Below are 66,482 nucleotides of genomic sequence, written 5' to 3' on the forward strand. Positions count from 1 at the left end.
CAATTTTGATCAAGTTTTTTGAGCATCTATATATACCGAGTAGATTAGTGAATGTACTCATAAGGTTAGTTAAGTGTTTTTGTCACTCATGTCAAAGGGGGAGATTGTTAGTCTCAAAATAGTTTTGACATTTGAGTGCCAACACACTTAACCATTTTCTACATTGGAGCTAAGCACACTATGTATACCGAGCCACAATATGTGTCGAGTCAGAAAAACCAACATGTGTCAAGTGATCTTTAGGTGCTGAGTAGCCTTTAGGTGCCAAGTGAAGATCAAGTGCCAAGTGAGAATCAATTGTCGAATGACTTTAGGTGCTGAGTGTTATACAAGTACTGAGTGATATTTGAGTGCCAAGTCACAGACGATGCTGAGCAATACAAAAATGCAATAGGAGCTGAGTAAGCTAGTTTGTTATAAGTGTCAAGCATCAGGAATTAGTAAGTGTTGAGTAACACAGAATGCACATATGAGTTTGTAACTTTACTAATTCAGATGTAAACCATTTTCATGGCCGACATATGATGAATCTCAAAGAATTAAAATGTTAAGATCAATTTTTTTTTATTTCATATGCAATCTACATGTAGCCAATAAGAAAAATGAAGAAGGCATGCAACCAATAATACAAGTGCAAGGAATGAGCAAGAAATAGAGATTCAATATGGATCGTAGATCCACATCTAACCCTAACTCTTCGAATGTCTTTATAAGGAAGATTAAAATTTATTGTATGTGTGAATGGACGAGGGTGTGTAAGGAAAACTATTTTAGAGTGAAGAGTATCAGATCTCAGAGGATCAAGATCAGAGAAAGCAGATCAAGTGCCTTTATTCAGCAATCAAAGGATTGTAAGCTTTCAGGTTTATTAAATCTAATACTCTCTAGCAACTATATTAGAAAGGAAATCCTATGGTGATAGGTTAGCTTAATAGCTATTTTGTAGATCCTTTAAATAGGTGATTAAATCCTTTAACAGGGTAACACTTCATGTAAAGTGTTTGTAAATCCTCTAACAAGGTCACATTTAAAAATGTGTTGTAGCCTTTAATAGGGCAGGCCTTTAACAGGGCAGATCATTAGAAGTGGTCAAACATTATTGATGCAGTAATTTTGTGGGTATCATCCCCACGCCAATTTTACCTTCTTATTCCTGGAGGGTTTATGGGTTATCAAAATTTCAAGTGTTATGTAGTGATGCACATGTGTTTTTCATAATTACTTAATGTTGATATGCATGCATGTACATTACAATATTATGTTATTAAGGATTTGAGAAAAATAGTTTAAAAGCTAGTACTTTTGATCATTCTTTCCATTAAGATATTTCAACACTGAGTATGAGGCCTTGGTAAGTCTTAAAAAAAATTATGCCTTTGTGAGAATTTAACACATTTTTAATGCATTTTAGGAGTTTGACAAAAATATTGCATGACACTTTTAAAAGTATCACACACCTACTTTGAGAAGTATCGAGTGATACTTCTGTCACACAAAATGTATCACATGCTTTGGAAATATTTATCAGATCATCTCTACCCAAATATTGTATGGGATGGTATGAACTATCACATGAACAAAAAGTATCACCCAGATAGTATAAAAAGTATCGCATGATACTCAATCAGCAAAAAGTATCACCTACCTATAATGAAAAGTGTCATACACTCTATGTTTGAGCTATTCAGTGTTAAATTTTGTATGTATGAATATTTTTTTCTATCATTTAAATTGGTTGATGATGTTCTTGATTTTTTTGTAGCTAATACTAATTTTTACAATGTCCATTTGACTTGATTTTTCACATTGTCTTTTTCACCCTTCTGATTAGAGCCCTTAAGGAGGTGGGGTTGTGCATCCTTTAGCATCTAGATATTTTTGAGAGGGCTTCCATAGTGAGCATGGGATTGAGGTAGTTGACTCACATGCCCCATATATAGGTGAACCATAGGTTATTGATTGCTTTAGTTGAGTGGTGGCACAAAAAGAACAACACCTTCCATCTGCCTACTCGTGAGGCAACCATTACATTAGAGGATGTACATCACATCCTTTAGGTACCATGCCATGAAGACCCTATGATTATGATTTTCATGTTTTAATTCTCATTCTTTTCAAGTTTTTGATATCTATATGAGATGTACTGATGTGAGTTTTTGTATGTCACAAGTTTGTTACTATCAGAACCCAATGGAGGGGAGGTTAGTAGTGCAATAGCTATTTTAGGATGTCACTATCCTAGATCACCACTTGAGTTTTGAAAGGCTCATAGATGAGTATGGAGATTAGTATCCATTACCTTGCTTTCTTTTCTCATTAGTTACCCAAGTGCTTGTCACTGACTAAGGCCAAAAGTGTTTCCCTGTAGGTTGGGATATATTGGTAGCAGACTTGATTAGATGGCCCTAGAGGATGGCATGGGAACCCTCTATCCTAGATGACATGTATCATGAACTTCATGAGATAGTTTACTAATTTGGGTAGACATGGATATGCAATACAGTGTTGGCCTAGATATAGGCTTGGCAGCACATTATAGTGGTCTGACTGTGAGTGTAGCCATGACAGTACAATGAGCCCTTTATATTCAGATACACAAGGATCATCTCTCAAAGTCACAATAGGGATGTGACATACTAATGGTGAATTATGGAAAATCTTACCTCTTTTGTTTGGTAATTCTATCGAAAGTTTCATAGATGGTCAGATCCATGAGAGTTGGAGTACATGTGCTATAATTGGCCACTAGTTGGGAAGCATTCAAATATTGTAGAGAGATTTTCTATCAATTAAGTATGGCAGTAATTTAATCAATGATAGGTGAGCTCAATGGAGACCACCACTTATGCATGATTCCATGATGATGAGGCACAGGGTTGGTTTCTTATGTTGGACTACCAAACCACCTTGAGAGATATTAGAGCATTAATGTGGGAGCCTTAGGACTACTGTCTAGATTTAGAAAATGCGAGGGTTGATCTAGCCTACTTATATGAGATGCAGTGTCATCCCTTCCCACTATTCACATAGCCAGATGCACCACCTATTGTAGTAGGAAAAAGGGGAGATGGTGGAAACAATAGAGGAGGTGGAGGTAGGGGTGGTTAGCAAGTGGAGATTAGGACCAATTCCCAAGTAGGTGAGAGGAGATGGGAGTGGGCTTGGACCACGAGAGAGGAGGATAACAAGGATGAAGAGGAGAAGGAGCATCCACTAATATGCAAGATGTTAGAGTGAGTGGATCCATTATAGAACAAGCCTACCAAGGGTAGAGGGGAGGATGTTCGAGATGCTAGGATTTGGGCCCTAGAGGTAGACCTACAGACAACACAAATTACCCTAGTGATGTGGGATTAGTAGCTGATAGATGAGTGAGCATGGGGAGAAGATCTTTGTATGGAGCAAGATGTTGCTAGGTTAGATTTAGAGCATCATGGAGTGTAGGTCACATACTACTATGTTGCATATAGCAGTGTGGTTCCACAAGGATACGATTGCAAGACTACTCAAAGTGGATAGGTAGGTGGTTCAGCCGCCTGACAAGAGATATGCTCCACCTCCACAACCACCACTAGCCAAAGAGGGCAGGAGTCAGTCCTACAATTAGGAATAGGTCTAGGATGATGTCCTTGTGAAATTTTTGTTGTACCATGTGTATTTTTGAGACATTGATTAATGTTTTGGATCCCATATTGTATATGTATTGTGACACACTTGATATATATATGAGATACTAGATTTGATCAATGTATTTGTGTACTTCTCTCATTTGTGTCATTTTTTCTCATGTGATGGTTGGATATTCCAACATTTGGATTTATGTTTCCATGTGATGTTTTAATTTCAGCTCACATTTATGTATGCTCAGTTTTGTGTTCATGTTTATATTCTCATGGATTGTTTTAGCTCTCATGTATATGATGTAGACTCATGTTTTGAAATGTGATACTTGGATAGATTAGATGTGATGGTTAGATTAACCCCTTGTGATGATAGGATAGAAAAAAATCAACATGAAAGATCAAGAAAATGAAAAGATATGATCAGGAGAAAGATTAAAGAGGGATGAACACAGTTAGCTGACATGTCCATGAAAGATGAAGAAAGATCTCTCCCCATTTGCGGCATGCAACATGATCCATGTGCAAGAGAAAGTAAACCAATGAAAAGGAGTTGACTTTTCATGTGAGACAAAAGCTTTTTCTTTTAATTTAAAAATAGGAAAATAACTTTATGTGTGCACATTGAGTAAGTTAGAACATGTTCTTTTAATAAAATATGAACTTAGGATAGTATAGTCAAACTATAGGTTATATTTTAAAAAATTGATTTTAGCGATTTGGCTTGAGCAAATGATTAAATTAATTTAGCCAAAATGTTGAGAAGAGGGCTAATAGTTTAGATGACAATTTTTAGGTGATTACATTTTCCCCTCTTTGACTAATGCGTGATCGATCTAGGAACACACTACGTCAAAGAATCGAAAAGCCAAGTAGGCATAAATAGAAAGAGAGATCTGATTCTAAAGAACAAAATGAAAAAAGAGATATCAAGCCTTAAATGTATAGCTTGATAGCTATAGTACTAGAAACTATGAAAGAGAAGGTATCAAGACTCAAAAAGAGTGTTTATACCTAAGCAAAGCAGATAGCTCGAGAGAAAATGAAAAGAACAAACATATGCTTCTGAGAAATAGATAGTTGTAGCAAGCGATGATAGAGTATTTCTACCCCATTTGGATCAAAATCAAAATGAGGTCAAGCGAATGCAAAAATGAGCCAGATATAAGAAACGAGATATAGAAAAGTCCATGATGACAGATATGATATTAGAACCAAAGAGTGACCATAAAGAAGTGATAAAATGCCCTAGTTTGACTAGAGTTTTCTAAGAAGGATAAAGCCTGAAAATTAGGTCAAATCAAGAAGAAAGATGATTTAGAAGTGAAATATATTAATTAAAGTAGGATGAAGTGTAGAGATGATGAAGATATGAAGAAATGAAGATGCCCCAACGAAGATTTAGAGATTAGGCCTTAGAAGGTCAGTAAACTGCATAGAAGAAGGTAGAATTTTGAAATTCAATTTTGACTATCAAGATGAGCTCGAATTTTAATTTCAATCCTAAATATGGATCCAGGACATCAAAATTAGATAGGGGTACAATTTTTGTGGAATTCCAAAGAGTTTGAAAAATGAGTCAAAATGAGGTTAGAGGACTATATAAGGTGTTCAAGGGTCATTTTCAATTCATTTTCCTTTTGTTATTTTGGAGAGCTTTTGAGTGATTTGGAGAGAGATCATGGCACTAACTAGCATTCCAAGCCACAATCTTTATTTTGAGAGTAGTTGATTGTACAACCAGACACCTAAGTACGGGGTCCCCATAAGTCTTCAAAAAATTTACGCCTTTGTGAGAATTTAACATGTTTTTAATGCATTTTAGTGGTTTTGAAAAAAATATTGTGCAATACTTTTAAAAGTATCACATGGCTACTTTGAGAAGTATCACGTGATACTTCTATCACACAAAATGTATTGCACGATTTGGAACTATTTATCAGATCATCTCTACCCAAATCACGTATGGCACGGTGTGAACTATCACATGAAAGAAAAGTATCACTCAGATAATATAAAAAGTATCATGCAATACTTAATCAAAAAAAAGTATCACCTACCTATAATGAAAAGTGTTGTACAATCTATTTTTGATCTATTTCGTGTTAAATTTTGTATGTATGAGCACTATTTTCTTTCATTTTGATTGATTGATGATTTTCATGATATGTTTATAGCTTATACTAATTTTTGTAATGTTTGTTTGAGTTGATTTTGTAGATTGTCTTTCCACCCTTCTAATCAGATCCCCCAAGGCGGTGGGGTTGTGCATCCTTCAGCATCTAGATGATGACAAGAGGACTGCCATAGTGAGCATGGGATTGAGGTGGTTGATATGCATGCCCTCATATACAAGCTAACTATAGGTTGTTGAATTCTTTAGTTGTGTGGTGGCACAGTGAGGACAACACCTTCCATCTACCTACTAGCAAGGTGACTATTACTTTAGAGGATGTATATCACATACTTCAAGTACAATACCATAGAGACCCTATTAGTATGACTTTTGTATTTTAATGATTTTTATTTTTAAGGTTATGATATCCATATGAGATAAAGTGATGTGAGTTGGTACATGGCATAGGTTTATTACAATCAGACCCCAATAGAGGGGAGGTTAGCAATGTAGCAACTATTTCAGGATGTCATTATCCTAGACCACCACTTGAGCTAGGAGAGGCTCATAGATGAGTATGGAGATCAATATCCATTAACTTTCCTTCTTTACTCACTAGTTTCCCAGATGCTTCTCACTGATAGAGGCAAGAAGGGCTTCCCTCTATGTTGGGCTAGATTGGTAACAAAATTGATTGGGAGGCCCCTGAGGGTGGCGTAGGGACCCTCTATCCTGGCTAACATTTATCATGAGATCATGAGATAGTTGTTATAATATATAGTCCAGTGATATAATTGAGAGGGGGGTGAATCAATTATCCAACTTTTTTCACAATCATTAACCTTAAACAAACTTAACCATGTGAATAATATAAATTGAAACCACAATAAGATACTCATACACAATTAATGGGTAATAGTACAAAATTGTGTCACCTTTCAGGCTGACTTATTAGAACAACTAAATTTGAGTATTTCTATTTAAAAATCATTTTTTTTTCAAACATATGATCTATAGATAAATTCATTGTAGCTAAGTTATATATGGTCTCACACTTTTCCAATTGGAAATGCCAATTAATGTATGTTTTATACTAGTTTGTATCCAATTACTAAAGAAATCAAATTATCTCAAAAAAGTAGAGTTTCAATAACTCTTACTATTTTTTATGATATTATTTTAATAACATATAAATAACATTTTATAGAGCTTAAAGTCAAGAATATTCTCATATAGAGTTTATAGTGTTTTAATTAGATATAGTATATTTTAATTAATAAATTCTACAAGCACGTATTTTAACACTGGAAAAGATGATGATTTTGAGAAAGAAGAAAATATTAAATCATATCAAAAAAATTTAAAAGTTATATGGCATTCTAGAGGAGAAAATCCTCTTCTAGAATATATGATTTTTCTTCTGGTTAGAATAGATTTGTTTTGAAAAATGTGGTGGGAGATGAAAACTATTGATTTCAGGTGAGTTAAAATTTGAATCATTATAAAAGAGAAAATATAGGTCTAAAGACAATTTTTATTTTTGATTGTTCTAGCTATATATGTTATCTATAACATAGTCTGAAATCAAAGGAAAATGGATTTATTTCCATATAGTTTTGTGGTGGGAATTGGACCCTTATTTTTCATCATTTTTCAGTAGCTAAAAATTTATCTATAAAAATTAGGAAAATATATCAATTATTACTCCAAATAATTATTAAAAATTATAATCATAAACTTCATCCATTCCTACACATTTCATTAATTTACTTCATTTTCAAATTCAATATAATAATGCTAGTTTTATGTCATTCAAGGTGAATTGTTATACTTTTGTTAGCCTTTTCCTTTACAAAAGGGTGACATAGGTTTGTGTTTTTACAGTAGCACCAGATATGTTAACTAGGAAAACCCTTGATCTAAGGGAAAACTCCAATGGGGATGGCACCCACAAGATGATGTACTAATATAGATATTCCTTGTTAGAGGATAGACCCCGTTAGGAGTCTGTTACAATATTTAGAACATATGAGTCCCTGTTAGGAGACTTTGAATCCCTGTTAGGAGTTGTGGAAGATATCTAGACCCACTTCCAAAATAGCTTCAAGGTTAATATCAAAAAAATCATTGTCCAAATGATCTATATATTATTCCTTGCAGAATAATAGAACTAAAATGTGCCTCCTTCCTCTATCTCTATCCTGTCAACTAGACTTTTTCTCTTTTAGATCTTGTAACCATATCTCATACTATGCATCCAATGATCCCTTGGATCACTTACACACATTCAGTAATCATTTTTCTCCTCATTGTGTACACCAATACTTTACATCCCACATGGTCCTCTTCTTCAAGATACATTACAAATAAGGAAAACAACTTTCCTTTATACCATATCTTCATAACAATTCCTTGAGTCGGCCTTGAGGCTTTCCCAATTAATTAAAATAAGATAATTAATTAATTCACAATTACAATAGCACTGTTGGCTCACAGTCTATACAAAACTTCACATAGGTGAAACCATGTCTTGTGTGCATGCTAGAATTACCACACAATTGTCCTATATCACTGTGTAATTGTGCATCTCTTTATTACATCTTAGATGAAAGATAGTGATAGATCATCAGAACTCTATTTTCTAATACTTTGTTTCTACACTGCATCTAGTAAATCAAGTGTAACTTTCATACATTATTGGCTCAAACTTAGTCTGGTTAACCACATCATTGGCACAACCTCAAGAACATGTCCTCCACTCTGCATCATCTAAAGCTTCCTTAGCTTCTATGCGTCATAAAATCTTGGACTACTATTCTTCCAGTCTTTATAGAATTACTACTATGTTGACATCAATGACAAATACAGTCATGAATGCAACATATCAGTACTCTTCAATACTTAGGATACTCCCCCAATGTAGTATCATCAACATTCATGCTAACAATCTCCTACTTTGGTATTGATGGCAACATAGATGAGAAACATCTAAGTTCCAAGAATACCAAATTGTACTCTATTGTTGTTGTTGTTGTCATATTTTCAAATCCTCTTCATCAATCTAAAACCTTATGGTTTTTGTCATGAGTTTTTTAAGGTAAACAACTTACAACACTTTTTTGGTTGCATATCTTTCCCATAGAGATATCCTTTTGTGCACTTACATATTCTTTTGTGCACTTACATGAATCGTTCTAAAACTCCCTAAAGAGACAACACTCCCCCACTAAAAACTCAACAAGTTCTAGTCTCGCATTTTCTCTCCCCATTGCCTAGGAGATGTTTTTCATGCACATATTCTTCTCCTCCATTGACATCAATGTCAAAGGTGTCAATACAAGTACACAATACCAATTTCTAGTTACCAATTGTTAGAATATACTTCTTCCAACTCTTTCAATTAGCTCAAGTGTCCAAAGGCACTATTTAATACAAAATACCAAAATACCAAGAGTCCTCAATGACTCATTACATACTAGATACTCCCCCATATAGGAAGCATCAACATTTAGTCCAATCTAACCATAGTGCTCTATACCATTGAATTGATGCACGCCTTGCATCATCTACTCTAAAGTAGGTAGGGGCATAACCCCTAGCATACCTCTTAGGTACTTAAAAGTATATTTAGGCAAAGGCTCCATAAAGATATCTGCAATCTAATCTTTAGTACTTACACACTCTAACCTTATTTCCTTTTTAGCTACCCTTTCTCTTAAAACATGATACTTAATAGATATGTGTTTTGTCTTAAAATGCAATATTAAGTTCTTAGACATACTTATTATACTTATTTTATCATAGTAAATGATAACAGGTTCTAAAAACTCAATCCCAATATCCTTCAACATGTGTTTCATCCATATAACTTGATTACAGTTATTTGCTGCTACAACATACTCTACCTCAGTTGTACTCTAAGAAATATACTCCTATTTCTTGCTCAACCAAGAAACCAATATTCCATCAAGAAAAATGCTCCACCATTGCTGCTCTTTCTATCAATCATACTACCTTCCCAATCTGCATTAGTATATGCACACAAAGTGAAGTTACTTGATCTATCATACCAAATTCCATAATTAGATATACCCTTTAAATATCTATAAAAAAAAATTTACTAGGGCATAATGATACTCTTTAGGATCATCTTGAAATATTGCTACAATCCCAACTTCATTTTCTATATATGATCTGGTGTGAGTCAGATATTACAATCCTCTAATCATAGATCTATACTTTTTTTGCTCAACTATAGGTGTTTCATCTTTACTAGATAACTTGTGACCAATTATCATGGGTGTACCAACAAGTTTTCAACTTTCTAAACCAAATATTTTCAACTAGTCTTTCAAATACTTGGTTTGTGAGATAAATATCCCATCCTTGTTTTTCAAATCTATAATCCTAGGAAAAATTTCATTTCTCCTATCATGCTCATCTCAAATTTATTTTTCATCTCTTCAACAAACTTGTCACTTTCTTTATGATTTCCTCCAAATATTATGACATCAGCAAATATTACAATGATAAATAAACCATCATCAATTTTTCTCAAATATAGATTACCATCTCTTGTATCTTTGATAAATCCAAGCTTAGACAAATACCTATCCAATCTTGCATACCAGGTTCTAGGTGCTTGCTTCAGACCATACAATGCTTTCCTCAGTCTTCATACAAATTATTTTTCTTCTGCCAGAGGGAATCCATTAAGTTTCTCAATGTAGACTTATTCTTCAAGTTCTTCGTCTAAAAAATTTGACTTTACATCCATCTAGTAAACCATGAAATTCTTGCTTGCTACATAAGCCAAGAACATCCATACTGCTTCCATTCTTGCTACAAGTGCATATGTTTCTTCATAATCTATGCCTTCTTATTGTGAGTAACCTTTGCAAACAAGTCTGGCCTTGTTTCTCACAACTTCTCCTTTCTCATTCATCTTATTTCTAAATACCCACTTGGTTCCTATAACATTTTTGTCCTTAGGTCTAGGAACTAATTCTCATGTCTCATTCTTCACAATATGATCTAGTTCTTCTTTCATTTCTTGCATCCAGTGATCATCCTTACATGCCTCATCTATGCTCTTAGGTTCCACTTGAGAAATTAGACATAATTCCTCATTCACTCTATTCCTTATCTTTTCTCACAATTATCTACTCTAGAGGGAGATTATTTGTCATGTTTTTGCTGGAAGTAGGAGTTGACATCTCAACTCCTATCTCTTCTCTAGGCTCAAATCTTTGTTCTTCTCTATGCTCAACAAATACATCATTTTGCAAGTTATTGTTAGTCACAAAAAGAACTTCAGCATTCTATCTAACAATTCCAAAATTATCCTCTTCTTCATCAGAATTATAATCTACCATCTTCTTTTTAGTACCAAACTTTTCATCAATCCTTACATTTACGCACTCAACTATTGTCTTAGTTCTAGTTGAAAAATCTATATGCTTTACTTTTCAATGAGTAAAACATACATTCATCGCTTCTAGGGTCAAACATACCAATATCAACATCTCTCTTTATGAACACTTACTTCCATATATCCTAAAATACTTGACTAATGGTGAGTGACCAAACCATAACTCATAGGGTGTCTTACTCATACCTTTTCTGATTCGTACTCTGTTCAGAGTATATACTATAGTGTTGACTACTTCTCTCCAAAATGTCTTTGAGACATCACTCTCAAATAATATCGCTCTTACTGCTTCTGCTACTGACTTGTTCCTTCTTTCAACAATCTCATTTTGTTTAGGTGTTCTTGGTGAAGATAACTATCTTTTGATTTCATTCTCTTCACAGAACATGTTGAACTCTCTAGAGCTAAACTCTCCTCCTCCATCTGATTTCAAACATTTAATCTTGACACCATATTCATTTTCAACTCTATTCTTAAATTTCTTAAATTTCTTTAAAGCTTTAGACTTCTCTTTAAGAAAAGCTACCCACATCATCCTAGTGAAATCATCAACAAAAATCATAAAGTACCTTTCACCATAGAATCCTCTAGTTTTTGCACAACCACTTAGATTGTGTGAACAATATCCAATTTCTTTGTAGTAGAGAACTTATTATTGAGAAAAGACACTTTCCTCTATTTAGCCAAAATAAATTCCTTGCAGATAACATTAGTAGACTTAATAATCTTAGGCAGATCTCTCACTGCAAATATACTACTAACTTTCACAATATTATCAAAGTTTATATGACAAAACCTTCTATTCCATAACCAATTGTTGTCAACCTTTGCAACCAAACATGTTATTTTAGTAGGATTCAACTGAAATACATTACCTCTAGATCGGCTTCCAGTACCAATTAACTTACCATCTTTGTCTTTGATAATGCAAGTCTTCTCTATGAATTACAATAGATATCCCTTGTCTACCAACTATCCAACACTTAAAAAATTGTGTTTCAAACCATCAACAAAGTAAACATCATCAGTGTTATTTTTACCATCAAGAGTAATAGATCCAATCCATATAATATGACAAGTTGCATTGTTACCAACTCTAACAATACCTCCATCATGATTTTTGAGCTTAACAAATTTGTTCATATCACCAGTAATGTGATGTGAACATCCACTATCAATTCTCCAATCTAATTTCTTCTCAACTCTCTCTTCTCTAATTTCTCTATCAAGATCATCTTCCTTGACAGCCACAAATCCTAATTCATTTTCACTTTCACTCTAATCTCTTTTATCAGATTCTTCATCCTCATTAGCATATAAACAATTTATATCCTTATCTCTTCTAGGCTTAAATTTCCCTCTAAATGTTTTCTTTCTTTTAGGAAATTTAGATGCATAATGACCATATTCATCACAAGTCCAACATTTAAATATTTTCTTACCATCTTTCTCTCTTCTTACCAGAAGGGCTATTCGTTCTTCAATCTTCTTATCTTCTTCAAATCTACTACTACCAGCAAAATCTCCTTTTGCGCTTGCACTTCTTGATAGATTAGGTCAAATGTTCAAAGTACTAAAAGTTATCTCAACTCTAGCTAATTCTCCAGACTGTCTCATTTCTGCTTCTGCGAATTCTAATCTTCCAAGAAATGTTTTCTTTGTGAAATATTTGGTGTAGGGCATTACTAGCTGAATCATCTGAGTTGTTTTCTTGAATGGTGGTGTTAAACTTTTCAAGATCTTCCATATAACCTCACCATCTTCTTTAGTTCCACCAAGAGATCATATTTTTGCAACAATTTCTAATATTCTTCCTACATAACTTCTTATAGATTCATCTTCCATCATCTTAGCATCTTGAAATGCACAAATCCAATTTTGCAACTCATTCTTTTTGCATGATCATCAGCTTCAAAATTAACTTCTAATGCTTTCCAAATTTCATGAGAAGTTTGAAATGTCTTTACCCAATTTATTCATTCTCTGGAAGAGCTGACAGTAGGGCTTCTCTGGCTCTCATGTTATACATGAACATATCTCTTTCTCCCTTACTGCATTCCTCTAACTTTCATTCTTCAAAAATTTCCTTCTTAGCTTTTGTCAAAAGCCAATATCTTGGACCCATGCATAGAAGATAAGTCTTCATCTTTTCCTTCCAACTATCATAGTTGGCCCCATCGAATCTTGGACTATCCTTCCTGAACATATTTTCCATCAATCTCCCAAAGTTGTTAATCCTTATCTTCAAGGACCTGATGCTCTGATACCAATTGTTAGAATATATATTCCATTAATATAACTGAGAGGGGGGGTGAATCAGTTATCCAAATATTTTCACAATCATTAACCTTAAAAAAACTCAACCATGTGAGTAATATAAACTAAAACCACAACAAGATCATCATACACAATTAAAACCAGATATGTTAACTAGGGAAACCCTTGATTAGAGGGAAATCCCTGGTGGGGATGGTACCCACAAGATGATGTACTAATATAAATATTTGTTTTTAGAAGATAGACCCTATTACGAGTCTGTTACAACATTTAGTACATATAAATCCCTATTAGGAGACTTTGAATCCTTGCTAGGAGATTCCAACCTTTTTAGGAGTTGTGGAAGACAACTGAACCCACTGCCCAAATATCTTCAAGGTTAAGACCAAAGAACCCACTATCCAAATGATCTCTATATTATTCCTTACAGAATAATAGAACTAAAATGTTCTTCCTTCCTTTTTCTCTATCTTGTCAACCAAAATTCTCCTCTTTTAGATCTTGTAACCATATCTCATACTGTACATCCATTGATTCCTTGTATCACTTACACGCATTTAGTAAGCATTTTTCTCCTCACTATGCACACCAATACTTCACATCCCACTTGATCCTCTTCTTCAAGATACATTACAAATAAGGAAAAAAACTTTCCTTTATACAGTATCTTCATAATAATTCCTTGACTTAGCCTTTGAGGCTTTCACAATTAATTAAAATAAGATAATTAATTAATTCACAATTACAATATCATTGTTGGCTCATAGTCTATGCAAAACCTCACACATGTGAAACCGCATCTTGTGTACACGCTAATGCTACCACACAACTTTCCTCTATCACTGTGTAACTACGCATCTCTTCATTACATCTCAGATGAAAGATAGTGATAGATCATTAGAACTCTATTTTCTAGTACTATGTTTCTATACTGCTTCTAGTAAATTAAGTGTAACTTTTGTATGCCATTGGCTCAGACTTAGTCCTCTTAACCACATCATCAAGACAACCTCAAGAACATGTCCTCCACTACACATTATCTAAAATTTCCTCATCTTCTCCACATCATAAGATCTCTGAATGTTATTCTTCTAGTTTTTATAGAATTGTTGCTATGTTGACATCAATGACAAATATAGTCATGAATGCAACATATCAATACTCTTTAATGCTTAGGATACTTGCCCAATGTAGTATCATTAGCATTCATGCTAACAATAGTTTAACAATTTGGGTGGATGTGGGAAAGCAATACAATGTTGGCCTATATATGGGCTTGGGAGCACATTGCAGGGGTCTAACCACAGGTGCAGCCACAAAAGCACATTGAGCCCTTTATATTTAGATACACACGGTTCATCCCTCAAATTCATAGTGGGGATGTGACATACTACCGATGCATTTTTTATGAGCTTACCTCTTTTGTTTGGCAACTATACTGACAGTGTCATAGATGGTTAGACACATGGGAGCTAGAGTGCATGTGCTATAATTAGCTATTGGTTGGAAGGCATTTAGAGATCATAGAACGATTTGGTATCATTCGAGTATGGCAGCAGTTTGGTTAGTGACATGTGATCTCAATGTAGACCACCACCTATGTGTGGCTCCATAATAAGGAGGCATAGGTTTGGTTTCCCATGTTGGACTATCAAACCACCTTGAGGGATACTGCAACATTGATGTAGGAGCCTTCGGAATACTGTCGAGATTTAGTAGATGTGGGGGCTCATCTAGCCTAGTTATATGAGATGTAGTGTCATCCCTTCCTAAGATTCACATGGCTAGATACACCACCTGTGGTAGCAAGACAGAAGAGAGATGGTGGAGTGGTTTTCAAGTAGTTGGGAGGAGACGGATGTGAGCCTAGGCCATGAGAGAAAAGGAGAGCGAGGAGGAGGAGTGTCCACTTAGACATAGGAGGGTAAAGCGAGAAAATCCATGAAAAGAGAAGCCTACCAAGGGTGGAGGGGAGGATGACCAAGATGCAAATGAGCAAGCATGGGGATAGGAGCTCCATAGGGAGTGAGATGCTTCTAGGTGAGAGCCAAAGCATCATGGAACACATGCCACATACTACTATGTTGTATACAGAGGTGTGGTGCCCTTGTGGATTGACAAGGATTTCCAGACTACTTAGAGTGGGCAGGTAGATTAGAGGGTGTGGTTCAGCTGGCAGACATGAGACATGCTCCACCTCCACGACCACCACCAGCCTAGGAGGGCAAGAGTTAGTCCTAGAGTTAGGAGTAGGTCTAGGATGATGTCCTTGTGACACTTTTGTTTTACCATATGTATTTTTGAGACATTGATCTAGGTTTTGGATCCCATATTGTATATGTATTGTGACACACTTGATATAAATATTTATTTATTTATTTATTTATTTATTTATTTATTTATTTATTTATTTATTTATGAGATACTATATTTGAATGATGTATCAAATATCCCTTTTTGTTCCCTATTTTGTTGATTCTTGTGATTCTCTAGAAGCACTAGCTCACCCACTTGGAACTCACAAGGATGGACCTTTTTGTTGTAGGTAGTGGACATCCTTTTTTAATAATCCTTCACATGATCAAAAGCATCATTGTGATGCTCATCAAGGGTTTTGAGGTCTTGTATCCTCATAGCCATATGGTCTTCATCAGTTATCAACCCATGTTGGGAGACTTTTTGTGAGGGAATCTCAACTTCTAAAGGCAACAAAGCCTTAGAACCATAGACTAGCAAGAAAGGTGTAGCCCCTGTAGTAGTACGTATAGTGGTCCTATAGGCCCATAGTGTCAGATTGATCTACAAGTGCCAATCTCTACATGATTTGTAAATCATTCTATGTAGGATTTTGAGAAATGTTTTATTAGAAGCCTCAACTTGGTCATTCCCTTGGGGACAGTATATTGAGGACTAGTATTGTTTAATCTTGAATTTCTTACAAAGTTGTTTTAGGTCCTTGTTTTGAACTATCCTCCATTATTAGTAATGATGGAGGATGGGATTCCATAGTGAAAAATAATGTGGTTGAGAATAAATAAGGCAACATGATATCCTTTAGCAGAAAATAGAGGTACAACTTCAACTCATTTTGTAAAGTATTCCATCGATGTTATGATTAACTTGTGGCCACTAGATGGACTTGAATGAATGTTTCCTACCAATTCAAAAGCATGCTCACTACTGAAATGGACAATATGTAATTGAAGGTATAAGCTCACGTCTAGGAGCATACATCAGATTACCATGTAGTTGACATTTCTTACAAGATTTAGCACATCGAGCAACGTCATCTTGCATAGTTAGCCAATAGTAGCCCACCATAATTAGTTTTAGAGAAAGTGCAAGGCCATTGGAGTGTACCCCAAAAAATTTATCATGGAATTAGGTTAATTCTTTTTGGACTCTTCTAGTTCTAGACACCTAAGAAGCCTTCTGTCTAGACTCTTCCTATACAACTCACCAAAGACCAAGGTGTAGTGTGAGGCATTACGAAGGATTTGGAGTTTTTGGTTGCGTGTAAGATTTTCATGAATGATATGATCATGCAAGTAGGAGAAAATGGTGGAGTAACGTGAGGAATCATGACCAACAATGGTACAGATCATATGGTTATTAGAAGAATCATATGTGGGATGACGTAATTCTTCCACTAGGAACTCAAAATGTGATTCATGTTCTTGCAACTACATAATTGATGCTAGAGTGGTCATAGCATCTACAACCTTATTTTTTGGTCTAGGAATTCGTTGAAATGTCACAAATGTGAAGTAGTTCCATAGAGCGTCAATCAATTTCTTGTAGGGAACCATCTTTTCATCCTTGGTTTCATAATCATTATTAACTTGGTTAATAACAAGCTGGGAGTCTCCATAGATGTGTAGTTCTATGATCCTCCATTTTAATCCCATTTGTTAAAGCCTCATACTCCACTATATTGTTAGTGCATGGAAACAACAATTTGGGAGACTTTGGGATTATATAACCAAGAGGTATGACAAACAGAATGCTTGCACTAGCCCCATTCTAGGTGTGAGAACTATCAAAGAACATCTTCCAAGTTCTTTTAGTGATATAAATGATGGAAGCATTAGGAAATTCAATCTACATAGGAGTTTTATCTTGCAATGGGAAATCAACCAATTGATCAGCTATGGCTTGCCCCTTGATAGCTTTGTGTTTGACGTATTGAGCGTCAAATTTGGAAAGAATCATCATCCATTTAGCAAGGCGACCAGTAAGTGCAACTTTTCTTAGTAAATATTTGAGGGGGTCAACTTTTGCAATTAGATGCACTATGTGATACATGTACTAGTGTATAAGCTTTTGTGAGGCAAATACTACTGCAAGGAAATCCTTCTCGATGTTGTTGTAGTTCATCTCATAAGCCAACAAAGTGTGACTGATGTAGTAAATAGAATGTTCTTTTCCAGTCTCATCACTCTATGATAGTAGTGTTCCTAGAGAAGAATTTGTAGCTGAGATATATAGTATCAAAGGTTTTCCTAGTATGGGTGTCATTAATACTAGAAATTTAGCCAAATACCCTTTGATTTGATCTAAGTTTTGTTGACATTGCTCATTCCAGATGCATCTGGATTCTTTGTGCAAGTTCTTGTTGAAGGATTGTGCTCTACAAGCTAGCTAAGAAATAAAATTCCTAATGGATTGAAGACATCCCTGAAGACTTCTTAACTAACTAATATTCCTAGGAGGAGGAATTTCCATGATGGCTTGTGCCTTTTCTAGATCAACTTCAACACCTTTAGCAGATATGATGTATCGTAGTAATTTTCCTGATGTGACACCAAAAGCACACTTTTTGGGATTTAACCGAAGCCAAAATTGTTCCATGCAATCCAATACCAAACTAAGGTCACCAAAATGTGTATCTCTTTTTTCAGATTTGGCCAATGTATCATCAACATAGTCTTCCATATTTTTTTGCATCATGTCATGGAAGATGGTGATCATGGCTCATTGATAGGTAGCTACTACATTCTTTAACCTAAAGGGCATGGAATTCCAACAAAAGGTATTCCATGTACATGTAAAAGTTATTTTTACTTGATCCGCAGGAGGAATTTTGATTTGATTATACCCAGAGAAGTCATCCATTAAAGAGTACATTTCATGACTTGCAGTAATGTCTACTATTATGTCTATGTTTGGTAGTGGAAAATCATCCTTAAAGCATGCTTTGTTTAAATCTTTAAAAATGATGCACACTTGAATGGACTTATCATGTTTAGACATAGATATAATATTATTGGAAATCCATTCCGCATAATCAATAGCTCTACTGAAGTTTGCACTTAACAGCTTTTCTAGTTCTTTGACCAAGAGAGCCACATGTGGATGCATCTTTTGCAACTTTTTATTAATAGGCTTGACACTAGGAGAAATAGACAAATGATGCATGATTAATTTTTTTGTCAAGGCTAGGCATATCTCAATAAATGCAAGCAAAGTTGATTTTCTTCTCTTGAAAGAACTTAGTGAAGTTCTCTTTTTCTTCAGCCGATAGAGAATGAGCAACATGAATAATTTTGAGGGACTCTTTTGTACCCAAATTAATAGGTTGTGTGGGCTCAATAAGAACCGAAGATCTATCCTAAAAATAACTTGGCAGACTACCAAATACCTCATCTTTAGGTGCGTCAAAGAGGTTTTCACCTTTAGATACGTCTTTGCTTTTACTTTTTGGGGGTTGAGATACAACTACAAAGTGGTTTTCACCATTTGAACTTTTATTTTTTGTTTTTCTTTTGGTTTTTTGACTAAGGTACTTGATATATAATTCTTTCATGTTAAGCACGGGTTCACTAGTGGCACATATCATGAGTTTGATAGCGTTGAGGTAGTAAGCAATCTCATAGTCATTTTGAAAAGATGATAGTGATGGTCTTTCGTGTTGAGTGGACCAATCTATGAGATCAAGGTGGAGTAATGAGACTGGAGCAAAGGATTCAAGGTTATTGATATAGATGGAGTCATCTCTAGCTACATGAGAAGTTGAACCTATAGAGAAGGCTCCAAAAAAATCCAAATCAGGAATAGACCTAGAGACCAACGTGATCCACTAAAGAAAATTGTGAACCAAACTCGTCAAAACCTAGACTAGACTCTTCAACTACATTCGGTTGGGTACTATAGATATGAATAACATCTACTCCTAACTTTCAAGATGCATCTGAGAGACTTTACCATTCATATTCACCAGAATTTGTACTATGGTTCCTAGAAATCAAGCGAACAATGTTCTCTCTTATCCTTCCTCTATTTGGATCTTCATGATCATATTCATTAGGTTCGTCTTGTTTAGAGGTGCAAGCCTCAGCATCATTAGAGGTAACCACATCTTCTTCTCCCAAAGTAGGGAAGTGGGAGGTGGGTCATCATCCTTTGATTCACTAAATATGGGAGCCCTTCTATCAAACTTGGGTAGTTCATCTTCAATTCCAAAGCCTAGGGCAGTAATATCTATATCTTTGCAACCCTTAGTATGAATTAGGGGTTCTAGGAGAGCTTTCGTATCACTCGTTAAGGACCCTTGGCCTTGATAGCCCATGTTTTTTAGAAACTTATAGCCCTTTCCATAGCGCTTTAGGGAGATAGGAGTAGTGACTGTAATTTCTTCCACATCTTCCTCTTCCCTATAGATCCAATCTTTGATAGCTTGGTCTTCTTTTTTCTATTTCTAAGGGAGTCAAGGACTAACCAACAGTGCCAAAAATGGTCATAGAAAAAGTTGAGGGCTTCAATTTTTCGGAAGGTTTCCCATAAGATCGAGAAGAAACCGATAGAGCAGCAATGGAGTCTAGAATGTACTCGCCCATACGAAGGCTCATCATTTTCAATTTTCATTCACACTCTTTGAAAGACAGTTTGAGCTCATGAGAAGAGTGATTGTGAGGTACTAGTGTTTCAATAGTAGACAGTGTTTAGATAGACATGGAACTATCTCCAGGAATGCCTATTTCAATACTGTTGAAAGAAAACTTTATGCACTGATGCTATGTAGACAGTATTGCTTACATGTCATGAATCCAAAGTCTTCCTAGCAACAAATTATATGGTAGTGGTATGTCTAAAATTTGGAAGATGACATCTTTTTCAACAAGACCAACATGGATTGGTAGCACAATAAGACCTTTGGAAGGTTGTTCAACCTCATCATAGGCTTTGATGATAATCTTTTGCCTAGCATCAATAGAAAATTCAAACATGCCTAGCTGTTGAATAACAATAAAAAAGATGATATTTAACCTTGCACCATTGTCTATCAAGACTTGGAAAATGCAAGTACGAAAGATTTGGACTTCTATATGCAGGGCTAGATTATGGGGATGATTGAGTGACTTGTCATCTTCGTCTGAAAATGTGAGGTAGCGTGGTGAAGAGTTATGGTTCACCATAGCTTGGACTCACTCAATGTCAATACCTATGGGAACATTGGTTGTACGTAAAGATTTTTTGAGAATTTCTTTGTGCAAAGGAGATAGTTCTAGCAACTCAAAGATTGATATTTGTATCGGGATTCTTTGTAATTGACTAACAAGGTCATAGTTGGATATAGCTAGGGTAGTTGCTTATTTGGACAATGAGGCATTCTTAGGATCATTTGCAACTTTAAGGACAACTCTAGATTGCCCCCTAGTGAAAACTTTTAAGTGCCTCACTATGTGAAGAGGAAGGTTGGATGAAGCATTGTGCAAGTTTATCAAATGTTTTAAGAGGAAGTGACAATTTCGTAAACCATTCCATGTCATGGCCTCTCAAAATCCTATGAAACAACCTCATAATGTAAGTCTCTTCATGCATAAACTCCATGCTAATAGCATAGAAGTGTCTTACATGGTCATGAGGATCACCATTTCCATCATATTTATCATATTTGGGAACCTCTATATCCCTAGGAAATGGGACCATGTAAAGACTCCTATCAAAAGGAAGAGAACATATTGATTCAACGAAGGAGGTTTTGGGTTGTTCCTTGGAAACTTGTAGTTGTGCCAATTGATTTTTTAGATCTTTCATTTCCTCCCTCAAGATCTCAACTTCAATAGGTTCTCATTTTTGGATTATTCTTTGCACATCAAAGTTTTGAGGGAGTTCCCATCCCTTCACTATCATGTATTGAAAGTATTGGTCCCCATTTTGTTCCAAGGCTTTGAGCATTAGCCTTTTGGAAACCTTGTCTTGTTGAAATATCATGAGATCTTCACTAGTAATTTCGTCATTAGTCTCACTTTCATGGTGTGACTGTGAGTGTCTAGATGGCGATGGACACCCTTCATCGTTTATTCTAGGAGTTCTAGGAGGTGTATTGTTTCCATCATTACCACCAAGAGGAATGTTGTCAAAGGGATTGCTATGGTAGCCATATATATTTTAAGCTTTGTGGGCATGAGCATAAAAATCAGCTTGATAATAGGTCCTTTCTTTATTAGCCATATGTATGGCCTCTATGTGTGTTTGTTCTTCTAAGTAGCATTTCCTCTCCTTAGGATGCATGGTGAGCAAGTCACTATCTTCACCTCTAAGTGTATCAAAGGGTGTACCGAATGGATTCTGAAAGCTATAGAGTGGGTTATTCCAAGTGTTAGCTTCTTGTGGTTTATCAGATACAAGATCCTTCACACAAGATTGTCCACAAGGGCACCTAGGTGGAGTATCCAATTATTCAAAGGTGAAAGAAGGATGACTACCTTTATCGACTTGGAACCTAGTCGCAAATGACATGTGAGGGTGTGTCTTTTTTTAATAGGGTGAGAAAAGCATTTCAAATTTGAAGCTCGCAAGGTCAAGAATGATCACTTGTCAAAGATAAAATAGGTGGCTTGTCGAGAGTGCTCAATAATTTGCAGCACTAATGACTCAAGTCGAGAGAGTGAGCAAGAAGCTTGATAGCAAGTAGCTAACATAGAAAGGTAACCAAATTTTGACAAGTGACCATTAGCGATGTTTTGAGACTTACATCTGAGGAGCTAAGCCCATCTTTTCAACGTAGGATAGTGCCTAACATGGAATTTTTTTACCAGATTCGAGTAGGATGAAGTGATGACACCCCTAAATCAACTAAGACGCAATTTTGACTCTGTTTTGGAAGCAACAAAAACCAAGTGATATTTCTCAAAGAACCAAGCTATATTAGGACAACAAAATATATCGTATGATAGAGTTGACAATAGTTGGGTGATACTTTTCTTCTAGATGATACTTTCCCTTAAGGAGGGCAATAGACTTCACTAGTGTCAGGCAATAGACTTTACAGTAATCAGGCGCTACTTTTCTAGTATGAAATGTCATACGATATTTACCAAAAGGACATATGATAGAGTGATAGTGAACTATGAAAAAGAAAGTTTTGAGCTTTAAAAAACTTGTGTTTTGGTTTGATTGTCAAATGTTTTCAGACCAAAATGTTATGCAGACAGTATAGAACCTCAATTTTCATTAAAGAACAGTATGATTTGAATTTTCATTAGAGAATAGTATGATTTGCAAATAGTAAGGGTAGTTCACATTTCTCAAATAGTTGGACAAGGTAAAAAGAAATCTTTCTAACACACAATTGTGATATCAAAGAAAATTCCTACCAATGCTAGCGAGATGTTTGATTTGCAAGAACATTTGCATAGGTTAGTCCACATTTGAAAACATATGCCAAGCAAGATCTACCTAAGAGTCACGATTCATTAGTCAACAACTTGGCCCACACTAAGTGCCCCTTTGCCTCACACCAAGTGATTGTGCACAAGAGATATTGGCTTTATCATGGAGATTCCATAAGCATAAACAAGGGGACATAGATGGTGAGTGTAAAATCTTGGGGTGATTCAAGTAATCCACTAGGATTGATCCTTGCACCAAGATGTTGAGAAACAAAATAAGGTAGTTTCTAACCTAGAGTCTTTAGAAAGGGCTTCCATTTGTAGTACTCCTCTTGCACCCAATTAAGGGACACGTTGCCTTGTGATAAGTAACAGACCTCATGGCCACAAGAGCACCTTAAGCATTCTTATCTAGTGATTTTCTCATTGTCCCAATCCCACAAGTAATCTCACTAGATGAAGACAAGTACTACTTCTACCAAGGTTTTGTGTCCTTGATAGCCTTGAGTTTATAGTGGGTTGGAATAGCCAGGTTTACTTGTCCCCACCTAGGTAATTTTGTTTGATTGTTCAAGAGCAGACCCTCTAAAGGATTCTAGATTAAAACAGATTGGATCCACTCTTGGGGGTCAAGATTTCTGATTCACCACAAGGGTGAAGAGTATACTTTCTTATCCCAATTTCTTCCCCAAACACACCAAGAAGCTCAATTAATCCCTTTGCTTTCAAACTCTAAAGGTGGGTCAAGATTTCTAATTCACCACAAGGGTGAAGAGCATACTTTCCTACCACCAAGAGATCCCAATTATAATTTTATGTGCCTATGAAAGAGAAACAACTAATAATATTGCCACACACAAAAAAAAAGGAAATGCATGCACGTGTTTGTTTGGTTTTTATGCTTTTAGGCAGCCCTGCAAACAACCATTAATAGCCTTCTTCATTTGAAGCTTTGAAATGTGTTATTTTAAGGCAAATTTTCAAACATTTAGGGCAATCCTATAAGCACAAATGTTAGTTCCAACAAAGGTTAGTCCAAAACAAGGTCAAAACTTGCAATAAACCTCTATCATATAGCAAGGAATCTAAAAAATCAAAAAAAGCAGACAGCTAAAGACCCAAAAACTAATCAAAGAATCCAAACAACAACAAGCTTGAGGTTGGGTGATAGTTCTCTGCTAACAAAATATTCTACGATACTTTTTAGTATAGTGGTACAATACTTCAGCTTTGTGCGATATTTTTTCCTATAGTTGGGCGATAAAACTATTTATACTAGTGTGATAGAGTTATATATGGGTGCACAATACTTTTACTGGAAAAGTATTGCACAAAAGTACTGAGAAATATCATATGATATTGAGAAAGTATCATCCAATAATCACAACTACAAAAAAATAAAAAGACCAAATAGCAAGCAGATAATGCAAGAAAAAGTGTAGATTAGGAGGCAAAACCAAAATGTTTTGTGCCATGGTGGGCGCCAAAAATGTACACTAAGAAAGTGCACTTCTCTAAACCATTCTATCCAAGATATTCCATGAGTTGGAATGCTTGAATGGTGGCTTAGAGCTCCCTATCCATGGAGTGCAAGGTGCATCAAATATGCATCAAATGAGCTCTCAAATGAGCCTTAGAGATGCACCCCTTGCTAGTAAACCATGTAATGGGAGATTCCTTAGATAAGAGTAAGAATGCAAGTGCCCAAAAGGAGTTCTCAAGCATGTAATGCAAGTATGATCTCAGCTAGAATGAAATGCACAATGCAACTATGCTAACCATATGATAATGTTACCAAACCATGCTAATTAAACTAGATGATTTAAGCTATTGCAAAAGAAACTAGATTACTTGTAAATGATCCTAAGCTAGTATGAGGATGGTGATGAGAGAATTAGACAAGAGATGAGAAGTTATCCACAAAGCTTCAAGAAATCTGTCAAGAAACCTGCAGCATAACAATACTCAAGAAGATGGATCCTTTGAGAAGGAGAGAGCTCTTTCTTTTAAAAGTGTATGAACAGTTGAGATCAAGATCAAGGGATGGATGATCAAGTGTGGGCGTTGACTTTTGGCATGATCCATGTGCAAGAGAAAGTCAACTAATGAAAATGAGTTGACTTTTCATGTGAGACAAAAGCCTTTTCTTTTAATTTGAAAATAGGAAAAGGACTTTGTGTATGCACATTGAGTGGGTTAGAAGAATGGGGTCTTTTAGAGTGGGTTAGAAGAATGGGTTCTTTTATTTAATTAAAAGGGGACATGTTCTTTTAATCAAATATGAACTTAGGATAGTATAGTCAAACTATAGGTTATAATCAAATAAATTAATTTTGGCAATTTGGGTTAGGCAAATGATTAAATTAATTTAGCCAAAATGTTGAGAAGGGGGCTAATAGTCTAGATGACCATTTTTAGGTGATTACATGGCTAAGCAGATCTCTATGAACTATGTAACTATTATTCATATGGGTTGGTTTGGTTATGTTATTATTTAGTTTCTACCTAAAGGTTAATGATCTTTTTTAGTTCCTATATGAGTTTTCCACCAAGGGTAGTTATGCGTGAGGGTTCCCCACTCCCCAATTCCCCTCCCCTAGTTCTACCCCTCGTGCTTGATTTTAGGCCCCCAACGAACTTGCAAAATTCTTTATTAAGTGTCATAGAGGTAGGATGTGGATTTATTTTAATTTTTGCTTTCTTAATATCTCAATGCGAGATCATTAAGCTCCTTTCATTTAGCCTTGAAAGTTTTAAAAATACTTTATTACTCTACCAAGTTAATTAATTAAGCATGTTCACCCATCTATTTGGGGACATTTAATCATCTTCTTGAGGTTTCTATTGAATATAAAATTAGACATGAGGGTCTCTCCCCTCCTCCCATGTCTAATCCTTATACATGTACTCTAGTTCTCTTTGGCTTCGGTGTGGAACCTCCCATGCCATATGAGAATCTATGTGATTATTTCGTCTTTGGTTAATTAGTGTGCTTAATTGGGTTGTCAGGTTGGGGCATCAACTTGGCTCTCTAGCTCCTTATACATCTTTTTGTTTGCACTTTTTTTTTATCTAATCTCTTGATGCTTAATATTTGAAATAACTTTTGACATTCCCTCCAAGTTGTTTCTTCTTTGCTTGGTTATCTTGGTTTATCTGTGGAGTGTGCAACGTCATGGGGAACTCTTCTATGCTTTTTGGGCCTCCTCCAGATCACCTATTGCAAAAATTTCCATTGGTGATGTGATTCCGTAATTTTCCTATGCAAGGGTAGGTATGCCTACTCAAAGACATCAATGTAGGCATTTGTAATAGGTGGTATGTCACCTTAGTCACCCACTGTGGCTTTTGTAAGTGAGGGAATGCCTTCTTGTATTTGTATAGGAGGTCACTCTTTGTCTCCCCTTGTATACAAAACCCTAGTCACAAACAACACTTGGGGTTTTCTTTCCCTATTCATTTTCCCCTGGTGCACACTTTGAACATGGCAAACTATGTAAATATTTTTAAGATAAATAAAAATTTGGCAATTTTCGTTTACTGATAAAAAAATGAATATTGGGAGACAATTATTATAAAGGAAAAGGACAATAGGATGTTTGGATTGTATATGCTCCCAATGAACATTGGAAGATAATTGTACTTGGGATATGGATGTATTACTTTTTAGATATTTTTGGATACTAAGAAGAGATTTCAACATGATTAAAAATAGTAAGGATAAACTTGGGGGAAGTGAAATCGAGTGGAGAGAAATGAAAAGTACTTTTGGTATAGATTAAAAATTAGCTCAACCTATTTGATCATGTTGAAGGTTTTAGATAAGTAAATAATAACGTATATGGTTTAACTGGCATAACTCCTACAAAGAAAGTTGGAGGATTTATTGTAGATTGAACAAGTTTGATGATAATAGGGACTTCTTCAACTTTGATCAAATCAATGAGGATAAAAAAGTCAAGGTTCCCCCTTGTTCATTATCTAATCATTGTCTCTTTACTCTCAGAGAAATTAATCAGATGAACATTAAAAAGAAGCCAACTATTGAAAGATGTAATATCAATGTTAATGGTTGGTCTATTTAACATAGGCACCTAGAGACTGGTACTGAATTACTGAATTGATACAACTAATCCTAAAAAATTAGAGATGAGGGTACCTCGAGATACCAATTATTTAATACAATTTAATAATTTTCAAAAAGAATGAGGATAATATAGAACTTTGAGGGGAAAAATGGAAAACTTCAATGCTGAGCTTTGAAAATTGACTAAGAATTTATATGGTACATTCTTCTAAGTATCTTATAAATTATATATCCTATGACAATGCCATGTGAATGCCTCCACATTTTGCACATATTTGTACTAGTGCAATTGCATGCAACTATGTTGGCAAACATGTATGCAAAATGTGGAAGCATTCACATGGTATGTGAATGCTTAAAATAAAATAAAAACATAAATCTCAAACACTAAGTCTTATCAGATGCCACAATTGTAGGTCCAGGGGAGGTTTAAACAACAACAAAATTGAAATCAAATGTAAATGGAGAAGGAAACTAATGATCAATGTAGTAGTCCTATCTACATGTTTCACTCTTCTAGGGCCCTTTTTAGTGCTTTCAATGGAAAATGGAGAAGGAAAATAATGATCCATGTTATTTTTATGCCTATCATGTGCACTTTTTAGCAAGATGCACCTGGAAACTTGGTGGGAGATGACGAGGTAAAGTCTTTCACCAAAATTGAAGACCTTGAGTGTGCAAAAAAGGCTTGAAGGCACTTCTCTTAGAGACGCATCTCCAAAGAGCGGAGATATGTCTCAGAGGGACAAAGAAGCATTTCTCTGATATGCTAGTCTATTATGTTTTAGACCATGAGAGGAAAAGACACATTGAGAATAGGAAAGCAAAGAATGACTTTCCCAACAAAAAAAAAATATTAAATTGGGAAAGGGGCTTAAAGTTAGAAGAATGTTTAAACAAGAACAATGGAGATGGGGTTCAACTAGCTAATTATGTGATAAAACTACTCCTATATGTAGATGACCTCATTTTAATTGCTAACACTATTGAGGATCTGAAAGAACACTTGATATCTTTTGTCATTTGGTTGAGATGCAAGTAAACACAAGCAAAACCAAAGGGATGATTTTCTCCTTGAAAAGAAACAAGAAGCAACAAAATAGTTTCTTTTTTTATGGTAGCCCATTAGAGATTGCAGAGGAGTACAAATATCTTGGAATCGACTTCCACAACAAACTAAGCTAAGAAACATGTAGGGTAAAATGAATTCAAGGGGGACTAAGGGGCAGTGGAAAGCACTTTATTCTTTACAAAATAGGTGCAAGAACACAAAATTGTGGGACTAGAAAAATAAAAAGATGCTCTTCGCTTTGTTGGCTACCTCGATGATCCTTCATGGATGTGAGATTTGGGGCAGCAACGCATCGGATAAGAAATGGAGACAAATAAAAAGAATCCAAATGCATTCAATCATTCACAATCTCAAAATTAAAATGGTGGTTCCTTATAGGATCTTATTGGTAGAAACATGCATATTTCTTTTAGAGGTAACAATCATGGTCTGATTATTATGTTATTTAAAGAAAATTTAAAGAATGGAAAATTAGCATTGGCCTAAATTGATCATAGAGGAAAGACTTGATAGAAGAAAGAACATGTGGATGAAACAAACTGTCAAATGGATGAAAATTTGAATTTTAGTATGCATGAATGCCCAGATAATAATTAGGGAATAAAAAAGTTTGTAAATGAAAAATTTAGGAGTATCATATGGTCAAAACAAAAAGGGTACAAAAAAATTATATTATATTAAATAATTTAACTCAATGAGTGATCATGTGGAGAAAGCATACATAGGAGCAAATATCAATTGGAAAACTAAAATGCTTATAGCATAGCTTAGAATAGATTCTCATCACTTAAGGTGTGAAATTGGTAGATGTACACTACCAAAGGAAGAAAGGGAGGAGAGACTGATTATTTTGCAAAATGGGAGTGGTGGAGAGAGTGACATTATCATGGAATGCCCAACATAAATTGACATCTGCTCCAGCTATGAGGATATTGTAGCAATCGACAATTTAGATACTCTGTTTAAAGAAGCACAACTAGACATGACAACGAATTTCATGATCAACATCCATTGTCACCTTTTTCAGGGGGTGTGTTTTTCTTAGTGGTCAAATACGTTGCTTTGGCCTCACAAACATTATTAAAATCTTTAATTCATTCATTAGTTCCTGCCAATGGTGCAATGCATTTAGATCTTCAAAAAATGGTTAGGACTAAGTGATTTGAGGGGCTTCTTAGAAATATGCACTATTATTGAAATTATTGTCATCTTCAAATTTTTTGTTAAATTTATGTTTTGCCCAATGTGAGTTAGATTGTGATAAAAATCTGTCAAGTGTTTTTTTTAACATTTCTTTAAAGAACCATTTTATTGTTGCAATAAGGTAACATATCTATAGTAACATCACTAATTTGAAATATTTTTAACAATTAAAAAATTTAATACATTCTGAAATTAAATGTTAAAATTATGTAAGACCATTTAGTGTAAAATTGACAATATCTATATTTATTTATTTTTAAAGAAAAACTCATTAATTATTATTAAAAATATATATTTTCTTTTACTAAAAAAAATGAAAATTAAATAATATGTCAATAAATGATACTTATTATTGTAAAAATGCACAAGTCTAAACATTTTTTTTTTTTTTAATTCTAATTAACTCCATTATAAAAAAAAAAAAAAAAGTTGTTACTAAAGAATGACAAAAAAATGTCATTAATAAAATGACACCTTTTTAATATGTTGTGAAAAAATCAGCTAATATGTGTAATTGTATAAAGGTAAAGTTATTACTATTAATACATGACAAAGTTTCATTAATAAATGTCATGACATATATTTTGTATTTTTGTTAATGAAAAAGTTGTACATATTTGAAAATATTGTGTTATTATCAAGTATTTTGTTAATAATCTCTATCGTAAAAACTCAAATATTAATTCTACATATTATTGTAATAATTACCTTTCACCAGTCCCCTGTCCCCAAAATCTGGAAATAAGAAATTCTCGTTGAAACGCCATCTGGATTTATTAAATATCATATATATGGTGTATAGGAAAAAAATTTAAAACTCTGAATAAGTAGAACCGTTGAAACGTAATTCAAATTTTAATATCCGAGTGGTCTAAACCTCCGACAATCATAAGGAATGAAGGTTTTCTGTTCGGTCAACCGGCCCGGCTGTCTGCTTTGTATTATAAGATAAGGAACGCCTAGTAGTATTGTAGTAGCTCTGCCCTTAAAACTCCGGACGAGGAAATGGTACGAGAAATAGCTACTAGAAGGTTGACTAGCCATTCTTAATGCTGGAAAGTGCATGGGTGAGACAATGAACTTGTGGCCCTCTCAACCTTTCTTTATCTCTGATGGTTGTTTGGTTTTAGCCTAGATGTGATAACCGACTATGTCAAGGTCTAATCAGCCCTACGAATTGGTGTTTTAGACTGAAAATGAAGACTTTGTAGGCCCTGTTGTTATGTCACCCAGAACGATTTTGCAAGCACATACTTGGTCACTTTTGTCTGTAGTGTCGGGTGCTTATTATGTATGGTGGTGTGCCTTATTATTATTATTGGAAAACGGTTAGCCCGATTCTAATATCTTACCCGTTTTGATGTCTTACCATGAAATTCAAAAAATTCTTTTCTTTAAGCAGGAAAAACACACACACAATCATTTACCAAATAGTTAACTCCGTGCCCCCAAACTGTTGCTGTAATTGATGCAACAGGAATAACAGCTGTTGTTCCTGTTGGCTCAAAACATAAGAATCAATCACAAATCATCAATGATACAGCAATAGTGTAGTGAAAAGAAGAGAAGCGTAGAAGAAGTAAGTCGATTGGTAGCAGTGACTCAAGCTTTTATTAACAGGTGAAAGCACCATCAGAACAGTAGTCTACTGTTACATCAGAAAGTTATTCACCACGTGGCCATTTGAACTGGGCACCATTGTGATTCTTGCAGAACAAGTCACATAATGCTACATACTGCTAACCTATCCACTTTTCAGCCTCCCAAGTGTCCAATTTATTTTTTTAAATGAAGAAGACCAAGCTACTGCTGAGATGCTAATTTGGACTTGTTAGAACACCCAAGTTTGAAGCTCAACTGTAAGTAAAATTTCCAGTCTGGAGCAATCCCATGTCCCTCACTACAAAAAAACCACAACATATACTCTTTGCGATCATCATGTCCCATACACTGATAACTCTAAGGTGTCTATTTTTTCAGCCAGATCATGCTGGCCTATAGTCTTCAAACCCTTGGTAACCATATCAAAATTCTGAGGTCTTGGAACAAAATTGAGCTCAGTCATCTCAACTAGAAAATTTGCAGCTTCCAGATACCTGCCAGCCCGGCAATTTAGCCGTATAAGCATAATATAAATAGGCTTATTTGGAGGATGCCCTTTCTTCTTCATATCACTAAACAAACTATATGCTTCTGCAAACTGCCCTTTCTTAAACAATGCCTTAATAATTGGAGCATAAAGCCCAGGAAATGGCTTGTGACCATCTTCTATTGAGCTGTGCAAAATCCTGAAAGCCTCTACAATGTTTCCAGCCCTAGATGTCCCCCTTATCATTATCCTATAGGTATTGGAATCTGGACATAACCCTAATTTTGCAGAAACACTCATCAGATGAACACAGAGGTCTATTTCCCCAGCATTGGATAAAGATTCCAAAAATGTATTAAAAGTCTGCAAAGTTGGCACAAAACCATCATCTGTCATTTTTTTCACAAACTCCTTGGCCATGTCCAGATTCCCAGCTGTTAACAGGCCATTAACTAAAATTTCACGACTGGCTGCAGTAGGATTGTGTCCCATGATACTCATTTCTTCTAGAAACTCCTGTGCTTCCTGTAATTTGCCTTCACGACACCATGAGTTGACTAAGATACTGTAAGTTTCAATATCTGGCTTGGAACCCTTGCGGATCATTCTGCGAATTAGAGCATAGCCTCCCTGAAAATAGGGAACATTTTTAAAAAGCATGCACAATTCCATTTTTTCTGAGTTGATTCTATAAAAGAAGTTGGAAAATATTTAAAGAAAAATAATTTTCTACATAGAAATCAAAACAATCTTCACCAAAAATTGGAAAATGATTTTGGTATTAAATTGAGAAAAATCATCAGTTTGTGAAATTATTCAGTAAGAATTTGCACTACCTGAAAACTTTTATTTAGGAAAACTTTTTTGAATTTTAAATTTCACTTTCATTCATAAATTCTACTAGTTTTCAGATGAGATTTCACTGATCATTTAAGGTTCAGCAGGAAAAACCATGAATCTGATTTTTACCCTAACTTTAAATGAAAAATTTGAAATATACTTTATGACTACTTGAGGTTATACAATTATTTATATTTTATACACGACATTGGCAAAATTCCCAGTATAATTTCTTGCACATAAATAAAAGACAAAATGTTACTGTATATTTTAGATAAGAGAAATTTGAGAAAATTGGTCCATTTGTGAATATTGGCAACTGAACTCCACACCTGAAACCCTCTGACAAAAAGCTGTAAAATTTTCCTATGTTCTTACAATTTCATAATATTACAGAAAGTTGGAAAATTTCTGAGAAAGCTTGCATTGCTATACAAGTCAAGAAGAATTCCAACCATCAAGTAGACATAACTGAGTGGTAAAATGGATGCTTTACTACAACAAAAACCCAGACTCAAATCCCCACAAAGCAACTGATGTAACACTAATCTTGCTCTGACCCCAATTCTTCCTAGGGTTTCTTTAAGCCTTTCTTCTGACCTAATAGGGCTACCCACTACCCTATTCTCCTTATGACCTTACTTATGAGATCCTACCTCCTTCAACTAGTGAACACCAACTGAAAGAACAAGAAATCCACACATTGCTTCCTGGGCTCATTCTAGCCTTGAATGCTTACTCTTCACTCAATTCCACATCCTGCCTCCACTTGATCAGCAGACACTCCACCAATAGGCATAGGACTTTAGAAGGTCCTTAGAATCCTTTCCAAGACCTAAAACCACTTTTGAGATTAGAACCCTAATTGAGTTCACAAAAACACCACAATTGCTCCACAAATAGGGCTACAAGCAATTAGCCCTACCTTTGATGTAAATCTTGAATAACTTGAAAAAGTCCTTAACAAGGAGGGAAACTAATGACTTATCCAGACACCCTTTTCAGAGACCTAAAAGATTTCCTAGATCTATGGCCCCCAAACTGTCCATACAATATGGCCTACAAATGTGCCTAAAAACAAGGGTTTAAGGCTTTACAAGCCTGTCTAGCAGAAACTTCAACTTCTCCTCCTAAAATCTTTCATCAAACCTTCCCATTGAGTTTGGGACTTCTATGTTCATGCCTCTACCTTCCTCCAAGCTTTGATTGAAGCTATTTGTGCCTTCAATCCTTCCTAACACCTCTACAATTCACTGTGATCCCTAGCCATGAAACTGAGGCTCGCATCACCAATAAAACACCATCCGTGCTTTCCAGGGCCCCTCCTTCACTGTACAATATACAGATGGAGTCATTGTCCTAATCCCAAAAGCCCATACAGATCCTACAATGGGAAGAGGCTCTATGACCCCATTTTGGCCAACTGCCTGGTTCAGGACAGCAGACTGGCAAGAAACAAAATAATTTAACCAACTAACTAGAAATCCACAAAATGACAATCTAACACTATATAGAATCTAGAAAGGAATTACACTAACATTTCTACTGGTTATCACACTTCATTCAATCCAATAAAACACTCAAAACTCAGAAAACCAAGAACTATAACTGTTATTGCTGTGGTACAGTCCGTACACACAAAACCAAAACTTCTTCCAACCCCTTGATCAGGTCGAGAATGGCCTTAGATAGTTGACCAAAAGCCAACACTAATTGTTTCAGATAGTTATCAAGCCTCATCCACAAAGTTGCTCTCATGCAACAAAAAGTTGTCAATGTTGTCCATGACAACATTGACAACTTTAGAGCAACTTTTACATCTTTTTGAATGTTGCACTCAAACTTGTCCCAAAGGCTACCAAACTTCACCAAAAGCCTAAAAATGACTTAAAACATTTAAAAAGGACCTTAATTCTCTTATTTGGCCATTCTACCCTCAAAATCACACAATTAGCCTATTTGACCTAAAATGGACAAATCTTGCAACTAAGAGCAACTAAGGCCTAATATGCCTTCCTATACCTAACACTTCTCAACTTAGGACCTAGCTAGTCTCTTTATTACTCGAGTGCTGTGGCTAGTACCACAAGCCAAAATAACTTAGGAACACTAGGTCTTCATTTAGCCTTACTTAGGTGCCCCTGCACCATACTCCCCCACAAAGAAAAACTATGTCACTCCTGTGGACAAAAGATCCTTGAAGATGCCCACTTTGTTGAAGTCTGCCTCAGCAATCCAAGTTGCCTTTGAATTTGGCTTGTGTCTCCACTTGATAAGGTGTTCCATGCACACCTTATGCCACTTGACTCTTGAGTCCAACACCTTTTCAGCTTCCAACTTAACTGATGAAGGTACCACTGTAGGTTCCAGATCAGCACTGACCCCCTCACTATTGTAAACACTCTCAAGTAATGGACCTTTGAATTCAACCAAGTCTTGCACATTAAAAATAGGAGAGATGCCCAAATCTGATGGCAAATCCACCTTATATGTATAGGCCCCATATTTTGCTATGACTTTACAAGGTCCCACTCTTTTCATCTACAGTTTAGTTGGCACACCTTTCTGCAATCTTGATTTGTTCAAGTGCACCATAACATAATCTCCAATAGAAAACTGAATGTCTCTTCTCCTTTCATCTACCTTGCCTTTCAACTTTTGTGTGTTATCTTGGATGGTCTTCTTTACTTGCTCCTATATTTTCTTCATAGATTGAGCGAAGTCCTCAGCATGTCCACTTCTATATTCCATGCCTCCAAGATCTCTCAACTCACATACACCCCTTGGATGCATCCCATACACAATTTCAAATGGGCTTTTGCCTGTGGTTCTATTCTTGCCATCATTATAAGCATATTTTGCTTGAGGAATGATAACATTCCATGTTTGCCATATTCCTTAGTTAGGCACCTCAAGAGATTACACAACACTCAGTTAACCACCTCAGTCTGGCCATCTGTTTGAGGATGGTAGGCTGAACCAAATGAAAGGTTTGTCCCGAGTTTGCTCCACAAGGTCTTCCAAAATGGCTCATGAACTTCACATCCCTATCTGAAACTATACTAAATGGAAGTCCATGAATCCTTACAACCTCCTTAAAGAACAAGTGTGCAATGTGGCTAGCATCATTGGTAGTTTTAAATGGGATGAAATGCCCCATTTTGCAAATTTGTCAACCACTACATAAATACTGTCATATCCCTGTTTTGTCTTGGGCAGACCTACTATGAAGTCTATGCTTACACACTTCCATGGCCTATTTGGAACTGGTAAAGGTTGGTATAAACCTCCATTGCTCAATCCACCCTTGGCTTTCATATACACCATGCATTGCTCAACATACTTAGTCACATCCCTGACTAGTTTTGGCCAATCTTTGGACTAATTCTAAAGTTTTGTTTGCACCAAAGTGACCACTTAGGCTTCCATTATGCCTTTCCTGAATTAGGTTTTCCCTTATTGATCCCCTTAGTACACACAACTGATTGCCCTTAAATAACAATCCATTATGCAAAGTAAATTCAGAGAACTTCCTATGGAAATGGTTCTCAACATCAAAACGTACCTTGTATGCCCCTGCAAAGTCTTCATCCTCCTTATAGAGGCTCTTGAAGCTCTCTATCCCAATGCTATGTAACTAAACTTCTTGGATAGTTAACAATCTCCTGCTCAATGCATCTGCTACCTTGTTCATTTGCCCCTTCTTGTGTTTGATTGTGAAAGTAAATGTTTGTAAGTACTCCATCCACTTCAAATGCCTATTACTCAACTTTCCTTGAGTGTTGATATAACTTAGGGCTTGATTATCAGTAAATACAACAAATTCCTTGGGCAACAACTAATGTCTCCACTACCAAAGGGACTGAACTAAGGCATATAGTTCTACGTCATAAGAAGAATATTTCTTCTTGGCTTCATTCAATTTTTCATTGAAGAAGGCTATTGGCCTACCTGCTTAACACTCCACCTACTGCCAAGCCACTTGCATCACATTCTATGGTAAAGAGCGTCTCAAAACTAGGCAATTGCAAGACAGGTTGGGTAGCTACTTGTTTCTTTAGCAACTCAAAGGATTTCTCTACTTCTAAAGTCCATTTGAACTTAGACTTGACCCAACCCGTAATGGTATCTAACAAAGGTGCACATATTCCACTAAAATTCCTAATGAATTTTCTATAAAACTGAGCTAGACCATGAAAACTTCTTAACTCAGTAAATGTGGTAGGCGGTGGCCAGTTGAGAATAGCTGCAACCTTCTCTTGATCCATCTTCAAGGATCCCTTTGACACTACAAAACCCAAATACACAAAAGCTCTTGTTTGAAAAAGTCACACTTCTCAAGATTAATAACAAGCTTCTCCTCGTGTAACCTCTACAGTACAGCTTCCACATGTTTTATGTGCTCCTCCTTGGTCTTGTTTGAACATTAGTATATCATCTAAATGCACAACCACATACCTTCTAGTGAAGTCCTTAAGCATTTCATTCATGAGCCTCATGAATGTGCTAGGAGTATTTGAGAGGCCAAATGGCATCACAAGCCATTCATACAACCCATCTGTTGTTTTGAATGTTGTCTTCCATTCATCTCCCTCCTTAATCCTAATTTGGTGGTATCCACTTTTCAAATCCAACTTTGTGAAGTACATTGCCCCTCCAAGACAATCCATGAGATCCTCAATCCCAGGTATGGGAAACCTATACCTGATTGTGATCCTATTTATAGCACTTGAGTCTGTGCATAATCTTTGTTTTCCTCCTTTCTTGGATGCTAGTACAACAAGGACTGCACATGGGCTTATACTTTTCTTGATCAGGCCTTGATCTAGAAGTTCTTGTACTTGTCTTGCTACTTCCAAGTTTTGGTCAGGAGTGAGCTTATATGTTGCCTTGTTTGGTAAAGATGCACCAAGAACAAAATCTATTTGATGGCTTATCACCCTCCTAAGAGGTAAAGTGGCAAGAGTTCCATCACTTACAATATCTTTATACTGTTCAAGCAATGATTGTACCTCTACTAGCAGTGGCTCTTTGACTGTCTTTTCCTCTCCTGTGGACTTCAATACAACTGCATAGCTTTGGCTCTCATCATCCTTGAGATCCTTGGCAAACTCTTTTCCACTACATAGAAACACACTAGGCACCTTGGACTGTGGTTCATCTCCTTCCAACAGAGATTGGATTTTAAAAATTCTGCCTCCCTTCTTAAAGGATAATGGAATTTGCCTTTCCATCATACACTGCCTCTCCATCAAACTGCCAGGGTCTACCTAAAAGTAGATGGCAAGCATCCATAGGCAAGATGTCACACAACAACCTATCCTTGTACCTTGCTATGGAGAACTCAACCCAAGTCTGTTCATTCACTAAAATGCTTTGGCCCTTGTTAAGCCAGGTTACCTTATAGGGATTCACATGGGGTATCTTGGTCAGTTTGAGCTTGTTAACTGCCTCCTCTGATATTATGTTGTCAGTAGAACCAGAGTCCACCATTACCTTGCAAACCTTTCCAAGAATCTTGCATCAAATCCTAAACAAAGCTCTCCTATGCTTAGGCTCATCTTGAGCTGGTTGCTTGATCAATACCCTCCTAAAAATGAGGTTTTCACCTTTCTTTGATACTATGTGATGTACTTCAAGTTCCTTGCCACTAGAGTTATCCTCTTGAGCATATGCCACTCTTTTGTCATGGTTTGAAGAAGGCTTATCTAGGCACCTATACACTGGATGGCCTAGCTGACCACAATTATAGCATTTCATACTAGCAAAGTAAGAGTTACTTCTACCTGATCCTTTGACCCCACTAGAGCCTCCTTGGTTACCCCTTCCTCTACTATAACCCCCTCTAGGAGTGCTTTTAGTACTTTGCTCAGTGAGTTTGGTCTCACCTTGGTTCCTCAGTTCATTACCTCTACCTTGATATCCTCCTCTTTGCCCCCTCTAATTTCTTCCCTTGCCTCTATCTTTGAAGTTGGAGTCCCCCTTCTTCCTATTATTTTCTTCCACCTTTAGGGCTAGTTAATGGAACCTCTGAATAGTAGTAGGTGTCCACAAACTTAGCTCCTCTTGGATATTCCACATTAGACCACCCAAGTACCTAGCCACTTTTAATGGCTCCTCTTCTTGCTTTTTGGACCTAAGACATAACCTTTCTTTCTATAAGAGGCCACATCCATGTCTTTCTACTTTAGTCTTTATCTCCTCTTGTGAAGTTGAATCTCATACTCCTCTGGTAGGAAATTCTCCTTCAATTTTGTTGCCATTCATTCCAATTGGCTATAGGCTTCTTACCCATCCTAATCCTCTCATCTTGGACATATTTCCACCATGTTAATGCTGACCCTCTGAGTCTTGACTTAGCTACCTTGATCTTTTGTGCTTTTGTCACTCCTTCACATTCGAAGTGATTCTCCATCCCATCTATCCAACTCATCACTGCACCAATGTACATCTTCCCACTAAACAATGGAACACCTTCCAAGGCCCTTCCCCCTGTGGCTTTTATGGCCTTCAAGAAAGGTTCTTCATTCAAGACAAGGTCTAGTTAACAGACAACATCTTCCTCTGCTATCTCCTTAACCCTATCATTGCTCTCTTCTTCATTTTTCTTGGCTGCATCTAACTTTATCTTTACCTCTTCTAAGGCTTCTTCAAGGAGTCTATTCTTCTCCTTTTGCTCATCAACCTCTTTGGCTAGTTCTGCATGTGTCACTATGCTTGACTCACCCACTAATTCCCCAGTAGCTATATAACATACACTAGATTCCCAAATCTTTGACCCGCTTTGATACCACTCTGATGTAACACTAGTATTGCTCTGACCCCAATTCTTCCTAGGGTTTCTTTAGGCCTTTCTTCTTACCTGATAGGGCTACCCACTACCCTTTCTCCTTAGGACCTTGCTCATGAGATCCTACCTCGTTCAACTAGTGAACACCAACTGATAGAACAACAAATCCACACATTGCTTCCTAGGCTCATTCTAGCCTTCAATGCTTATTGTTCACTCAATTCCACAACCTGCCTCAACTTGATCAGCAGGCACTCCACCAATAGGCATAGGCCTTTAGAAGGTCCTTAGAATCCTTTCCAAGATCTAAAACCACTTTTGAGATTGGAACCCTAATCGAGTTCACAAAAACACTAAAATTGCTCCCCAAATAGGGCTACAAGCAATTAGCCCTACCTTTGACGTAAATCTTGAATAACTTGAAAAAGTCCTTAACGAGGAGGGAAACTAAAGACTGATCCAAACACGGGTCCATTTGGTTCGTGGAATTGTAGAAACCAGGATTTCTACAAATCAAGGTTTTGCCAAATCAAGGTTTTGCAAATCTTCATTCCTATTTTTGGGATTTTACTTGAACTGTTTGTTTCACTCAAAAGATGTGTGTGAAGACACATATTTAATGCATAAACTTGGAGTTGAAGGCAAACTTCAAAAAGTAGTCCAATCTATTGTTTTTACACTCCTCAAAAAACATAACCAAGTTTTGATTTTCAATTCCTACTTGCTAGTAGGAAGTCGGAAAACCTAGTTTTAAGACAAAATTGGAAGTCTGGTATTCGAATTCCATTTTGCCAATTTTGAAACAAACGTAAAAATTTTCAAATCCGGATTTTGAAAAAGCCAATTCCTATCACCTTCCACGAACCAAACGGACCCTAAAAGATATCCTAAGTCTATGGTCCCCAAACTCTCCATACAATATGGCCTACAAATGTGCCTAAAAACAAGAGTTTAAGGCTTTACGAGCCTGTCTAGCAAAAATTGTTGAACCCTTGGTATTTGGTCTTTGATTGTTGTCATTGATGTCAATAATGAAATTATAATGAGCATATGATATGCTCAACATCATGTAATTATCTTATTTGATGTCCTTCAATATTGTTCAATACATATTCAAGACAAACACTTAAGTGTTATACAATTAACACTTAATATTCACATGGGTTTTAAAAACTGTTATAAAAAACAGTTTTGATCAATGAGAAACTTGACAAGGTTTTTTATCAGATAGTCCCCAACTACCATACCTTTTTGGAAAGGTCTTTGAGTTAGCTAAAATGGGGCTTTGTTAGTTTTTGCATAACAGATGTATGGAAAGAGAAAAAGTTTGTTGATCAGAAATAGTTACCAAATTGTTATGACATTTTTAGCAGGTTTGAGCAGTTTTGATCTAATGGAAGTTTGGGGTATGTACCTGCCTCCAAAATTTTGACTTTCTTGGTTTATAAGTAGAGGATACATTCCTCTAAAACATCCAACAAGTGGTTTTGATATAAGTTGCAAGATTGGTATGGAATTCCTTGTAGACCAAACAGTTTGCAGGCAGATTTTTAACAGCAAAGAAGAGGGTAATGCTTTATGTTTCTTATTTCATATTTGTGATTTGATTTTCATTGCTGAAGTTTATCAGAGGTAGACGAAGGGTTATATATTGCTTCTTCATTCATCCATATCAATATTTGATCAGATATTTTAATGAAAAAAGAAAATATATTTGGGTATTGGATATTTTGAGGATAATAGAAGTATATCCAGCATTATGTTTTCAACAAGAAGTTGAAACTAATGATTCATGATTTGTGTTGTATTAAAGATGATCCTTTGATTTTATATCTCATTTGCTCATTTTGGAAGTTGGTGCTTCTTGTATTCATGAAGTTGGTGCTTCAGGTGTAAGGGATTGGTGTTCCTTGAAATTGGTGTTTCTAAAATAGGGTGTTGGTGCTTTCCAGAGTTGTAGCTCTAAAGATTTGCCCAAGAGGCCAATAAAGTTTTAGATTCAAAGTGGTTATTTACCCTAAGGGGTTTTCTACGTTAAAATATTGTGTTACTTTGTTATTCATTAACTATCTTGCTCATGTGTTAAATTTTTATAACTTATAATTGTTTCAAGTTTTGAAAAGTACTTTAAACCACTGATTCGCCCCCACCCCCCCAAGTGGTGTTTGTATTCCAACAAGCAGTATCAAAGCAAGGTTCCCTACATCAAGTTTAACAACTTTGGGTAGATTTTGGTCGAGTGGAATACTTATCTTTTATGGCTCAAGATAGTTCTTCAAAGGTTCCTATTTTTTATGGATCAGATTATGCTTTTTGGGAAGTAATGATGCAAACATATTTGTTATCTATTAATGTTGATGTTTGCGCTTTAGGTTGTTAATGGTTATAAATTTGCTATACTTAACAGTTTATCTAAAAATAATATTTTTGTTAAGGTAATACATTGTAGTTCTTCTAAAGAAGTATGGGACAAATTGAAAAACACATATCATGGTAATGATAAGAGTTAAAGAAGCCAAGGTACAACATTTGAAATCAAGATTTGAAGACCTTAAGATGGGTAATGATGAAGAGGTAGAAGACTATCTCCTTAAGATAGATGAAATTGTAAATGGCATAAGAGGACTTTGTGAAAAAATTGATAATATTCATGTTGTAAAGAAAGTTTTGAGATCTCTTCCTGATAAATTTGAAACTAAGATATGTTCTATAGAAGAAACTAAAGATATTAACAAGTATATAATGGAAGATATTCATGGAGCACTTGTAGCTTATGAAATGAGAAAGTTTGGCAAGCAGGAATCCACAAGCAAAAAAGCAGCATTCAAGGTGGAAAAGAAAGTGAAGCAAGTCTCTTCGGAATCAGAAGATCTTGATGTTCTTTAAGCACATTTATCAAGGAAATTAAATAAAGGAGTAGGTAAATACAAAGGTAAACTTCCTTTCAAATGCTTTAATTGTAGTAAAATAGGACACTTTGCATCTAAATTTCCTTATAATAGTCATGATGAAGCACAGAAATTCTATAACAAAAATAAGTTCTTTAAGAAGAAGAGTTTGATTGCTGATGTATCAGATAGTGAATCTAGTAGTTTTGAATATGATGAAAATGAAGTTTCATTCATGACTATAGAAACTACTTGTCAAGAATCAGATAGTGATGCTGATGTTGAACTTGTTGAGGCTGATTTAGAAGGTGAATTTCTTTATGCACTTAAAAAGATCAAGGAATTTAAGTGTTCAAGAAAATCAATTCTTAAAAGAAAAAAAGAACTTTGAAAAAGAAACTAAGGACTTAAATCAACAAGTTATAGAATTGAAATTACAAGTTGAGGAACAAAAGAGAATTGTCTTTGTCACTAAGGAAGAGTTAAGTTCTAAGAATCAGGAATGTACAAGGTTAATGAATGAAGTAGTATTATATAGTAGAAAGCTAGAAAAATATGAGATCACTACTTTGGATGATATGTTAATGAAACAAAGAAGAACTAATGATCTAATAGGAATTCGTTTTGAACTTGGACAATGTTCTAGTGACAAGAAAGATAAATCTTTATTTGAGATATTTAAATCTGAAAGTAAGGATACAAATCGGAATACTACCACTTCAAATGCAAGTAAAAATGCAGATTTCAATCAGATTTGTAATGATAAAAATCTGATTATATCAAGCACTTCATTCATGGGTAAAAAATACTCAAACAGGTTCACTTCTTTCTTTGATGGGTATTGCTTCATGTGTCATCAATATGGAAATAGAATAAGCAATTGCAAATACATGTCAAGGAGGGTATTCAAAGTTTCATTTTGGTTATTCCTTTCCTAAAATGAATGGTCTAAGATGTTACAAATGCAATCTCTTTGGTCATGTTATGAGTAATTCCAAAACTAAGTCAATTCAGAATGATCAATCTTATGCTAGTCTACAAGTTGATAAAGAATTTGATACTAAAATGACTAAGATATGGAGGTCTAAGATTAATAAGTCTATGTTTGTTCAAATGGCTCTACATTCTGAAGAAAAGAACTTGTGGATAATTGATAGCCGTTGTTTTAGACACATGACAGGAAATAAAACAAAGTTTGACAAATTGATTAACTACAAAGGTGACAATGTTAGTTTTGGTGATGATTCTTCAAGGAAAATTAAAGGTTTGGGTTCTTTGATGCTTAGTGACAAAATGTTGATTCATGATGTGTATTATGTTGATGGATTAAAGTACAATCTTCTAAGTGTTAATCAAATTTGTGATCATGGATATGAAGTTTTTTATGCCCATGGTTGTCAAATCAAATTAAAATCTGGATAGTTGGTTGCATCAGCTAAAAGATCTAAAGGGAATGTATACAATTTAAAAGATATCACAAATACTAACAATCATGAAGATGTTTGTCTTATGGGTCAGGTGAATGAAACTTGGTTATGGCACAAAAGGCTTGGACACTTAAATTTTGAAAACTTGGTAAAAGTTAGCAAGCATCAAAAAGTAGGAGGCATGCCATGTATAAGTAAGCCAAAGAATTTTGTTTGCAAAGGGTGTCAACATGGTAAACAAACAAAGGCATCTTTTCCTTCAAAAGAATACTTTGCTTCTAAACCACTACTATTAGTACATATTGATTTATGTGGTCCTACAAGGACAATGTTATTAAATGGTGAAAAGTATTCCATTCTTTTTATAGATGATCATATAAGAATGACATGGGTAACCTTCTTAAAGCATAAATCAGAGGCATTTAACAAGTTTAAGATTTTCAAGAAAATGGTTTAAAATGAGTCAAACATGAAGATTAAATGTTTATGATCAGATACAAGTAGTGAGTTTACTTCAGATGAATTTGTTGATTATTGTGAAAAACATGGCATCAAAAGACAATATGCAGCATCCAGGACACCTCAACAAAATGGAGTTGTTGAGAGAAAGAACCGAATGGTGAAAGAAATGGAAAAGACTATGTTAGAGGAATCTTAAGTACCAAACAGGTATCGGAAAGAAGTAATTCACACAGCAGTATATATTTTAAACAAGGCACAACTACGGGTAAAAACTAAGTACACTCCTTATGAGTTATGGTATGGACATCCTGCTTCAGTTGAGCATTTTAGAATTTTTCAAAGTAGATGTTTCATTAAGAATTTTGATGATAAAATAGGAAGCTTTGATTCAAGATGTGATGAAGGAATATTCTTAGGATATTCTTCTCAAAGTAAATCTTACAAATGTTTTAATAAAAGATTGAATAAACTTGTTGAAAGTGTACATGTGAAAGTGGATAAAGTTGTGCAGGATAAAAAGGAAATAAGAATGGATAATACTTTCCTACAAGACAATGATAAAGACTAGAAAGAAGTAGATAACAAAGTTGATGAAGGTAAAGAAGCAGATAATAAAGTTGATGAAGGTGAAGAAGAGATAAAAATCAAATAGAAACACTAAAACCCACAGGTACAAAGGCTATAGGAACAAGATTGAATAAGTATCATCCTCAAGAACAGATTATAGGGGATAAACATGCAGGTATTCAAACAAGAGCACGAACTACATGTAGTGAATGTGCTAATCTTTGTTTGTTATCTCAAATTGAACCTAAATCATATAAAGATGATAGTATGGATGAGTTTTGGGTTAATGCTATGAAAGAGGAACTAATTCAAATTGAAAAGAATAAAACTTGAAAATTAGTGCCTGGACCTGAAGATAAAAATGCTATGTTCCCCGAGGACGCGTACCCAACCTAAAACTAGGAGTTTCGGCAACGAGGACGTCCCAAGGATGGAGGGATGGGTATGGGACGTCCCCCAGTTGTCCCCAAAAAGGGCAAATTACCAGGGGATGTCCCCAAAACTTGGGGACGGCTGGGGAAAAAAGTCGTCTCCAATACAGAAAGGGGATGCCTAGACGTCCCCCAACCGTACCGAGTACGGCCAGCCGTCCCCAATTATTTTAAATGCAAAAAAATTAAAAAGTGAATATTAAAAAATAATTTTAAGGCTTCTTACTAGGTTGCCGAGGTGGGTCCCACCTCTCCAAATCCGGTAGAGGTAGAATAGGAGCAGCAATCTGCTTCATTTTTCTATGTTATGTTTTTTATGTTAAACGTAAACATGCTTATGATACATTGATATTTAATACTTTATGGCAGCCCTCTAGCCTTTGGGCATATAGCTTTAGGTATATTTAGATTTAAATTTTTCAGATTTATCATGTTTATCATTATGACATTGTTCACTGATATTGATATGCATTTTAACAATTGAGTACTGAAATCGGATATTATTTCCTAGATGGCAATCAAATGTATGTTATGGTTCTTTAAATGACATGCTTTGTGCTTAGTTTCATATGAATGACATGTATATTTGCAAATTTCAATGTATACTTTAAAATTTCCCTATATATATAACCGTCCCCTACCGTCCCCGTACCGAAAACTCGGGGTAACATAGTAAAAATGTAATAGGTGCTAAATGGATCTTTAAAAATAAACATGATGAAAACGGAGAGATATCAAGGAACAAGGCTAGATTGGTTTGTAAAAAGGTTTTATCCCTCTGTCCTCTTGCATAAGTTCATAAATGAGTGATAGGTTTGAGGGGGAGCATATTTTGCTTATCTTTTTGTTACACTGAAACCTTGGTATATCTCCTTTGTCATTGAAGTCAAAGGGAGAGAAAAATGAAGATGAAGATGTCTACATGATGGATATACAGGTATAGGTACAAATACAGGATATATAGGTACCCATGGATATACAGGTGGAAGTTAGTATTGACATCCCTTGGTATTTGGTCTTTTGATTGTTGTCATTGATGTCAATAATGAAATTATAATGAGCATATGATATGCTTAACATCATGTAATTATCTTATTTGATATCCTTCAATATTGTTCAAAACATATTCAAGACAAAAACTTAAGTGTTATACAATTAACACTTAATGTTCACATTGGTTTAGAAAACGGTTATAAAAAATAGTTTTGGTCTATGAGAAAGTCAACAAGGTTTTTTATCAGATAGACCCCAACTATAATACCTTTTTGAAAAAGTCTTTGAGTTAGCTAAAATGGGTTTTTGTTAGTTTTTGCAGAACACATATAGGGAAAGAGAAAAAGTTTGTTTATCAGTAATAGTTACCAAATTGTTATGACAGCTTTAGCAGTTTTGAGCGGTTTTTGGTCTAATGGAAGTATAGGGTATGTACCTACCTCCAAAATTTTGACTTTCTTGGTTTATAAGTAGAGGACACATTCCTCTAAAACATCCAACAGGTGGTTTTGATTGGTGTGGAATTCCTTGTAGACTAAATAGTTTGCAAGCAAATTTTTAACAGTAAACAAGAGGGTAATGCTTTATGTTTCTTATTTCATATTTGTGATTTGATTTTTATTGCAGAAGTTTATCAAAGTTAGAAGAAGGGTATATATATTGCTTCTTCATTCATTCATTTCAGTATTTGATTAGATCTTTTAATAGAAAAAGAAAATATATTTGGGTATTGAATGTTTTGAGAAGAATAGAAGTATATCCTACATTATGTTTTCAACAAGAAGTTGAAACTAGTGATTCATGATTTGTGTTGTAACAGAGATGATCATCTGACTTTATATCTCATTTGCTCATTTTGGAAGTCAGTGCTTCTTGTATTCATGAAGTTGGTACTTCAGGTGTAAGGGATTGGTGTTCCTTGAAATTGGTGTTTTTAAAACAGGTTGTTGGTGCTTCCCAGAATTGTAGCTCTAAAAGATTTGCCCAAGAGGCCAATAAAATTTCGTATTGAAAGTGGTTTTTTACCCTAAGAGGTTTTCCACGTTAAAATATTGTATCACTTTGTTGTTCATTAACTATCTTGCTCATGTGTTAAATTTTTATAACTTGTAATTGTTTCAAGTTTTGAAAAGTATTTTAAACCACTAATTCACCACCCCCCCCCCCCCCCCCCCCCCCCCCGCCCCCCCTAGTGGTATTTGTATTCCAACAAAAACATCAATTTCTCCTCGTAAAATCTTTCATCAAACCTTCCCATTGAGATTGGGACTTCTATGTTCATGCCTCTACCTTCCTTGAAGCTTTGATTGAAGCTATATGTATCTTCAATCCCTCCTAACACCTCTGTAACTCACTGTGGTCCCTAGCCATGCAACTATGGCTTGCCTAGGGCATCACCAATAAAACACCATCCTTGCTTTCCAGGGCCCCTCCTTCACTATACAATATGTACATGGAGTCATTGTCCTAATCCCAAAAGCCTATACAGATCCTACGGGGGTAAGAGGCTCTATGACCCCATTTTGGCCAACTGCCTGGTTCGGGACAGCAGACTGGCAAGAAACAAAATAATTTAACCAACTAACTAGAAATCCACAAAATGACAATCTAACACTATATAGAATCTAGAAAGGAATTACACTAACATTTCTACTGGTTATCACACTTCATTCAATCCAATAAAACACTCAAAACTCAGAAAACCAAGAACTATAACTGTTATTGCTGTTGTACAGTCCGTACACACAAAACCAAAACTTCTTCCAACCCCTTGATCAGGTCGAGAAAAGCCTTAAATACTTGACCAAAAGTCAACACTAACTGTTTCAGACAGATATCAAGCCTCATCCACGAAGTTGCTCTCATGCAACAAAAAGTTGTCAATGTTATCTATGACAACATTGACTAACTTTTGAGCAACTTTTACATCTTTTTGAATGTTGCACTCAAACTTGTCCCAAAGGCTACCAAACTTCACCAAAAGCCTAAAAAGGACTTCAAACATTTTAAAAGGACCTTAATCCTCTTATTTGGCCATTCTGCCCTCAAAGTCACACAATTAGCCTATTTGACCTAAAATGGACAAATCTTGCAACTAAGAGCAACTAAGGCCTAATATGCCTTCCTATACCTAACACTTCTCAACTTAGGACCTAGCTAGTCCCTTTATTACTCTAGTGGTGTGGCTAGTGCCACTACAAGCCAAAATAACTTAGGAACACTAGGTCTTCATTTAGCCTTACCGAGGTGCCCCTGCACCAGCAACTAGGCTTAGTAGCTGGGAGAAAGTGAGTGTCGATATGCCCAAAGACCAGTCCCCTGTGTGGGCACTGGCAATTGTGGGGGCTTACAAAAACCCCACATTTACCAATAAAGAAAAAAGGAAGAAATCCCCTTTTAAGTCAAGTATACAAGCATGAAAACTAGCAAGGGATTAGCTAATAAACCATAAACCCAAATTTTCAAAAAGTGTCTGTTTACAAAAATCAAGACAAATCTGTTCTAGGAATGAAATGATGACTGAGCATGTAAAATAACGGAGGTTTCCTTACCCAAAGCGTGGAAGAAAAAATAACAGAAGACAAAGCAATAGAGACTAAATCTATTACAAATGCTTATGATACATTGGACCTAGGGGTCACTCTAACATCCTGATCCGGACCCAGCTCTTCAACACCTTCAAAATCAACCCATGGTCTTGCTTGTCCAAGAACCAGTTGATAATCTAAAAGGAGAGTGGCTGCAGGAAAAGGGAACTGAGCACACTAAGAAAACTGGGCAATGAGGGATTATTGACATTAAGACAGAACCCAGATGATAAATGATCAGAACACCAAATGTAATAAAACACTCAAGTCTATAAAATGGTTGACCAAAAGGAAAAATTAGAAGTAGATTACAGCTGAAGCAACTGCAAAATGCATATGGAAATGAATTAAGTTGGTGGATAGCGAAAACGGCTGAAAGATGTAAAATAAAAAGTAGATGGATTGCTTTAAAGTTTTAAACACTAAATGTTGTTTATAATTAAATGCTTCCCTTATGTAAATCAACACTCCTAAATTGGATATGTCAGCTAAATATCATGTCCTACCAATCTAACCTTTGGCATGTTTTTGTATGTCTTCAACTTTCAGATTGCTAAAAGTCTTTGATATGTTTCCTCATGTAGCTCGAGAACAATGCTTTTGCCTTAACCTCATAGTAATCATAACCAGTTGTACCCACTACTGCATTTTCAGCAAAAGCATGAAATGATAAATCCCTTTTTCTATCCATTCTTCTCCCCTTGTTGGACCTGTCTTTGCTGCAGAAACTTGTTTCCCTGCTGCCAAATGCTGATTTTTTTCTGAAACCTTTTGTTCCATTCTCTGATATTCTAAATATATGCAAGTACTCATTTAAGGTACTTAGTCTATGTCCCCTTGCTACAACCAGCATTCACATCAGTGTGAGCTTTATAACAGATTTCTTATTACTGTCAAAGTCCTTCCTGATCTCAGATTTTTTTTATTTTGAAGTCAGCATTCATCTGTGATGCACATTGAGGTTCTGGCTGTTTTTTTCATTTTGGCTATTTCCGCCAACTTCGTATGTCTGGTACAATTATCATGTAATTAATAACTCAAGACTCCTTGCCATCAAATCTTTGATTGCAGATTTTTCTGTCAAATTGCTAAATCCTTTTTTTGGATTTAAATTTTCATTTGACTTGTATCCTTTTTGTTTCTGCTTGTTGAATGATTCAATGAATCCACAACCATTATCTACAACCAAAATTTGGTCCATCTGCTCACATGGGCTCACCAGACTAAATCAACAACATATGAATTGCAACTTTAACTTATCCAACAACTGATCAAGAGGTTCAAAAAAACATTTAATCATCACACAAACTATTCAACCTGTCAATAATTGTTCCATCTGGCAACATGGATCTATCCATACATCCAAAGCTTGCTTTCTTTATTTTCTATGATTGTCAAGGAAATTGATGCTCCTTTACAATCATCTCAATAGGACCCATGATTTCCTCACCCAGAGGCATACTGCACTCAAATAATTGGCCCCAAGATACATGTTATAGATTTAGTTGCATTCAAGGAACATAGAAATCAACCTTGTTCCTATCTCCCTAAGGATATTCCATTATGCCTTTGTAAGCCAATTTGAAATTCGGCATACTGGTGATTTATCCCATAATTCTTATACCCTTCCTCAGTTCAAAGCAGAATCTACAAAATTCCTCAAAGGAAGGAATCTGCATAGCTTCACTATCTGATATTCCCTCCAACATAGCAGCTTCCCATACAATCTTCTCTTAAGAAGGAAGGACCGGCTAGTTAGGTCCCAAAACAGCAATCCCAAGTCCTAGAGCATTACTCCACTTTAAAGGCCAAGCTATTGTCTTCAAGAAGAGAATAGAGGCCCATCAAAAGACTATAGACAGTTGTATGTTAATACATTGTAGTGGGTAATCTCTCCTACTTTCTGGGTTCAGATTTAATTATCAAGGGTGTTTCTTACAGGTAAGTCTGAATAAGCACTAAAAATCAAACAAAATGAGCATATATGCAACCCACAACAGCCATACCCAAATGCAGACTAACTCCAATAACTGTCACTAAGTCAAGTCCGACTGACTGCAATAACCTCTACATAGCTGATTCAAATACTACAGATGACAACAGTTATCTCTTGAGACAATTTCTTCAAACCTTTTTATTGGTGGTTGTTGCACCAAAAGATCGACATACTAATGCCCAATAGAACCACTAAACTTATAGGCACAGGAGGCGATTAAGCCATGTTCCAAACCAGAGTGCTGCACTACACAACTCAAGGAGACCAAGGATGCACATTCTGCAACATCCCCACCCCAACGCAAGCATAGGGTTCAAACTTGTGACCCAACCTCTAGTACCAATTATTGGTTGCTGTTATACCAAATGATTGACTTGTTAATGCCCGATACAATCACTAGCATTATAGACACGGGGCAGTTAAGCCATGTCACAAACCCGAGAGTTGTGCTGCACAACATAAGAAGACCAAGGGCACACACCTTGCAACACATCTTAACATTGAGCAAACATGTTATAAATGATTCAGTGATGATATAACGCTTTCATTTTACTCAGATGCATCACTGGATGTAATAATGAATCATAAACAATGATGCATTAATCTACTCTTACTTCCTGGTATTGAGTAGTTTGATAATTTGCTTGATACTTCATGATAGTGTTGTGTTGCATTCAAAGGTTGACATGGACTGATTGATTAAGCTCGTGGATACTTGGAGACTTAGGTGAGGCTAGATTTCTCTTGATATTAGAGACATGTTGTTGAGATGTATACTCTTGGTGAGAATTCAGCAGAAATTCCAAGCAGCCTACACCTTGGTTGGACGAGTTCAATAGAGACCTATGAGGAGATTGTTTGGACGAGTTCAATAGAGACCTATGAGTGAGAATTCAGCAGAAATTCCAAGCAGCCTACACCTTGGTTGGACGAGTTCAATAGAGACTCTTGGTCTACTCGGCAGTTTATCACTTGAGAGGTATTGCCCAATGCTACTTTCAGGTGCTTAATGTTTTCTTTCATATTCATGGATCCTGAGCTGCAGTTAGATGGTTGTGGAGGATTGATTGTGAGAGATGGATAGCATGGTTATCTCCTTGAAGTGTATTTTCATTTATGATGACGATAGGAGATGGTAGTGGGCTGATTTTATGAAATCTGAAATGGAGTAGTTGATCTTCTTTGAGAGGTTTACATCCATGTAAATTCATGATATCATGCTATGTTTGATCTCTTGAGGTTGAACAGTTTTGGATGTTGTTATGGCTTTTCTCTTGGGGTTGTGAAGGAAATCATACTTGGCACAGTTAACATTTATAGGTGTTTGTGGAAGGATGCGCGACATGCTTATGATTTGCAGGTTCTCTCTTTGGTCTTGGTTATCTTCTTGGATGTTTGGGTTCACATAACATCGTTTTATGAGATCTTAGTTGGAGCTATGGTGGGCACTCCTTTGTGGTCATATGTTATCACTTGTACTTCTTTGTTTTTTGGTGACGACATGATGGATCCTTTATCTCTTGTCTTTGTTGGACGTGGAGAACATGGGAGAGTTATGGAGACTGGATGAGAGAGATGTATCTCGCAACAATTTTTGCTACATGATTTTGCATATCTTTGTAAATGGTCCTTTGTACTGCATGGTTACACTTTTTTTGTGTTGTTATCAATAGACTCGATATCCCTTAGACCTTTCAGATTTGACATTATCCATGCAGTGTGAGTTCTTGTATGTGTTTGGTCTTTATCAACTGATTTGCACATGGAGCTAAAGGTTGCAATTTATGGGTTGGTTATGTTGTTGGCATGGGTTTACTAATGTTGGATCCCTTTGAGGTATGGGTGATTGGATGGATTAGCATTTTCTATGGATGCTATTTTCAATCTCGTGGATTTAACAATTGCATTGGAGCAATTACTTTGGTTGGTGTTTGGACCAATGTTGTCTCTTGTTTTCTAGAGGATTACTTCACAATGATGTTGAGCTAAGAAGTTGATGTTGTTGATGCTTCTATATAGCTCATGAGTGCAGTGGAGTGGTGGCAATATTTTGTTGCCTTTTTTATCACAAGGATCTTATGCTTGTGTTGTTTGGACAGGTGTTTGGATGGAGAACAAGAGTATGTGCTGAGCTTTGTGTGGTTTCATGGATGGTTGTGATGATATAGTTTCATCAGTTCGACTCCTTTGAAGTTGATGTTATAGACTCTTGACAGGTCTTCAACAAGTGGAAGAATGTTGGGATTAAGGTGTCTCAACCTTAGAGTCCTAACATGCTGATTTATTGATTTATCTTAATTTCCTAAGTTGCCATTCACTTTGTGGGACCTCTCGGTGAGATGGCATCCTACATGGCAAGTGATGAGAGGGCATATTCCTTATTTTTTGGAATATTGCACTCACTTGGAAGATTCTAAGTTATGAGAAGATATTGTCTTATATTTCCGGAAATTGTTTTGGCAATTTCCTATGTAAACTAAAGAGTCATAGTTGGCAATTTCTTTTGTGCATTGGAGTTGTATTATAGCAACAGGCATTTATGATGTAGTTCACTTTTGACAAATGGTGTAAGGTAAGGAAGGTGCCTGTTTGGTCATGGTAATTTCTATGTTGTACTCGCATTGTATTTGGCAAGATGACCATTATGGATGAGGTAGGTGTTGTTGCCATGGAAGTTGCTATGAGCAATGTGTCATGAAATTAGCAAGTTACTTATGCTGTGAGACAACTGACCTCTTATGTGTTGAATACAGTTTTGGAAACAATGGGTACCTACCTCTTGTGTTGGGCTCTATATATGTTGGTGCCTTTTCTGATTACAGAGTGTTAGAGAGAGTGAAGTAGTTTATTTCATAGGGTTGTGCTGCTGGATATTCTCTAGGATAGAACAAGATGTAAATCTCTGTGTGAAGGCTTAGAGCCTGAAAATGTATTGTTATTGCTGAATAATACATCAGCTCAATGTTTTGGACTGTGGGGCTTTTTATCTAAAAGGGTTTTCCCCATGTTAATCTATGTTTCCTATTATGTCTCATTCTTCTAGTTTGATGCTTCTAATATATTAATTTTATATGTCATAATGCTGCTAAAGTTTGTTGGATCTGTAGACTGCAATCACTTTCCTTCAAGGTTTTAATTGTGGGAAATCAACTGTCTGTTTCCACTTTTATGGCAGAGTAGTATGTGCTTGTATTTGCTTATTAGAAGCTATTGAAGAAATCATTGGATACAGGATGTGCATACTGATCTCAGATGGCTTTCTAGGATGTTCTCATTTCCCTTCAATTGATAGAATGAGAAAGAGAGGTGGTCCAAAGAGAACAACGAAAGCAACAAATACTGCAACATTTCTACGAAAGGAACCGACAGGAGGAGGAACCTAGAGATACAAACAAAAGTGGTACACCCGGTAATCTTAAAAATGAATGTCCCTCCCAAATAAGCACAGAAGGCGTCATAAGGGGACACGCTCAGAGGAAAACGAAGCTGGAATGAGACAGTCCTTATGAATACAACAACAGATAGAAAGGCAACGAAGGTTGCAAAACCTTGCTGAAGGGTATCACAGTCCTCACAAACCCAGTGAGAACCAGGAGGGTCACCGCATGGTAACACTGTTGAGGCGATATTATTACTTGGTACAACATGGAATGAGGGAGACACAGATGGAGAAGCGAGTTGGGTGAAACAGGGTGCTGTGCACTCCAAAACCGGTGACGAAGAAAGTACCATACAACTCAGAGCTTCGTCACATTATCGCAGTCACAGGGAGTGTGGGTAAACTTACGACTCAGAGCTTCATCAAATTGTTGTTTAGTGGAGTTGACTTAGGACCGCACGCCTTGTGTGACTGTAAGGAACTCAAAATGGCACTGTTGGACCAAAATATGGCTGTACCATACACAGTTTCTGCAGACTATCTTCAATTACACATCCAAGGAGCAACTATGTGGCGAAAAGGAATTTAAAGAAGTAAATGTCTCTCTGTGATCTCCCGAAGCTGAATACTCACAGGTCCGGTAACTGCTGGAAGTATCGTAGTCTGCCAATGCATCAAGTTTTAAGTTATCTCTGCTGGAGGTACTTGACGGAGGTTTTCAAGTCAGGCATCTTGTTTCCTTGGACCCTATCGAACTAATCTTGGATGCATGTTACAGTAGATCTGTTTAGACAACATAATTAAAACTCTTTCTCTATGAATGACCTTGAGTGAATAAGGGAGCCAAAAGTATTGTTACTGGTGAACTGTCAATTGGAAAGTTAATATTCTGTTCATTTCCAGTGGCAAATCTGTGCATTAAACTTCTCAAGTTTGAGTTGGAAACTGTCATTGTATTCAATATATTTTTTAAAAAAACAAATTGGATGGAACTTGTGTCAGTGAAGCAACTTACCAGCTAAACAAACAGGGGTAACTTACTATAATTTAATTAGAAATCTGAGTGCACTTTCAAGGTCAATCTGAAGCAAGAATCCAAACACTTGAGCTTAGAATTTCATATAATCTGAACAATATCTAGCATGCCTAAAATGAAAATTCTAAAATGGAAGAAGAATTTGATTTGCAAGTGAAACATCTGAATTGTTGAAATGGAAATTCAATTGTTTTGAGAGGACATGGACTTGCAATATTTTTTAACAAGATTTCCAAGAGAGGTTGGAATTTTGACCTCCCTTGGAACAAAATTCCAAGAGGGGTCGAAATTTCAACCACCCTTGGATCTAATTTCCAATTTCCTGTTGAGATGTGCAACCTTGATTGAGAGTTGCACAATTTGCAAGCCTGGTCGGCCACTTGAAAGAGAGGTGTTAAAATGAATCCCAATGCAAGTCAGTCAACCAAGAAAAAAGAGTTAAATAAATTGCAAGCAAGTTAAATTTAAAGCCAGGTTGTCCTTTATTTTTCCCCAGTGAACAAAAGCTTTGAGAGGGCCCCCTATAAATAAGAGACTCAATGGTCCATTTCAAACACATATGCAATCCAGAACCTCAATTCGAAAAGCAGACCAGGCCTGGTCAAGCGAAAATAAGAGAAGAAATAGGAAATCAAACATCTTATGGGCATTCAAAGGAAACTAAACTTGCTGAAGATAGAGCAATCAAGCTTGAGGGCTAACAATCAGAATTTGACCCCAAACGAATGAGAAATTTATAGGTTGTGATCAGAAAAATTAAGAATTTTAAGAGCAAATTTTCAAATCGAGTTCACTTCATAAATGTTTTCTGTAAAAATGATTTTCTTCTTACAAATATTTCGCTTTAACACAAGTGAACCAAAATGGGTTGCACACACGGATAATGGCTTAAATGGACAAGTCAAAATGTTTATAGAAGCTTGGAAGAATTCGTCAATGTCTTCCAATACAGCACACCCTTAATGGCTTGAACACACAGGTCAAAATGCCTTGTTTGCACCTCCATATGCTGGTGCAGTGGTTGACTTCATGGCAAAGCTCAGCACAAGACAAATATAGCAGAAATGGTATGATTAGTAGCCAACTACAGGAATCAAGGCTAAAAATGCAAAAATAGTAGTTACTGGGGTATCGACCATGTATGTCAGGTTACTGCAGGGCTATGATGTTATGGATTGTGAACCTCAGAAGGCATCTGCAGCGGCAAAACATCAGTTAAGTCACATGATGTGCAATTCATATGCTCTTTCTTATCCAATCATGGAAAGAATCACTGGTCATTGATTTCTTAATCAAAGTATTTATCTCCAATAAAGTGAAAACTACATATTTATCGCTTGTTCAATATTGAACGTGAAGTTAAGAAAGGAGGCAATTATATTTTTATAATTGCTGAGTGTATCATCTCAGTGGGGATGAAATAAAAGGGCAACCTGCTAATTCTTAAGAAGGGGTAGGCACATTGCCACAATGATATTATTATTTGGACACAATATCGAATTATTCTTTAGTATGAACTTCTTTGCTGCAGCATATACATGCCTACATATATTTTTAAAACAAAAAAATATCTTGTACAGATAAACCCAAAACAAATCAAACCCAACCCAAAAAAGAAAATGGACAAATTTCAAACCCGAATCTTAAACTCGCATATGTACCAAAAGCCGAACCGGCAACTTAGATTCTGACTTATGGTGAAGTTATAATTGATCAGTCCATTGAAAATGACCAAGAGACAAGGAGAAGAAAAATAAAGTGAAAAATTCCAAGAGAATTTATATCTTCCAAGTGAACACTGAAGCTATAATCAGTAAACCAGAATTGACAAGTGCATTAGACAGCCTAATGAACGTGATCATAGATTTCAGGAACTGAATATTGTTGTTTTGCGCTGGTTCTCTGCCCAAGAGGCGTAGTATTGCATTTTCCATTATAGAAAGTGGATAAGTGGGTCATTTGTCTCACTTGTACTAGATCATTTTGTAAGTTGATGCCCATATGAGATCAAGTGTAAAAGATATGTTACACTTGAAAAGAGATATTGATTTTAGATTTATCAATGTTACTATATTGCTATGATGATTGTTATTATGTTATAACATATGAATATATTTGAAAATTTCAGATTTCTTTATATATTTAAAATTTCCCCTATTTTACACACACGTGCTGTCCCCAGCCATCCCCTGCTCCGCTAAAAAAACATACCGGAAACTTGGGGCAACATAGCTATTTATAGATCTCCAATGACAGCATCATTCTCCTCAACACCAGAAGAATTTTAACCATCAACAGAAGCTGATTTCTTCAAGTTTTTCTGTTATGATACATTTTCCAGCACTGTTTGGATCATTTATTTTTAAAAGAAAATGTAATTTTTGCAGAGAAATCTAAAAAAATTCCCTGTACTTTGGGAACAACAAAGTCCATAGAAATAGTAAACTAGCCACTATACATTTCCTTAACAGTCCTGTCCTTGCCATCACAGCGGAAGATGTCATAGAGCAGGGTTCCCTGCAAGCAGATTGAGATAAAGTCCTTTTCCACAAAGCACTCTAAGAAACCTCCCAACTCCTCAAAGTCTGAAGAATTTTCAGATAAAAACTGATCTTAAGACTTATACAGAAATCAAAATAAGTTTTACAATATGAGGATAGATGAAAAAAAACAGTGAATTTATGAATATTACCAATTAAACTAAGCCAGAATCAAAAACATATAAAATAATCAACTGTCAACTAGCACGTAGTAAGCCCTAAACACCAAATTCTCCCTACCCCAAAAAACTCTGTAGATTGCACAAGCTATGGTGAAGAGAATTCTAAACAGAAATTGTTCTATGGGCAGTTAAAACTGCTATATCGAAAGATTAACTTAGTTTTCAAGTGGGTAAAGAAATAGAAGAAATGAGCTTTCAACATGCAAATAAAATTAAATATTTAAACGTTAACGTGCAGACAAGATTAATAATAAAAGAAGGCCGGATTGCGACCATTCGGAACTTTAAACTAAACCCTAAAGTTTCTTCACTTACAAAATTCTTGACCTTACACATGGCAAATATTCTAAAGTTTTGGCTACCATAGTCTTTCAAGGAAAGCTACATTTTGGGCGGAGCTGATGACAAATTCTCAATCTAAATTAAATATAAAAATGAGAAACCAACCAATTTGCAGCTAGTAGCCTCTAAAACCGAAAACCCTAGTACTTCCGCACCTGATAACTCGGGGACATAGTACAAGGGATATAGGACAACATTATCTACAGGCGAGATGATGGCATAGACATTAACACGGATTTTTACTGAGATTTGGCACTCGATAAAAGAAAATAATAAAATTCAATTTGCCTTTAAAGTGATCAGTGTGCGAAAACTCCTGACTTTTCATATGGCAATGCTGGTAATACTCTGCTGGTTTAATTTCCAGCTGAGAGACAACTATTTTAGAAAAATAAAGACAAATTTACCTTATCAAATTGGGTATAAAATTTATTTCAATAAGTTGAAAAGGTCAATTTTCAACTACTCTAAATAAGCCGGTGAACCCTAACAGAGATAATTTCGGTGGCCAATATTTGTCAGTGACCTATTTTAGGTAGCATGTTGATAGTTGAAACTAACGAGTAATGGAGAGGATTACAGGCCGAGGTCAAGCTTGCCCAGCCTACAGCTTCAATCGCGGATTCTTACAGGTGAGATTCGAAATTCGAGAATTGCTTAATCAGACTCACCGTCTACGAAAAAGCAGATAATCAACTTGAAAATGATAAAAAACAATTAGTAACGCTTAAAAATTATTAAAAACAATTAGTAACGTTTTTAATTTACTGATGAAGTAGTTGAATAATTCCAAATAAATCCACTGGAAATGGAATCATGTCTTGCGGAGTACAAAGACAAAAATCATAAGAAATGAGACCAATGGATGCCCTCAGTCATTTTCTCTTGACTGAAGAGGTTCTCAATCTTTTTAAAAAATACTATATTTTCCTTTTAATTTTCACAGAATCAGAATCAATGAAACACGTTGCTGAGTTTAGTTTTTACTTTTGTACTGCTTCAAAAACATTGAAAATTTCATATAGAGAAATAATTTCTTCTACGAGAAAGCTCCAATAAAAATTGAATTTTCTTTAAGAAGCGCGAACACTCATGAGCTTATAAAAATGTAGAATTGGTTCAAACCAGTCCCAAATTTAAGCTACCTGATGATTCCGGGTCTCGCAGAGAGCGCGGAGAAGAGCGTTATATACCGGCGTCGTCTGGGGGCGATTGAAGGTGCTTTTCATGCGGTTAAACACCTCGACCGCGCGGTTTACAAGGCGCGCTTTTCCATAGCTTTCAATCATTAGCGCAAAGGTTTTGTCCGTCAAAGCATAGCCCCCGCGCCGCATTTCGTTTAGGGTTTTCCACATTGCATCCCAATTCTCGGTGCGGCCCAGAATTTGAATCATTTCCTCGAATTCTATTGTAGTGGGATCGTATGAGGGCTGGTGCCTCGCCCAGTTGAAGAAGCGGTAGGCTTCTTTGCCGTGGGCAGCGCAGTCCTTGAGAACGCGCCATACGAGTTCAGAGGTGAGTTTCAAGTTTAGATTTTGGAGAGAGCGCTCCATGTACACGGAGTCCGACCGAACGATGGTACAGATGTGATATATGGCCGCGCGGTAAGCCGAGGCCGAGGCTGATGCAGAGGCTTCGGACAGGATCTTTTCTCTCCCATTACCATCGCTGTCCTCTTCAGATGAAGAAAAAGTGATTCTAGTGTTTACCGATCTCTTGCTTGATAAGGCTAGCTGAGGTAAAAGAGACGGAGGACGATTCAGGATGGCGATCAAGAACTTTGAGGCTTTCATAGAAAGTTTCAGCTACATGTAAGCCTAGCATACGACTGATATTTGTCTGTGTTCCTTCTTTTTTTTGGCTTTTGTATTCTTCCGGCGAACAGCGAGAAGTCATCCTCGGTTCGGCTTTCAGGTTTCAGTTCACTCTTCTCGTAGACTGCATCGTCAAATCGGTGTTAGAAAAGATCACCAAACAAGGAGAGTGAATGAATGAATAGAATTTTAATGACGTCCACGAGGCCATAAGTCTAAGGGACCTACATAGAACTTCTAGTGAGTTTGATGTAATTTCTCCATCCTCTCTCTTTTCTTGTGAATCTACATAAGAATGAATGAATGAAAGATTTTTAATGGCGACAAATTGAAACGATTCAAAAACATTTCATTACAACTAATTTTAGAATCAAATCTATAGTCTCATATGAAATTGTTTTAGCGGAGACAGGCATGTTCCTAGTGAAGGCCTCAACAATTGTTAGATTGTTGAGCTATCTAAAGAAATGGCAACAAATTGAAAGGATTCAAAAACACTTCATTACAACTAATCTTGGAATCAAATCCATAGTCTCATATGAAATTGTTTTAGCGGAGGCAGGCATGTTCCTAGTGAAGGCCTCCGCAATTGTTAGATTGTTGAGCTATCTAAAGAAGATGCATAAAATGGATGCACATCACTAGCCTAATAGGGTGGTTGACGAAGAACTGGCTCGTTGGAAGAACACATGGAAGAAACAAAACGATAAATGGTTCAGATAGTGTCACTCTGTATCCGCCACACCCTCGTTGCAAAATTTACAAATTTTGTCCTCCCACTCTTCCTTAGGGACCTTCCATCTACCAGTTTCACATCTCAAACAGTGGGAATTAGATCTCAATTAAGCGATTAGGATTTTTGTTTTTCCTTTGATCTCGGCTCCTAAATATTCTTTGTCATCATGTTCGCATGTGGGATTAAATTCTTTGACATAATAGGCTTTTTTTTTCTACCTAACTGGTTTGCCCACATGACAGATCTAATTATTCTTGCCACCCATTTTTTTATTTTAGAATTATTTTCTAGGCACTCTTGGTAGTCAATGTTCTACTTGTTGAACCATTTACCATTTTATTTCTTCTATGTCTTCTTCCGACAAGCCAACTCTCTATCAACCACCCTACTAGGCCAACGATGTGCATCCATTTTACTCAGTTTTTAGATAGCTCAGCAATCCAACAATTGTCGAGGCCTCCACTGGGAACATGCTCGCCTTTGCTAAAATAATCTCGTATGGAACTATGGATTTGATTTTGAAATTAGTTGTGATGAAGCATTTCTCAATTCTTTCAATCTGTCGCCATTTATGGTTTGATACAATGCTCCCCCATACCTTGCTACCATATAAAATAACTAGTATCACCAGCAACCCAAAGAGAGTTTTATTAGTCTTTCAATCCCATAACTCTGTTGTCCTGCAACTATTTTGAAGAAGATAAGATACCTTCCATCCCCCTATATCCTTTTTGATATGCATGTTTTCCAACAGAGCCAGTAATGGAAATATATCCCCAAATATTTGTATTCTTCTACAATTTCTAGCGCTTTGTCATTAAAGAGTGACTTTCAAATTTTTAAGAGAAAAATAAAATATTTATAATTCTTGTCAACTAGCTAACATTTATCTATCCTATTATACCAACATTGATTTGTGTCCATGTGTGTTTTAATGATCTAATCGTGGTCAATTATCCATAATCATTTATATAACGCTTCACATTATAAATCTAAGCTGTGACAAGAAATGTGAAGTATCAAATAGAACATATAAAATAATGGCAATGTAGACAGTGATGGTTTATCAGAAATAGCTATGTATTTTTATATTGAATTGTAATGTATGCATGCAAGATGACAATGATGTTGGAATATAATTTTAAAATGTGTGTATTGTTGAGAGTTACTTTTGGACATTTGTTTTGAATGAAATAGTGAGTGATTTTGAATTGAGCATGAAAGAAACAAAATAAAGAGTAGATTAGGGGAATTGGATTCAATAGAAAGGGAAATATAGAAATAATAGATTAGGGGATTTAGATTAAATAATAAGGACAAAATAGAAAGAATTGAAAAGTCAAAGAAAATTGAATTCCAAGGGATTAAAATAAACTATGATGATGTCAAAGATTCACTATGAGTATAGAAAGGATAGATAAATTGAGATGATTGAATAATGATGATGTCAAAGAGTCACTAAGAGTATAGAAAGGATAGATGAATCGAGATGATTGAACAATGATGATGATATATAAAAAATGGAGTGAAAGTGAATTGAATGTTAAGGAATTGAAACAAATTGTGAGGATGTTCAACAACCAGTAATGATATAGAAAATTGAAAATTAAATAAACATAAATGAAACAATACAACAAATAATAGATGAAGTTTGTAAATATGCAAGGATGTGAAATATAAATGAACAAGAAGGAAATATTAGAAAAAAAAGACAGCTGGAAATTATTTGAATATATAGAAATAATAGAAAAGTCAAAGTAAATTGAATATCAAAGAATCAAATTTGGACCATGAGGATGTCAAATAGCCAATAAGGGTAGAGAAAGCAGAAAACATGATGAACTTAATAGAAGATTTTAATAGGTGAAGTTTTCAAATTTATAAGGATAATAATCTTCATATTATATTTAGGACAATTAAATTGGAATGAACATGAAGGAAAAAAAGAAAGAATAGATAAGTGGATACAAATTAAACAACAAAGTTAATATACCAAAAAATAGAAAAGTAAAAGTGAATTGAATGTCAAGGAATCAAAACAAACCATGAGGATATCAAACAACTTATAAGGGTATCAAAAAATGAAAATTGAAATGAACATGAAGAAGAAAATTAAAAATAGTAGGTGAGTTTATAAATTTGTAGGGATGAAAATCTGCATATCATATATAAGACATTTAAATTAGAATGACACCAAAGAAACAATAGAAATAATAGATAATTGGAAATAAAATAAACCAGGATTATAAAGGTATATTGGAGAAATAAGAATGAAATGAACATGAAGGAAGCGCTACGAAAGACATTTTGTAGAGTTCATAAATTAGTTAGGAGGTGAATCAGTATGCAAGGGTTTAAGGAATACAAAATACCATGAAGTGAACATGGAGAAATAGTTAAAACATAAAATAAACTAAAAATATATAATAATAAAATAATAAAGGGGAAAAATGCACAAACAAAGGTTTTAAATTTGTGGAATTTTTAGAAGAAATGACTTCAAACTATGAAAGCAATAATAGACGATTACATACTTAGAAAATATTACCTAAACTCTTTTTGTTGTGCCTTATAATTTCTTTTTTCTCTTTGATGAATATTAAATGACACAAATGATTTATGAGTTGATTTGAAGACTTCTTGTATGTTTTAAGTTGGTTTTTTTGGTGTGTTATCTTTAATTTTCAAACTCTAGTCAATTTGAATTTTGAATTTCCAAATTCACTTGCAAGAAATATTTTGACTACTACTTAAATTTCACATTTGATTTCCCTTGAATCATGAATCGTGTCCTTACACAAATTTTTTAATTAATGGAGGTGGTTTAATGTTGAAGTGACTACAGGATGTTTACTCAAGGTGGAATGAACACTATAGTTGGAATGATGGGACAAGGTCATGTCAAATGTTTTAGGCTACTCATGTTTTAGAGTAGGCATCAGTGATCTTAGTACCTGCATTGCATTGCCAATTGTCAACTTGTTCTAGATTGATGGACTTCCACATGAAAATATTTTGTATTTAGTATAGCTCCTAACTAGAGCGGTGATCTTCATTTGATTGTAAACAAATGATATGTATTTAATTGGCTATGTTTTCAATTTGGACCGAAATATTTTGGGTTTTGTACTGAATAACCAAGTGAAGAATACATCAAAGCATGTCAGTGATACGGACAAGTTGATTGTTTAAATTGATCAAAATTGGTTAACCATGGCCTAAAACCTTGATAAACCTACTCCAAATCAATCTCAATCTGTTCTATTCTATTCTACATTATTCAGAATCCTCAATTACATCTTCACTTCACATCAAATATCGCTCTGCATAACCATCCTAATGTGTCATATTTGGATTTCGCTCTTGAGGGTGCACGATAAACACATTTCTTAAATCAATAAAATATTTCTTCAAACCAATCTTATCAAAACTCAAAGTCCTCAGCACTAGGGGCATCTCATCACTAGGGGAATATTCAGCTACTCATATCTCATTTCAAACTGGGTATCCCACCATCTTCTTATAGTTATCTTAAATCTCTAGAGGCATGTCAGATTCCCGTAATTCACATCAATCTTGTATTGTCCTAATCTTTTGATCAAGTGATTGAATTTCTATCAATTATCTTGGTCAAAGCAATATAGTACTTGTCATCTCTCAATGGATAGGTATCTAGGTGCTCTGTGTTAGTTCCTGAGGATTTAACTCATTCTTGGGATGATCTTATAACTCATGACAATTTTTTTTCTCTTTTACGAACTAGTATCTAGGTGTTCTATCTGGAGTCCAGAGGATTAACCTTCATTATGGAGACAATCCTAAACTCTTCTCAATGGACCGATATCTAGGTGTTCTATCTAGACTCTGGAGGGTTAAGCTTCATTCTGGAGATAATCCTAAACTCTTCTCAATTAATCGATATCTAGGTATGTTATCTAGACTCTAAAGGATTAAGCTTCATTCTGGAGGCAATCCTAAACTCTCTTCAGTGGACATGTTGTAATGCCCCGCCAAGGGATCCAAAGAATTAACCTAGAATTTCACTAAGTTTGGTAGTATTTTTTTTTTTTTTACATGAAAGTAATATCATTCACAATTGACACAAGAATAACGGAAGCAATAGCAATAACCATCTAAAAGTAAACATAACATACATAACAAATTACATTCTTTAAGGATCCCTTAACTTTGAATTACATCTAAATCAACTAACATTATTGAATCCATCTAATACAACAACCACATGAAATAATAATGATAAGTCCAATGTTTATACATTACATTTCTAAATGCTCAATCATCCACTATACATGTCACAGGGTATGAAAAGCTTAAAAGAATATACATATGTGAAATAAGGTACATCATCCTAGTCTAATCCATGATACATCAAAGTAAAGATAATCACATGATACACATGATACGTCATCATAGAAGATATATACATCCATCATAAAGATCAAACATAATAAACTAAGTGCATGGTTCCTCCCAACCGTTAATAGCATCAGTAGACCATCGTGGGCCCTAGCCATCCCTCCGTGCGTAACATCCCAAATCACCGAAGAGATCATTAGTATTAACATAGTAGGAATGTCACTCCTAACATATACTACATCATATGCAGAAAGTAATCTAACATGCAAATATAAGCATAAGATAACATCATCTAACATATGTTAGTCATCAGTGAAAGGATACATATCCACCATCACGAAGGATGCATCAGCTACCATGTCTCAATGGATCTCAAATGATAAGAGTGGAAAAACACTACCACCTGACCGTGTGGTACCTAAGTGGTCCACTCCCACCGTGCTGAGGAGATAATCTCAAGTCCCAAACAGGCTATCAAAATCACATAGCATAAGAATACTCTCTAAGTCTTGGAATCCTAGAAGTATACTAACTCAAAGGTTCCAACACAAAACTGACATCTAATTCCCAGAGGCACACAAAGACATGTAGGAACCTACTATGCAAGCGGGAAAGTGTCATCGCATATATCATGTAGAAGTTACCCTGGCAGTTAGCTAAACTCCATGGGTCCCTACTGATCCTCATGCGGCCACTAGTATCCTCTCATACTGACAAGGCATACTATGGAATGCAAGGTCGCAACCATGCATTCTCACTACTCCTATCCTAGTCTGTACAAGCACTCGAGGCATGAGCGAGAACAAAACAATTATCTTTTTAGGTTCATTTAGTTAGTATTAGGTGTGAATGTTTTCACTTATTAACCAACTTACAATGAGTTACCCTGGCAGCCTCTTAGGGCCCCGACCCCCATTGCAAGCCACTTCTCGACACTACAAGCAGATAACCTACCCTAAGCTCATGGAATCATAAATCTCAAAATCACAAAAGATAATCCATAATAAGAACATCAAATATGCACAATAAAAGCATCAAATCTCCATGAGCAAGCATCCATAGAAAATCATGACCACAACAGCTCTCTATTGGCAATTGAAGCATCACTGATAATCAAAAGTATCCATTGGTTCTCAATAACCAAAATATATCTCAAATCATACTAATTGAAGACTCCAAAATGGTTGAGAAAAAACATGTCACAACATGACATCATAAATCAACATTTCGGTCCCATCATGGCGATTGGAAAATAACCAAGGATAACTGATTGATGACTCAAAAATGATTAGGTCAAGTGTCTCATAAATAAGAATCTCAACTATACAATCAGTAATTACAAACATTACATAGAGCATTCCATCACATAATCATGGTTGGGTTTATAAAGATCGGAAATAAGACATCATCACGACATCAGAATCATAACCCTCGAGCCTTCGGTAAACGTCCTATAACTGGTCAACACTAGTCAACCCAAAACCCAAAACAAATAGCATATAGAAAACACAATGCAAGCACATGTTTTGGTTTTGCCAAAATTACATCTTAAATTAAATGTAGAGGTCTCAATTAACGTTTTCAA

General features: G+C 35.7%; 1 protein-coding gene across 1 annotated transcript; it reads right to left on the reverse strand.

The window, feature by feature from the left end:
* Positions 1 to 30,863: 30,863 nt before the first annotated feature.
* On the reverse strand, positions 30,864 to 59,967 carry LOC149557222 (Pentatricopeptide repeat (PPR) superfamily protein). Its single transcript, XM_089831941.1, has 2 exons — positions 59,116 to 59,967; positions 30,864 to 32,139 (listed from the first exon to the last, which is right to left on the reverse strand). The coding sequence occupies exons 1-2, from the start codon at positions 59,761 to 59,763 to the stop codon at positions 31,357 to 31,359; spliced, it is 1,431 nt and encodes a 476-aa protein (XP_089688067.1). The 5' UTR covers positions 59,764 to 59,967; the 3' UTR covers positions 30,864 to 31,356.
* Positions 59,968 to 66,482: the final 6,515 nt, after the last annotated feature.

Source organism: Cupressus sempervirens, chromosome 5, assembly GCF_028749045.1.
Source record: "Cupressus sempervirens isolate cs-2001-9-10 chromosome 5, ASM2874904v1, whole genome shotgun sequence".
NCBI lineage: Eukaryota > Viridiplantae > Streptophyta > Pinopsida > Cupressales > Cupressaceae > Cupressus > Cupressus sempervirens.

Coding starts and splice junctions, on each gene's coding strand:
- LOC149557222 (XM_089831941.1), bottom strand. CDS start 59,763: ATGAAAGCCTCAAAGTTCTTGATCGCCATCCTGAATCGTCCTCCGTCT. Junction 32,140..59,115: donor GCGAGACCCGGAATCATCAG/GTAGCTTAAATT, acceptor CCCTATTTTCAG/GGAGGCTATGCTCTAATTCG.